The sequence below is a fragment of the Spermophilus citellus genome (genome assembly GCF_964194105.1).
Source record: "Spermophilus citellus genome assembly, chromosome: 2".
NCBI classification, from domain to species: domain Eukaryota; kingdom Metazoa; phylum Chordata; class Mammalia; order Rodentia; family Sciuridae; genus Spermophilus; species Spermophilus citellus.
In genome coordinates this window covers 74,580,186-74,652,274 of record NC_138183.1, presented here as the reverse complement: position 1 = coordinate 74,652,274, position 72,089 = coordinate 74,580,186, and the positions used below count along the sequence as shown (strand labels likewise).

The following is a 72,089-nucleotide window of genomic DNA, read 5'->3' as shown; positions in this document are numbered from 1 at the left end:
GAGAATAAAATCATGTATTTTGCAGGTAAATGGATGGAGTTGGAGAATATAATGCAAAGTGAAATAATCCAATTCCAAAAAACCAAATGCCAAATGCTTTCCCTGATATAAGGATGCTGATTCATAGTGGAGATAGGGTGGGCAGCATGAGAGGAATAGATGAACTTTAGATAGGACAAAGGGGAGGGAGGGGAAAGTAGGGGGCATGGGGGTAGAAAAGATGGTAGAACAAGACAGACATCATTACCCTAAGTACATGCATGAAAACACTAATGGAGTGACTCTACTTTGTGTACAACTAGAGACATGAAAAATTGTGCTCTATTTGTGTAATATGAATTGAATCGCATTCTGCTACAATATTTAACAAATTAAAATAAATAAAAGACAATATGTATATTAAAAGGGCTGGGGATATTGCTTAGTGGTTAAGCGCCCCTGGATTAAATATCTAATACCCCACCCCCCAAAAAAAGTTTCATATAAAAAATTAAAATGAGGGGCTGAGGATGTGGCTCAAGAGGTAGCGCGCTTGCCTGGCATGCGTGCGGCCCGGGTTGGATCCTCAGCACCACATACAGACAAAGATGTTGCGTCCGCCGAGAACTAAAATAAATAAATAAATATTAAAATTCTCTAAAAAAAATGAAAATGAAAACGATAAAATAATTTTTTTTAGTTTTTATTTTGTTTATTTTTATGTGGTGCTGAGGGTCAAACCCAGGGCCTTGAATGCGCTAGGCAAGCACTCTACCACTGAGTCACAACCCCAGCCCGCCCCCCCAAAAAAATAAAAGGTAAAATAAATTTTAATAACATTTAATGTAACCCAATATGTCCAAGTACTAATGTTACAGTACTCAATCAATATTTTAAAATGTTAAGGAAAAGCCAGGCATGGTGGCACATGCCTGTAATCCCAGGGACTTGGAGGCTAAGGCAGGAAGATGGCAAGTTTAAAGCCACCCTCAGCAACTTAGTCAGACCTTGCCCCAAAATCAAAATCAAAATAGCTGGGATATAGCTCAGTGTTAGAACGCAATCCCCTGTATCTCTCTCTCTCTCTCTCTCAGTGTTAGAACGCAATCCCCTGTATCTCTCTCTCTCTCTCTCTCTCTCTCTCTCTCTCTCTCTCTCTCTCACACACACACACACACACACACACACAAATTGTTAAGAAAATATTTTACATTTTTTGTACTAAGTTTCAAAATCCAATGTATATTTCACACTTACAGTGCATTTCAGTTAGGAATAGTCCCATTTTGAGAGTTTAGGAGCCACATGTAACTAGAGGCCACCTTATAGAACAGCCTGGGGTACCATCCTGAATGAAGAAGGTATTAAATGAGCTCAGACTTTGAAGTGAGCTCTCCTTCCTCCCCCAAACACCAAGACAAACTAGAAATATAGCTTTTTATCAAGCCAATCTTCCCACTAAATTAGGAAGAATCACATATTAGATATTTCTGTGATCTCTTTCCCACATTTCATTCTCCCTTTGTTCAACTGTTCATTCCATAAATGGGAAAATGGATATTCAGAGAGACTAATAACTTATCCAAGGTCACACAGTGGTTAGGAGCAAGGATCTAAATTCAGTCTTACTAATGCCCAGGTTAGGGCTTTTCTGACTATGTTAAGGTCCTACACCTTCCCTTCCTCTCTAAAGGACCAGTGCCGCCTTTAAGACTCTCCAAAAAGAGAGAAGTGCTCTGGCTTACCCTTCTCAGACACGGCAGGAACTTGATCCTGCAAGCCCAACAGGTGGATACTGCTACCTTATACCTAACATCTTTTTTTTTTCATTTCCTTAAACATAAAGCTAATAAACCTTTTACCTAGAAAGAGAAGAAATGTTATTTACTAGCTAATTTTATGATTATATATTATGCTACATACATTGATTTATTGTGGCAATCTCTCCATGTGCTGTTTCTTTGTGGGTTCAAATTTTTCTACAATGAATACAAGCAATTTTTTGTACAAATAATACATGTTATGTGACTAATACCTTTTATGAAGAGAAAGTCTGATTATTCAATCTGGCTTAACTCTCCCAGATCTACAACAAAACCCTTTTAAAAAACTTTTGAAGTAACCATCAAAATATTTTCCAGAAGTAGAAATAGAGATACAATGCAGTTTCACCCTTTGAGCCCCAAATACATACAAATCATTCATTAGTATAAAAGAACTTAAATGTGATTTAGGTTGAGAACCCAGAGTATTCTACTTGGATTTCTAGCATGACAACATGACAACACTATCTCAACAGTGCTAAAGGTAACTATTTATAGATCTCTCCTCTCAACTGCAAAAGCAAACAAAAAAGAAAAAAAACAAGATAGTCTGTACTCAAATCCTAATATCATATTACCAAAGAAATTGAAAGGAGCACATCATTACATATATAAGTTATCTGTACACACACACACACACACACACACACACATATATGTATGTATGTATATAATTTTGCTGGGTGCAGTGGTGCATGCCTATAATCTCAGTGGTTCAGGAAGCTGAGGCAGGAGCATTGCAAGTTCAAAGCCAATCTCAGCATCTTACTGAGGCCCTAAGCAATTTAGACTCTGTCTCAAAATAAAAAATAAAAAGGGTTGGGGAAGTGATTCAGTGGTCAAACACCCCAGGGCTCAATCCCTGGCACCAAAAAGTATAAATAAAATAAAACAAAATTCTATCTTAGGTAACTTTAAAGCCTTTCAATGGTCATTTTCAACAGATTAAAAAGTAAAATTCCCATACATCTCATTAATCTGTTCTGAATGAGTCATATTTTAGCTTTCAATATACAAGGCATAATATATTTATGTGAAGGTGGAAAAACATGTAAACCTTGTATTTTCCTAAAATATTCATATCTGTTTTCCGTGTCATCAGAAAATGAAGCCTGAATTTCCATAGGCAGATAGAGTTTGTAATTTGCAATTTGGAGGTACAAATGTGCAGAGCTTTAAAACAACTACCATGACATTTCAGTTAAATCAAATTTCATAAGATGTTAGATTCACTAATAGAGTTTCCAATATAAAGAAGTAAAGAAGGAAATGCTTTTTAATTCAAGTTGAAAAGATCAAATTTCTATGTTTTTGTGTTAGACGTACATGTTCTTCCTTAAGTAGGGATACACTTGCAGTTTGGAAGATACAAAAAAGATACAAAACACCACCATGACCCACAAGGGATCAGGGTTTTGTTATTGCTGTTGTTGTTATTGTTCGTTTTGTTTTGGTACTGGGGATTGAATCCAGAGGCACTTAATCACTGAGCCACAAGCCCCTGCCCTTTTATATATATATTTAGAGACAGGGTTTAGCTGAGTTGTTTAGAGCCTCCCTACATTGCTGAGGCTGGCTTTGAACTCTTGGTTTTTCTGCCTCAGCCTCCAGAGCCACTGTAATAATATGCATGTACCATGACATTTGGCCTTAATACTCAGTTTTCTGAATAAACCAGTCTATAGATATAGATTTTGTTCTCTCTGAATCAGGGGTGGGAGGTGAAATATGAAGGATTTACAAATAAATTCAAGAACTAAATATTCTTGAGAAATGACTTTGGAGAACCTACAATCCAGTCTTCTTCCTCCCTTCAGAGGGTACAGCAAACATTTTGATTTCAGTGCCGAGTTCTTGCCGCATAACAGTGTTCTCCAGTATGTTAGGTGGTAAGGCCCCTAAAAGTCAATGTTTTCTGTGGAAACCTGTAAGTGTTGATTCATTTCTGTATGACATGGGAACCATAACTTTTACCAGCAGAAAATATGACATATATATGTGACATATAAATATAACTTTATATACATAATAGATATATAGTTAGATAGATAGATGATAGATTATACTCAACCTCGCCTAAAAGACTGCTAAACAAAACACAAATCATTTCAGAAACTTTCTATTCATATTTTTATTCTCCTGGACACTTGGTCTCCAGTACTCATCAACCAATAAGTGATGAAAGATAACAAGTTTCAGAAAAAATTTAAAGGCGAAGATAAACTTAATTGTAGAACTTCCAAGTTAATTACCTTATTTTTTTTAAATTAAGTTGAGAATGAGAGGTGGGAGGGAAAGGGAGAGAGAAGGGAAATTGCATGGAAATGGAAGGAGACCCTCATTGTTATACAAAATTACATATAAGAGGATGTGAGGGGAAAGGGGAAAAAAATCAAGGGAGAGAAATTAATTACAGTAGATGGGGTAGAGAGAGAAGATGGGAGGGGAGGGGAGGGGAGGGAGGATAGTAGAGGATAGGAAAGGCAGCAGAATACAACAGACACTAGTATGGCGCTATGTAAAAACGTGGATGTGTAACCAATGTGATTCTGCAATCTGTATGCGGGGTAAAAATGGGAGTTCATAACCCACTTGAATCAAATGTATGAAAAATGATAAAAAAAAATTGAGAACAATATCATTTTTTTAATCAGTCACAGAACATCTGTGCTCCCTGGGAGACTGGTTTGGTTTTTTGTTGTTATTGTTTTCAGTTTTGTTTTTTTGTTTGTTTTTTTGTTTTTGCAAGGACTTTACATTAGTTCTTATTTGTATGGCATAGATAAAACATTTAAATAACTATTCTTGTTTTGCTTTCAACCCACTGTGCCAAAATAACATGGTTACTGCATGTACCTTATGTTCTTTAAAAGATGGTTTTAAATAAAAGTGTTTTGAGAAGATAAGCCCTTTTTTTAATGTTTTTGAGCAATTACCATAGTCAAAACTGATTTTGAAAAATACTCAATTAAAAAGCAATTGAGTGCAGAAGCCTGTTGTAAAAAAGATTTTTTAGGAGTAGATACATTGACTCTTTAATTTCAAAATTAAGGTATTCCATATATTAAAAATTCACTCATGATATAATTCCGAGTGGACAAAAAAAAACATGCAGATTTCATTTTATATGCAAAACAAAGGAAAAAAGAGATCTGGAATAAAAGTTGTTAGCACAGTTTACTCCAGATGGTAAGAAAAGAACTTTCAGTTTTTATTTTACAGACTTCCATACTATTTAACTATATTTCAATTAATGTGCACAGCTTTTTAACTTTTTAAACCAGCAAATTTTAAGAATTTTTTTTGCTGAGTTACTTTAATCAAGTGAATTAAGTATGTGATTTACAAATGAGCAATTTTTAAAAACTTCATGACATATACAATATTATTTACAAATAGAAAGTTGTGCTCCATCAACAGAGTAAGTCTTTGAAAAGCTATTGTTTGGTATTTTACTTTTGGGATTTGCTTCCTTGAATAACTGAACTTTTACTTTATACATGGTAGGTCCTTGATAAATCCTTATGAATTTGTTGAGTTGTTTTTATTTCTTGTGTGTGTGTGTGTGTGTGTGTGTGTGTGTGTGTATAAAAATAGCAATTTTAGTTGTCCAACCTAATAGAAATTTCTTTGTGACTAAATGACAGTGATGTAAAGGACAATCAAGCACAAAGAACCGGAATAATGATGGCTATGAAACTACAGGCAACACCAAAAATATCAAATGTCTCAACCAAAAGTAGGCACAATTTTAGAGACAAGCCAGAGAGTCTCTTAAAACTGTTAATTCCCAACTAAACTCCCTAGTTTTCAAATTCACGAAGGAATAGAATTTCAAAGTCTCTATCTGCTCAAGGGATCTAAATCTAGTACCAGGACTGGAGATACCCAACATGCAGTGTTTGCCTAGCATCTGCAAGGTTCTAATATCCCCATTACTGCCAAGAAAAAGAAAAGCAAAGGGGGAAAAATAGCTAAGTCTTTTTCATTTTATTTTTTTACTATTAAGTTTAATAATTGATAAAAATGTACAAAAATATTCAAATCAGAAATGCCTTAGAATGTGTACCACAAAGTCAATCATTCTTAGTGAGCCGGTAAGGGAAAAGACCACCTCAATGGGAAAAAAAGAAAAAAATAATAAACAACTAAAAAAAGCAAGACTGGATTTTTTAAAAAATCAAGACACCTGTTAAAGAAAATGTGTAAGTCAACATTATTTTTGGTTTTGGTTTTGGTTTTTTTTTTTAGACAAAGATATTGCAACTCTTACTGATAGTACTGTTTTTAGTAGATCTTTAAGGCAATATATTTAAACTAATTAAAGGTAACTAAATCTAAATCAAATAACAATTACTATACAAATAATGTTGGTAACATATACTTTCTTTCCTTTTCTGTGTAAACAAGAGGACAAAATAAGAGGACCTAGGCTAAATTTATAATAAAATGATTTTTTAATGTAGAATATAAATAAAAGAAGTTCTTGAAGAACAGATAGATTTACAAAGAAAGCAGCAAATCCCCTTTCATGCAGCCCTTTGAAAGTAAGACAGAAGCCCATTGTCTGGCATGGCTTAGGCACTGCTCTGTTAGAAGCCAGCAGGAGAGATAACTGGTACTTTGAGGTAGTAGCTGCATTGTGTGACAAGAAAGTTCAAGGGCATCTATCCTGATTTTTCTTTCTGCAACCCACATCTTTAAGTCAGAGGGTCATTTTCACAAGTTTGAGTCATTCTACATGTAAACATTTCCATTGTTACATGCTCATGATTGAAACTGGAGAGAATAGTGGGAACATGACCTCTCAGCAGCATTATGCAAATGGCAGAGGAAAAAAGTAAGAAGGGTTTCTTGGGAAACTAAAAAGTACGGGATTTTACCCATTTCTGGCATCTAAATAAGGTTCCAGGAAGAAAAAGCATGAAATGAACTCACAAGATATTCTAGTCCTGACTTATTGATGTCAATGTCATATTCAGTGAGCTCTATAATAATACTTGCTAAAATTGTCATACTAAGATCATGAGTATAATAACTATTATAATAACTATTTACAATTATAATTGTAGACTGAACCAATAATCCTCTAGGCAAAGATTTAAGTGCAACCTGATCCTCTCTACCAGCTGATGCCACCTGCATTTATACAGTATTCAATTGTTCATATGGTTTGGGAACCTGGTTTTCAAAAGCCAAAGGCAATTTCAAGATCTAAAATTGTTCTCCTCCATTAAAAAAATAATGTACTTGAGAAAACTAACTAGAGAGTTATCCACTAATTCCACTAATTCATGTAGCAACTATTTCTTTAAATATATCCTGGGTAACTGTTTTGGTACCTTGTATAGGAACAGAGAAGTTAAAAATCAAACATAATGGGATTATTTATTTAAACCATATCACACATAAACCATACCCATTAATATGACATATTACAAGGGAAATGCTATATTTTTTAAAGTGGTGTTCAGCCTTTAGCCTAGCAGGAAATACAGGTCTGTAAACACATTCACAGGTTCTATTATATGAGTGTAAGGACATTATGGCTAAATTTTGGTCTTTGAGAGAGAAGTGTTATTATAATTTTCATAACAATAACTACGATTCGAGTACATTATTGGACCTGTATTTGACATTAACAGTAATTCTCTAAAAAACTCTGAAAGTATGCTTTATTTCCATTTTATAGATGACCTGTCCAGATGATTTATTAGAGCTGGGCTGTGCTCCATGGAAGACAACATTCCTAGCATGCACACATGAGACGCTGGGTTCAATCCCCAACACTGAGAATCAGTAAATAAATAAGTAGCTGGGCATGATGGTACACACCTATAATTCCTACAACACTAGAGGCTGAGGTAGGAGGATTACAAGTTTGAGGCTAGTCTCAGGAATTTAGAGAGACCATCTCTCAAAAAAAGAGGAGAGGAAGCTGGGGATGTAGCTTAGTGGTAAAATGCCCCTGGGTTCAATCTCTGGTACAACAAAAATACATATACACATGATGGTTTAATATCTGTAAAATGATAAGTTGATGTATTTATACGTAAAGTGATAAACCAAGGAGTCCCCTCCGAGGATAAGAATATGAACAATTCTGGACAATTTGCACTTCCACAATAACAACTACAATTCTTTTCAGAAAACAGAGTAACAGTAACTGTTCAGTGAATATTTACTATGCCCCTATACTGTTCCAGGCCCTATGCATTTATTGTTTTAATTCTGGCAAATTGCCATAATATATAATAATGTCCCCATTTGGTAGATGCAAAAACTTAGGTACCCCAAATCATACAGCCAGTGAATAGCCACCTAGCAGGGTTATAACCAGGAACTAGCTGAACCTGAAACACACTCTTTCCTCTCCACTAAATTATCGCCCACTCTCAAGGGTCGACGGCCAGTGTCTCATTGAAGGGTTCTTCTTCCTGCCCAGGGGAATCTAAGACTTAAAATCTCAAATAATTAGTGATAGATACCCTGATAGGTCTAGTCCACATGGGTTCTGAAACTAGACAAAGAAAAGTGGTTTCTTTAAGGGGGTACATCAAAGGCAGAGATAATATGGTTTCAAGGGTTGAATCTTGCTTTGTGATGTCTTGCGGTCAGCAGGTCAGGTTGATTGACATCTTGGTAAGTCACACCCATCTCAGTTGTTGTGTGGACCACGGAAAAGTGGGATAGAGATTCACATTGTCCCTGGGCAATTGACCAGAGAAAATGTCCACTGGTCATTCCCAGACACCAGATGTCTCTATCCACTAAGCTTCCATGTGCAATGTCCCACATGCAAACCATGGGCAACTCCTGACCCCCCTCAACCCACTGACCTCTACTTCTCTGTGCCTTTGTTCAAGATAGGCCCTTTGCCTAAAATGACCTCCCCTCCTAACCTACACTCATGGCCAAGCACAGATGTTATTTTCTCAGTCCTAATTTCCCAAGACAAAATTTGTAATCAGACTACATTTTTGTAACTTATCACACTTTTTATTATCATTATTATGTTGGCACTTATCACATGGTACTATAATTATTTGTATCTATTTCTCTCCTATAGGAGGTTAAGATCATTAAGATCAAAACTTGCTTCTTATTCACTTCCAGATTCCCAATGCATGATACAGAGCTTGACACATAGGTCAGCACCCAACAACTTAACTAGTGACAGACCCAACAACTCATGCCGGCATGCTATAAATTAAAAGGATCTCCAAAAAAGTGAAAAAAACAAACTTCATGCTTTTATGTGGAAATACATTTTTCCTTATTTTGTTTCTATGTGTTCTTATTTGTTTGTTTGTTTTAAAGACACTCAGAAAATGAAAGTCTTTCCACCTTGTCTGTGATTCTGTTCCAGAAAATTCTGTCTTCTTGTGGGGCACACCTGTAATTCTAGCAATTCAGGAGGCTGAGGCAGGAGAATTAGGAGTTTGAAGCCAGTCTCAGCAATTTAGTGAGAGCCTCAGCAACTTAGGGAGACCATATCTCTAAAAAATGAAAAGCGTTGAGGATATAGGTTGATGGAAAATCACCCCTAGGTGATGGAAAATCATCCCTTCACCAAAGAGGACAAAATTGAAAATTCTACTTTCTCATATTTTAGAAAACACAAAATGCAATTTTCACAAAGCTGAATTGATTTTCCTGGTTAACTGAGCTATACATAATACAAAATCTTATCTCTGGATACTCAGTGCCATGTAAGCCTTTTCCTTGACACTGAGAAATGTGATGGCCACAAGGTAGAGATGGGTCCTGTGGAGAAGAAGCCAACTGAATGTGGTGCGCATATGAGCCCTTCAAACAGAGCAAGTGCATCTGCACTGATTTGTATCTTCAAATCAATTGTTAATGCTTTGTTTTCCTACAGGAGAAAAGTAAATTCTTTGATTCTCATTTAGCAAATTAGAAAGATACAGAAATAATGATTTGGTTCAAACCTTAATTTCCTGGAATCTGGTATTTAATCCAAAATTTTCATCTTCCAAACTGCACTCAAATTCAAAGCCAAATTTTCAGAAAATGGATTGCAACTATATTATTGTCTTTACCAAGATAATCAGGTCATCCCTTTAAATAACTCCTTTCTGCTTTAGAACTGACATTAATATACAATTAGCCTGCAGTGTAGATGCAAAACAGGCTAATAAAAAAGATCTGGCATTATTTTTTTTTTGAAGTCTTTATTGAATAGGGATATTCACAGATAATTGGCAGTTGTTGTCTGGACAAAGAGTTATAGCTTTGTGAGCTAAAAACATAGCCTACTTGTCCAAATTAGTTCAAGAAATTTCCCATTTCTGAGAGGATGGGCTGGCTGCCAGCTCTTTAAAGACAGAAAAATACACCCTCTGAGAACATGATTCATCACATATCACAAAAAGTGTGAGAGGCAAAGGGGAACGTGCACACACATATAGGCATTAAAATACTTGTCCAAGACTTTCCAAAACAACCTTTCTTCATACAAGATGTGTACATTTTGTCAACCAAGATCAGTTTATCACCAGGGTTGGGGGCACATGCCTGTAATCTGACAATTCAGGAGGCTGATGCAGGAGGGTCAAAAGTTTGAGGCTACCCTGGGCAATTTAGTGAAACGCTATCTTGAAAGAAAATTTAAAAGGGGGATTGGGATGTCACTTAGTGGAAGAGTGCCCCTGAATGCAATCCCCAGCACCACACAAAGAACAGGTTGTCCTTTTCCTATTCATGCTCTTTACCAATAGCATTGGCTGCATGAGAAAGCTCAAGATGTACAGTCAACACAGTGCAAACAGACACAGCACATGACTCAGAGCCAACTTTAGAGGATACACTGGTAGGTTGAATTTCGTGCCTGAAGCTGGTAATTTGTCCTCTTCTTAAAAGAGATTGGTTGACCTCAATCCCTACAACCTGTTATTTTCTAAACCCCATACCTGAAATTCAGGCTTCTAGAGGAAGAAAACCTAATCAGCGCTTTTTATTCTTTAGAAAGGTGGATTAAACTTGTGAACAAGGACAGATGTGAGCCCACCAAGCCAAAAAAACAAAACCAGAGGCAGGGTGATCTTCCAGATGTAAGAGCAGACATTTGGGTGATCCCTCCAAGCTTAGTCCTTGTCCCTGATGCCAATCCAATCACGAGGACATGGTTTTGAGAAAAAGGAAAAATGTGTTATTGCTTTGCTAGCAAAGGAGAAACACAGAGGACTCCTATCCCAGAGGCTGTGATTCTTCCCCTCAGCAAGAACAGGGGGCTTTTAAAGAGGTGATTCAAAGGATCCATGTGTTCTCTGTTGGAATTGTAATTCACTTGTTAATTTGGAAGATAATCATTTCTGAGATCTTCTGGTGCCATCCCCAAAGTCTGGATGACTTCATTCCTATGGTGGATGTGTACTCAGGGACAGATAACTGCCTAGGATAGGGAGGGAAAGGTAATCCTGTTTCCCCTGAGATTAAGGAGTGGGAGAGATAAAGGTGAAGCAGGGAGAGAAGAAGAGAAAGAAATATGTCCATTTTAAAAAATAAATTGCAGTGTCAGAGCAGCAATGGCCACATTCAAAGCATAAAGTAGACCACTGTTACACTGGCTCAGGCCTGTAATCGCAGCTACTCAGGAGGATAAGGTAGGAGGTTCTCAATTTCAAAATGAGCTTCAGCAACTTAGCAAGATTCTGTCCCGAAATAAAAACAAAAAAGAGCTGGAGATGTACCTCAGTGCTAGAGCACCCTTGGTTTCGATCTCCAGTACTGCAATCAATCAATCAATACATCTGTTTTAGGGTTGTTTCTTTCTTTTTTTAATAAAGCACTTTGAAAAGAAAATTTGCATACCTTTTTCAGTCCAACCCTTAAAAAAAAAAAAAGCTAGTCCAAAAAAAGTAAATGAAAACAAGCAAATTTTTAAAAAGATAACTTACCAATTTGAAAAGCAAATTTTCTCTAGCGTGCTTAATCAGTGAGCTTAAAATGCACTTAAATTGATAATTAAAGTGATCAGTAGGTGTTTTGCCCTTACTATTAAAGTAGTGTAGCTCAGTTGTATAGTGTGTGCTTACCAGGCACAAGGCGCTGGGAGCTGGATCTCCAGCATCCCCAAAAAGAAAAAAGGAAAAAAAAGTCACAGAATAATATGAGTATCTGATTCTAAAAGTTCCACTCTTACCTAAATACATCGAAACACCTCTGAAAGGGTAAGTAATGAGAGCATTGTTTCTTAGATTTTTCTCTTTTAAGAGATCATTGAAGTGTAAAGATTTGCATTTGTCTGGGCTTGGGAGATGGTACTAATAATGCTTAGAGCTGTTAAACATTATCTTATTATTAATATATTTGAATTTTAAGTTATTAATATTTATTTAATTATGTAAATTATTAATTATAATACATTTATATTTTAAATGCCTTTAAAATGCAGTGAAGCCAGGACTGCAGAAGCTTGTAATCCCAGTGACTAGGGAGGCTGAGACAGGAGGATCACAAATTCAAAGCCAACCTCAGCAACTTAGTGAGACTCTAAGCAATTTAGCAAGATCTTGTCTCAAAAAAATAAAATAAAATACCAAGGGGCTGCGGTTGTGGCTCACTGGTTAAACACTCCTGGATTCAATCCTCAGTACCCCAAAAAATAAAAAACAATGAAGTCGAGAAAGAAAATATCAAACTTAACTGCTCTCATCACAGTTCAAAATAACTGTACTTTTTGTGACCTTCTCAAAGTTTTCACAAGTGATGGAAAAGTTACCGAGAAAATTTTCAACATTTTATTGAATATGTAAAATAATTTCAATAAACATTGGGGCAAGGCCAAATAACTCAAAAATTAAAATTCCTGTAAGTCAATTGAGACAAGTGCATTTATTTATTATTGAATAAGAATAGTGAAAGATCAGCAATCAGAAGCGATGTGCCCCAACTGAGGTTTGTTCAAATGTAGAAAACTTACCTGAAGTTAACCAATAGAAATATTAAGGGGCACTACCAAAACCTATTTCAAAGGTCAAAGACCAGGAGGCTCACCTGTGGGAAGACCTCCTGCCAATTCCTTTGCCCCAGAGGTGGGAAAAGGGGAAGGTGGGGGAGAGCTTAGATGGAAATTGATAGGAAGAATTAAAACTCAAAGGAGATAGCCTTAGTGCTGTTTTCATTGCCTATTTAATATAGACTTTGATCAAAGATTTTGGTGCTGTTTTCAATGCCTGTTTAACACAGATTTTGCTCCACGCTCTATACAGAACCATATATCAGCTCCTAAACTAGAACACCAATGTGGGTTTTTCTGCTCTCAGGCCTCCTGCTGCAACAGAGGTCCACTTTACACTTTGAACGTAGCCCTTGCTGCTTGTCCACTGAAACTTTTTGTTTTTTTTTCTTTCTAGTACTTGGGATTGAACTCAGGGGCGGGTGCTTAAACGCTGAGCCACACCCCAAGCCCTATTTTGTATTTTATTTAGAGACAGGGTCTCACTGAGTTGCTTAGTGCCTCACTAAGTTGCTGAGGCTGGCTTTGAACTCTTGATTCTCCGGACTCAACCTCCGGAGGATTACAGGCGTGTGCCTACGCCCAGCTAGTTGGCTGCTTCTTAATGTTCAAGATGTTTAAAAATTATTTTCTCACAGAGATATCGTAAATTTATTTTTCTGTATTATTTTCTAGTGACTTTCTGGTTTATCTTTTATATTTAAAGAGTCTACAGTTTACTGGGATGGATATTTTATTTGCAGTATTAACTGGGTGAAGTTGTCTTATTTTTTCCAGATAGAAAATCCTCACCCACACTGCTCTTCAGGCCCACCTTCCTCAGCACAATTTAATCTTTTTACTGATTTTCAAAGGATTCTATTGACTTCTCATTTTGTAAAATGAGGGTATTTACACCTTTAGGGTTTCTTCCCTTCCCACCTATGTTTCATCTCTCAAAAATCTGCCAGCTAGAGCTTTACTTTAACATCAATGCTGAGGGTTTACATTCTGTCCTTAATCATGATTAACTCCTCCATGCTTAGTGCCCGGGTTTATTTTAAAACCCCATGACCAATAAACAAATTTTGCATTATTATGACTATTCATTACATTATTCATCACAGATCCCAGAGAGTGCTGATAATTACATTCCCTTGCCTAGGATTCTGTTCTCATAATCCTTGTGCCACTCAAAGGAAAATACAGACACACCAAGGTTAAACAGATTCTCCTCTCTTGAATTTTAGTGACTGTTAAAAAAAAATGTTTTATGTTGTTTTATAGTGGGAACATGACATTCTGGTGAAGTGTTTTGGTTTATCTAGAATTTCTGGGTTTGGGTTTTTGGGGTTTTTGTTTGTTTGTTTGTTTGTATTTTTTATCTTGTTAAGTCTTTTTTCACCATATCCTACAATCTTGCTGAAGGGAGAGCAAGAAACTAGAGATGGATAAGCGAGAAATGAAGGACAGAAGAGACCAGGCAGAGACATACATGAGAGTTTGTCAGAAAGGCTATCTCTCTGTAGGTGAGAGAGGCAAAAAGGCTTGGGTTTGGGGACTTTTATGGGGCAGGCTCAGGAATCAGAGATTGGCAGGTCCTAATGAGGGTGGTTAGGAGTTGGGTTGGTATGAGGGACTGGTGAGCCTTTCTCAGAAATGTCCTTGGGCTGGAAAGCGAAACTTTTTCCTTAAAATGGCAGCTGTCATTTAAAATGGCCGTCCAGATGCTAAGCAAGGACTTTATACTTGCAACTTCTCATTACCAGGTACTGTTATCTGAAATATATTCCACTCTTTTCCTTTAAACTACTCTCTGGTTACTTGGCTGGCCTCTGGCCTACATTGGACTAGTTTCCTTATTGATCTACTAGTTGCTTGCCGTTTCATTATTCTTCAAATCTATTTTGTTTTTGAGGTACTGGGGATCAAGCTTAGGGCTTCAAGCATTTTAGATAAGCTCTCTACCACTACTGAGTTCCAGCCCCAGACCCTAGTCCTCTAAACTAGTAATACTCATTATGTAGCCCTGAGAAGAGTCAGAAAATTGTAAAATTAACCCACACAAGGCCTTCTTCATTTGTGACCTCAATTTCAAGTTGGGAGAGTTCACCAAACTAACTTCAGTTTTGATAATTGTCTAGAAGATCTCACAGAACACTCTGAGATATTATACTCCTGGTTAAGATTCACTATAGAGAAAGGATATAGATTACTATCAACAGGGAAAGGAGAACATAGATAGAATCTGGGGTCCTGTCAAGTGCAAAGCTTCTGTTGTCCTGGTGGAGACAAGATGCATTAGCTTCCTACTGTTGATGAGTGTCAAGAAGCACAGACTACCCAAGGAAGTTCAGCAGAGACTTAAGTTTCCCTGCCCTGATCTTGTGCTTCCTGGATAGCTGAATTTCCACATTGCCCTAAGCTTGCTTGTCTTTGAGATCAGCCTGAAGGCCAGATTTCCCTCTTTAGAAGGACTGGATGCTGAAACTGTCTGGATCTAAGATGGTTGTCAGAGTGACCTCCAGACAACCTCTAACTTCATGATAATAACACATGAATATTTCTTCCCCTTATTTATTTTACCCTGTATCTATAACTTCCTCACTCCCCATGGGTAAGAAGCTGTTTTATTAGTTTATCTTCCACTTCTTACATTCTTGGCCATTCTTCACTGCTCAGTTGGTGCAGTCTTGTAATTGGTTTCACAGTTCCAAGAGGAAGACAAAGAACCTATCATTTGAGTTCAAAAATTCAATAGCACCTTTTTTCCCCTTGTACTGGGGATTGAACCCAGGGTATCTCAACCACTGGACCACATTCTCAGCCCTTTTTTATGTTCTGTTTAGAGACAGGGTCTTGCTGAGTTGCTGGGGGCCTCCCTAAATTGCTGAGGCTGGCTTTGAACTTGCTATCATCCTGCCTCAGCCACTGGGATTACAGGCATATGCCATTACACCCAGAAGTAGCACCCTTTTGTCTAGAGTCTCCTCTGAAGGCCCCATTACACAGATATTATGGATTATCCACTTGGCTAATTTTAGTGTGTCCCAAAGCCCCCACACTAATTCATATTGTTACCATTTGGTTTCAAAAAAGCTCCATCCTAAATCACATGCCTGTCTTGCCTAAGGCCCCTAGGCACACAAAAGACTCCTATCAGGCATGACCTTGAAGGAATTTAGCCTAGAAGCTTAAGGCAAAGGCCAGACTTCTTTTGGGACAAGTTAAATTCTTTATTTCCCAAGCCAAAGTCTTCCTCTCTTGGTTTTTACCCTTAGCTTACTGATGTACATCCTCAGGTAAGGGTGCAGGGGTATAAATTCCCATTTGAATTGTGGGTTTTCTGAGATTTTGCAGTGAGGTCCCTAAATATGGATCTCCTCTCTTTTATCCTGCTATGCTAGTTCAAATACTTCAAATTTGAAGATCTCTCTCCAGTTCTGGGGATGTTACTCTTTTTAACAATTTCATTTGATCATGTATGCTTTGTCTTTCCTAGGAAATCTCTACTAATTAGGTACTAAACAACTTGGACTGATGCACCAAATCCAAACCTCTTTCAGGGTTCTTCATGGCAGTAGATGACTTCTATAGAGTGCTACTTCCTTCTCTTTATCTATACCTTACACCACACTTATGAAGTTCTTCTTTTTTGTATGTGTGGGGAGCGGTAGTGAGGGTTGAATCCAGGTGCCCTTTACCGTTGAGCTATATCTCTTTTATTTTTGTGTTTCCAAATAGCATCTCCCTAAGTTGCTGAGGCTGGCCTTGAACTTGGGATCCTCCTGACTCAGCCTCCTGAGTCACTGAGATTACAGGAGTACACTACTGCACCCAACTCCACTTAGAAACTTCTTTTTCAAAGAATCTGTTTTATCTCTTATTTGCTCAAAACCACCTATAAACCTCTTGATTTTTACAGGTTGTATTTTTTTTCTGTAATTATTTCATTAGTCCTGGGAGTGAGGAATAAATAAATGTGCTCCCCTTATCCTCTTCAAGCTGCCTATGAGAATTTAAAAAGTATTTTAAAGACAGGTGGCAATTTTTGTCAGAGTGTCTTTCTGTGACTGTATCAGTGGCATAAAACAGTGGCAATGAATGCATTCCCTTGGCCTCAATGGTACAGTTCAAGACAGGAGCATCTTGGGAGAAGTATACCCATGGAAATTACATAACACTTCTTCCCCCATCATATTACCTATGCAAGGTATCCAGGTATGTTGTATTGAAAAAACAGATGACCCACATGACTTTATTTTTAAAATATATTTTCGAAGCTGTTCCTGCCTAAAAAGAAACACAAGTCATAAAGTAAAAACTCTTGCCAGGTTTCCAGATGGCAGCTATGGTATAGAAGAAAGAACACCGGTTTTGGCATCAAAAGACCTGGTTTTGAGGCTAGTTCTGCCTTTGTTGTCTTAATAAACTTTGGTTGAGTCACTAAACATTTCCAAGTTGCAAGTTTCTCATTTATAAGCAGAATGAAAATACATGTGTCTCGCCACTGTTTCGGGGCTGAAAAGAAATAACAGACATGAAAGAGCTTTTGTAGATTGCAAAGTAAATAGAAAATAAAATACATTCTCCAAATGACTGCTTTATTCAGGAGGTTTTCTACAGAAGTCCACAGAAACCTTCAGAGAGAAAAGGAAAAAAAGAAAGTTTACATCTCTATCACTGTCTTTCCCTGGACAAGATAAAAACTCAAGCACACAAAAACCACCTGGATTTTCCATGGGTCCCACCAATTAGATAACCGTGGCCATTGAAAATGACTAAAAATTTAGAAGATGAAAAACAAAACATGAATTCCTAATTCTGAGTTTATTCATTTACTTTCTCTTGCAGCAAATATACATTGAGTGCCAAGGACATTCAAAGCACTTTAAAGAACTTTAAAACATCAGCCCTTCCACTTCCTTCAGAAAGCTTCCTGTTTATAGAGATATCACACATGTCCCTCCATTTCCACAGTACAATATTGGAAATACCAATATTTTATTCCAGATCTTCCAGACAGCAGTATAATGTACATGTGTATGTGAATATATGATTATTTTAATCTTTAAAAAAATATATATATATACACATGTATCTTTAATATGTTGGTTATCAAATATTAAATTCATTACATATGTATTAAAAATATTGGAAATACCTTGGAACACATGAGAAACAGAACTTGAGGTGAACCCTATTCATGTAGGGTTTCAACTGCAAGATAAGTATAAGGATAGTCCTAGAAAAGAAACTGCACTCACAGAGGTTATAGATATATAAATATAAGCCTTTCTTCCAGAATTGTGAAAAGCTTGGTTTGCCTGAAGAACAGGTTCCATGAAGCAGGTGTGTGAGATAGGTCATATTATTGAAGACCTCTTACAACATGCATGTAGACCTTTTTCTGCCGACAGTAGGTGGATTTTGAAGGTTTTCATAATCAAGAGTTATAGAAAGCAAAATTGGGCTTAATAAAATTAATATTTTAGTTTGTATTGAGCCTTATCCTTTATAAATTTCTTTTAGGTACATGATCTAATTTGGTCACCTCACAATTCTATAGTAGTGGTGTTATTGCTCTTTGTCACTAGAAAAAGTTTTGTAACAAATATAGAGTCTAAGTCTTCTGATTCCAAATCAAATCCTCTTCAGACCTACTGCAAGTGATACACAGAAGGTATGTACAAAATACACTAAAACTTGTAGATCCTATAGTTAACAGGGCAACTCCTGAAAAACATAGGAACTTCTGACACAGAAGTCAGTGTTTACCAAAATAATCAAAAATCCAAACAGTTTCCTCTTCTAGTGAGTTTCATTTTGTTAAGAACTCAGGAGGACAGGAGGAGCCAGGCACAGTTCCATGGGCCTTTTCCGGTGGCTTGGGAGGCTGAAGTAGGAGGATCACAGTTGGAGGCCAGTCTCAGCAACCTAGCAAGATCCCCATCGAATTAGTGATACATGTCTTAAAATATTTTTTTTTTTAAAAAAGGGCTAGGGATGTAGTTCAGTAGTAAAGCAACTCTGGGTTCAATCCCTAGTATCAAACATAATTAAATAAATAAATAAATAAGAAGGAAGGCCAGGTATGGTAGTGCATGCCTGTAATCCCAGCGGCTGGGGAGGCTGAGGCAGGAGGACCATGAGTTCAAAGCCAGCCTCAGCAACTTAGGGAGGCCCTGAGCACCTTAGAAAGACCCTGTCCTAAGTAAAATATTTTTTTAAAAAAGGGCTGGAGATGTGGCCAGTGGTTAAGCACCCCTGGGTTCAATCTTCAGTACCAAAAAAGTATTTTCATATTTTCTAAAAATCTACCCCAGTGGATGTAGCACTGTGCTAGGCGCACAACATTGCCAAATAGGTGCCAGCTGCTTTCATTCCCCTCAGCTGGGCACTGATACACACCCAACATATTTGGAGCATTGTTTAGGATATGGGGAAACTAAACAGGAAACAGATGCCAAGAGCAGTGTCAGAGCAGTGAGCTATGCCATTATCATAGACCAAATATATTTGTCTTTCCACAACATCAGAATTTATTCAAAAACAATAAATTCACAAGCTATCCTACTTTGCTCGATTGCTATTCACTGAATACTTATGGGTCACCTAAAAGGCATAAGCTGAGCAGTCACAGGTGCTTTTATTCCAATCTTAATTCCTGATATCTACAACACTCAAGTCACAGGCCATACATCACACTATGATATATATGATAGTGAAAGACTAAGAAAGGGTTAAGTGGTCATAGGGTTAAAGGATGCTATGCCAAGGACAAAAACAGAGAGCAGATACATATGCAAGAGTCACTGCTGGTGGTCATGTAAGATTATGAACCAAGGAAGAATGTGTTCAGGGTACAGGGCTGTCAGAGCACAGCCTGACAGCCTGGGTCAGGCTTATCCTAGACCCGGGTCCAGACAGCAGACTGCCTCAAAGTGGGCATATAAACAGGGAGATCAAGCTGAGTGAAACCCGAGGACAGAGTTAAAGGTCGATCACCTGTCAGTCTTGTGATGCGTCCACTGGAAGGTCTGATGACAGGTCAGTGTGTGGTGCTGCAACCAGTCTTCGGCTACTCCCCTTTTTATGGGTCACAGGTGAAAGGTTACTTCATTTGGTATTTTGTTTTTTCTGATATGGGTTTGGGTTTGATATGCCCGTGTAGTTCACATGATTCTTATTTGATAATTTCACAGGTAGTCATTTTACTAGCACAATTAATTTATTTTTTTTTACTTTATGTCTTACGGCTGTGCCAGGCAGATGGTGATTGTTTACTTGTATAAACAAAATGTCAAATCATTCTACCTCGGCACTTGTACTCAAAATGGAGTAGCTCATGGCAAACTACTGCTTTACAAATTGAGTAACTCGGAGAAAGATACAGCCTGTTCTCCACAAGCAGGAAGAAACTTCAGTGCTCCCAACTGCCTGCTTCAAAGCTGGTATCAGCACTCCAACAGAAACAAATTCTATGCCTCTTCCAACATAACAAAGATATGTTTGTTTAAATGACAACTGTAGGACTCCCCCAAGGACATGTAGGCCATGTGAAAACTATGAGCACAGAGCTCACAGCTGTTCATTTCAACAGTCAACAGTGAGCAACTGGGAAGAATCTTTTTTTTTTTTTTAAACTGGGGATGAACCCAGAGGTGCATGACAACTGAGCTACATCCTCAGCCCCCACCACCTTTTCACTGTTTTTAGTTGTAGATAGACACCATACCTTTATTTTATTTGTTTATTTTTATGTGGTGCTGAGGATCGAACCCAGTGCTTCACATGTGCTAGGCAAGTGCTCTACCACTAAGCCACAACCCCAGCGCTCCCCAGCCCTTTTTAAATTTTTTTTATTTTGAGACAGGCTTTCACTAAGTTGCTTAGAGCCCCTCAAAACTGCTGAGACTGCTTTGAACTTGTGATCCTCCTATCTCAGCACCACCATACTCAGCTCCAACATTTTTTTATTGTTACAGTAGGGGGCAGGGGTGGAATCCGGGCCCTTGTGCATGGTAGGCAAATCCTCTACCACTGAGCTACAATGCTGAGCCCCATTTTTAAAAAGTCATTTAAATCTCGAGTGCTGTTGTTTTTCTAATGGCTTCTTTGCTAATGATGTCAATGTAATCTATAAAAATAAGGATTTTTCAGGGAAAATCATATATGCTAACAAAGGCTTGGATTTAAGTTTTCTATCACTGAAATATAAAGTGATTAAGATGAAAATTTCCTAACACTGTATTACTATTAAAGGTTAAAAAAAGCACTAAACTCCTTTCTTTCAACTCTCCTTCTCTCATTCTATTTTAGAGTGATTTGAACCTTTAAAAGACTCACCTAGTTCAGATACTCCTTCCTGAATATTAAAAAATGATGCTAGAAGTGATGAAGCAAAGAATTAACATCCTTCACACGAATTCTCTTCAATATTGGTTTACTTTTTACTTGTTTTCTGTTTATTAGCTATTGTTTATCTTTATAAGAAATTTTTTGCGGATACCCAACAGAGAAAAACCATAAATAGCAGAATTGTAGTTGAAAGAGTCAAGAGGAAGAGAGGTCAGGAGAAACAGAAACCTAATCATCAAACCTCCCTCATGCCATATGTCGCTCCTTGGGCATAGAATAAAATGGCTAACCTTGAAGATTTCTGAGGGCACTTAAAATTTGATTCAAGATCTTCAGGATTTAGGAGCGTAAAAACACTGAGCTCAAACTTCTATGAATAATAGAATAATTTATTTGACCCCTTCATTCATTCTTTCTTTCCACAATTGTTCACTGAATAATAAAGTTCATGTGCACGCTCTTTTACATAGTGGGTCAGGAATGGTCTCCTATTTAAGGGCATTTTTTTTTTTGTACTGGGGATTGAACCCAGGGTGCTTTACCACTGAACTACATCCCCAGCTCTTTTGAGACAGGGTCTCACTAAGGTGCTAAGGCTGGCCTTGAGCTTGTGATCCTCCTGCTTTAACCTCCTGAGTTGCTGGGATTATAACTATGCGCCACCACACCTGGGTAAGGTAATCTTTAAGCAGGAAGTAAACTGAAATTTCTGGAACAAGAAAGAAATTGTCCTGGTAAAAGAAATAGAAAGTACATGAATTTTGAAAGTTTATTTGGGTTCATAGGTTCAGAGGTTCAGTCCACTGGTTTCCAGAGCAGACCGACTCTCAAGATAACCTATTAACCCATTAATGTATTAATCTATCAATCCAGTAATTTTATGAATGCATTAAACTATAGATGAGGACAGAGCTCTAATTACCTTTCAAAGGTCACATCTGGTCCTACCTCTTAATATCTCATAATGGGAATTAAATTTCAACATGAGCTTTGTTTTATTTTATTTTATTTTTTGGTGCTGGAGATTGAACCTGGGGCCTCACACATGTTAAGCACTTGCTCTACTACTGAACTATACTCTTAGGCCAACATTAGGAGTTTTGGGGAGATCAGACATATTCAAACCATGGCAATGCTCAATAACTCTGTATTGAAGGGGATCAGAAATTTCATTCTTTTGGAAAGCAGCTGGGATCAAAGAGTATATCTAATTTCTCCTGTCAAAAATTCTGAGTTGGAACATTTTATAACTTATCTAATAATAGTTCAGAACATCCCCACCTCTTATGGAAAATGCTATCTGCCTTCCTGGTGTCCCCTGCCTTGAGGACAAACTGTCCCAAGTGTTTTGAAGGCCCCATCTCCTACCACATCTCCAAAACCAGTTTCTGATGTTCTTTTTGCTCAGATCACGTATAATGGCCTTTTCCAAGGAAATGGATGACAGATAAAGAATGAGTACCATTAATAAATTAGATTTCCTAGCACATGAGGATCACTTTTTGTTTTAAATCAGAAAAGAAGTTGTTGCAAAATCAATGGCTTCACATTGTAGCCCTGAGCTCCATAGGACTTTTGTCAATGCAGATTTGGTCCATGAAGTCACTCACTCCAACTTAGTGCTCAGCAAAGCATAATTTCAGAGTTAAATTGGTGTGATAGGGTTAAGTTTGGTTTACTCTTACATTTGTGTTTTCAGGAGGAGGCCAGTTTTAGCATGATTTATTAGGTAGAGCAAGATTCAAATAAGAGAGTTTTTAAGGCAGACATAATTACATTTCAGCAAATAATCCTATGTCCTTGTCTTTTGTTTTGTTTTGTTTTGTTTTGTTTTGTTTTGGTACCAGGGATTGAACTCAGGGGCACTCGTTCGACCCCTGAGCCACATCCCCAGCCCTATTTTTTATTTTATTTGGAGACAGGGTCTCACTGAGTTGCTTAGTGCCTCAATGTTGCTGAGGCTGGCTTTGAACTCTCGATCATTCTGCCTCAGTCTCCCAAACCACTGGGATTACAGGCATATACCACTGTACCTGTCCTTGTGTTTCTTTTGTAAGAATGCCTTAGTCCCATCATTTCCTCTCTTGGGACTTACCATCTGCTAAGAAACATGATTAAATTATGCTTTTCTGATCCACTTTAAAATTTGTGATGGAGTTTTAAAAATGTGTTATACTATTCACAACTCTAAATACATGAAGATTATTAGACTGTTCAAAAATATGCAATCTTTGCCTTTTAAATTTTTATCTTAAATATTCTGTCTTTGGTGAAATAACTCTATTATCAGGACAACCTTTTACAACTCCAGATATGCCCCCCCACTCTGCCACCCCTACCCCACTCCCCATACACACACACACATACACACACACACACACACACACACACACACACACACACATACACAGCCCTAAATCTGTGCAACATTGATACTGAAGTAGCTTGGAGTATTGGCTGTTGTTGATAAAAAAAAAGAAAGCAAGGTATTTTATAGGTCCATTATTGAGAAAGACAGGATATTGCATTCAAATCATTTAACATTAAAAGCCAAAGAGAATAAAACTTTTACTGCCAAGGAGTTTGTATAATTAGGTCCTGTGTTTGTCACTGTAGCAAGGCAATATATCATGGTGGGGAACTTATTTGTAAAAGAAATTGATCACCTCATGGCCTCTAGGAAGGAGAGGCAGACAGACAGACCGGCTGGCCAGCCGACCAGGGTCCCAATATCCCCTTCAAGGGAATATCCCCAATGACCTAAATTTCTCTCACTAGACCCCACCTCCTACAGAATCCTCCACCTCTCAGTAGCACTACAGGCTGCCAATCAAACCCTTAGCATATGGGCCTTGTAGAGACATTTTAAGATCTGAAATACAACAGGTTCCAATTCAGAACACTTAAGTTCCTTGATATATTAGAAATGCATCTTAGGTAGTAAGTCTTTTCTCCTTTTAATCTATTCCTGTCCTACAGGGTGATGCTGTGGTGAGAAAATTCAACATCCTTGATCTTACTCTTTATATGACTGGATTTACTAAAAGGTATTTACTTTGGTAGTTCATGATTAAGGTCCTGCCTCTACTCTCTGATGACCATGGGGCAGGAGTGCCACCCAACTGCTCCACATACATTCTCACCCATCTTTCTTTAAAGCAAACACTAATTTGACTAGGGCCAAACCTCTAGCTTCCAAACATCTAGCTTCCAAACATTTAGCATTGCTGAAGACTGAGGATTTGACTGGGACATAGGACTTTCCATGCTAAAAGTAGGAAAAATCCTGGACAAAGCAGAAGAACTAATCACCCTAAGGTAGACTCTCAAGTGTGGAGCAGTTTTTGATTGGGATCTATAGACCGTGGACTTGCATAGAGCTGCTCTAGGCCTCTTACTGCTCAAGGGTTAAGGCCTTCTGGTGCAGGTCTCTGAGGTACACCATGTAGAGGTTCTCACCGTTTCTATTATCAGGACAACCTTTTACAATGTCCATGTTAGCAAAGTAGGGGTATTAATTAAGATTACTCCCTAATTCTCCTATGGAATTTAAATAATATTACTATGTGTAAAGTGCTGATGACAAAGCCTAACACATAACCAGCATTTAACAAATTTTACCAAATGCTATTACAATTGTTAGCTTATAGATAGGGGAGAAGCCAAGCAAGATTCCTTCATTCCAAGGATTCTCTCCTAGTGAATCTCGAACATCTTGTATGTATTATCTTCTTAAAAGTTAAAAAAGAGCCAGGCATGATGGCACACAACTGTAACCCCAGCGGCTCAGGAGGCTGAGGCAGGAGGATGGCAAGTTCAAAGCCAACCTCAGTAATTTAGCAAGACCCTAGGCAACTTAGCAAGACCCTGTCCTGAAATAACAAATAAAAAGGGGTGGGGATGTGGCTCTGTGGATAAGCACCCCTGGGTTCAATTCCCAGTACCAAAAGAATAAAATAATCATGTTATACCCATATCCCATAATCTTAGATTTATATGCATTGGTATGGAAGAACTCCAATGTATACCATCACAGAACAATACATAAGCCATCTCTTGTTGATGTAAAATAAATCATAAGGATGTCTTTCTTCATATATATCTATATTTACATCTAGAACAAAGTTGGAAAGAACAGACACATAAGAACCTAAGGATCATTCCCGGGAAGAGGGGACAAATGGGTGGGAGGGGCTTAGAGCATAGAATTACTTAAAGGTCAAAATCATCTGTTGCTTAAAAATTTTATAGAATATATTCATATATTATTAATATTTCTTAATTTTAAAACAAAATAATAAAACAGTTATAGGAAACAATTCCATCCAATATTTCTTTTGTTTTGTTCCTCCTCCTTTACCCTAAAAAAGGGGAAAACAACCCTCCAAAAAGGGAAAACAAATTTGATGTAAGTGCCAAAGCATCCAGATTACTGTCACTGAGATACAATTCACTAAATGACAATGAGAGTTGACCATGGTAAAGTGTCCACAAAATTATACCCAAGTACAAATTCAAAGAAATAGCCTCACCATTGAACATGACTATCAGTAACTTTTTAAAACATAAAATTAGTCTAGTTAGCTGCTTTTAACCAATTTAAATGAAACACTAAAGTTCCATTTTTCTTAGGTCTTTGCAAATTAAATTCTGTCATGTGTTGCTTAATGACAAGGATACATTCTGAGAAGTGTGTCATTAGGTAACTTGTCACTGTGTGAAGATTATAGAGCATACACAAACCTGGATGGTATAGTCTACTTTACACATAGGCTATATTGCAGGGGGGGGGGGGGAATGTGTACTATAATAGCCTATTGCTCCTAGGGGTATAATGAACAAAACAACAAGAGTCAATCAAGCACAGGAGAAAAATGATTCAATCAAGAGCTTCAAGATCTGCAATCAATATATAACACCACATACTGGTTTACAGTAAATTTTTAGGATTTTTTTTGTTTTCTGATTTTTGTTTTTGCATTTGAAATGTAGCCCCAGCCTCGCATAAGCTAAGCATACCCTCTTCCACCAAGTTATACACCCAGCTCCAGTAATAAGCAGGAGTACACTCTAAAATAATGACAAAATAAAGAATATAATGTCAGTGCTGTAGTGCACACCCATAATCACAGCTACTCAGGAGACTTAGGCAGGAGAATCACAAGTTCAAGGCCAGCCTGGGCAACTTATCCAGACGAGACTCTGTTTCAAAATAAAAAACAAAAAGGACTGGGTTGTAGCTCAGTGGTAGAGTGCCATGGGCAAAATCCACAGTACCCCCCAACACACATAAATCATATAGTATATACTTAAACTATTAATATAATCATTTATTGCATTATCAAGTATTATGTACTATACATAATTATAAGTACTATACTTTATTGGGGCTGGTAGTAAGCTTGTTTACATGAGCATCGCTACAAATAAGTGAGTAATGCATGGTGCTAAAATGTTACAAAAGGGGGCTGGGGTTGTGGCTCAGTGGTAGAGCACTTGCCTAGCACATGTGAGGCACTGGGTTAGAACCTCAGCACCACACAAAAATAAATTTTAAAAAATGTTATAAAGATTATGATGTCACCAGGTGATAGGAATTATTCAGTATCATTGTAGTCTTGTGGGACCACCATCATAGATGAAGTCCACCATTAACCAAAATATTGTTATGTAGTTCATCATTATAATGGTAATAATCCAGATTAATTCTTTGTGTGTGTGTGGGGGGGGGGGGCATTCCACTACTGAGCCACATCCCCCACCCTATTTTGTATTTTATTTAGAGACAGGGTCTCACTGAGTTGCTTAGCAGCTTGCTTTTGCTGAGGTTGGCTGTGAACTCACAATCTTCCTCGCTCAGCCTCGAAAGCTGCTGGGATTCCAGGTATGTGCCAACACACCGGGCCTAGATTAATTCTTGTATCACAATTCTAGGAAGGCTGAAATGGATTGGCCTTGTAAGTACATCCTCTCAAAGTTTTAGCACAGAATATGAATGTAGGTGACAGGGTTTGGAGGGCTTCTATAGTGGGTAGAAGACTCAAAAGGACTAAATTACATTTCTAGTCTAAAATTCTGTAATCTTTGCTGGTTTTAGGAATGCACTTGCATCAAAAAGAACCTGAGATTTGAAGACACAATGACTTGGATTTTGTTTCAGTCTTAGATACCAACTATATGATTTTAGATATGTGATTTACCTCTTGTGTCTCATTCTGCCTCTGGGAAAGAGGATAATCATCACTACTTCAAAGTATTATTGTAAGGATTACATAAAACACAAAGTAACCACAAAATAAATATTACTATTTACATGTAACTCATATAGTCTTTAAACTTAGTGCAGTTGTAATATTATATTGATTTTTATTTTAAAAGTTAACTTATGAATTTCAGGCTTTTTATCCTCTTTAAAAAAAATTATTCCTTTACAATAAAGCCTAGTGACTACAAAATAAAAGAAGTTAAAAAAAATGAACCAGAAATTTACTCATTTAAATAAGTACTCAAGCAAATTTGGTGGTCTTATAATTGCCAGGGACTTTAGAAGTCCTCTGGTTGAATCTAACTGTCATTGTAGGAATCCTTTCTTTAATCCTCTCCTCCTGATGGCTGCTCATGCTTCTTAACCCCTTAACCAGAAAAGGCTAGAAGAAAAGAAGTTTATTTGTGTTTTCTTTTATAGTACCAGGGATTGAATCTCCTAGGATAGGCAAGTTCTCTACCACAGAGCTATACTCACAACCCTTTTTGGTGTTTATTTTGAGATAAGGTACTACTAAATTGTTCAGGGTGTCCTTGAACTTGGAATTCTCTTTCCTCAGCCTCCCAAGTCACTGGGATTACAGATGTGTTGCACTGCATCCAGTGAGAGACATCTTTTGAAAGGAAAGAACTGGAGTCTACCCCTTTCCGGGCAGGGCAGACACTCGCCAGAGCCTAGCCTCTGGTTCAGGACGGTCCCTTCTGACCAGTGGACTACCATGAAAGCCAAGATCCAGCCCAGACCACCTACACCAGCCCACATGGGATCTAGGATCTCACTATGCCTGGTTCACCCCTCCCCCAATGGGACAAACACTGCCAGAGCCTAGCCTTTGGTGCAGGACTGCCCTTTCCTATTAGCAGACTACCACAGGAGATCAAGCCCAGCGGCCCAGATCCACCCACTCCAACTTATGCAGGTCCCAGATCCAGGATGCAGTAGCATCCATTGAGAGACACCAGCAGAGTCTGGAAGCCCAACATCAAGATAAGGTACAGACAATCTGCACAGGTACTACAAGAATATAGGGAAGAAACTGTGACATCTCAGATCCACACTGCAAGAAAGGAAGACACATAGACAACATGAAAAAACAAGGGAGGAAAGTGCCCCAAACAAACCAGGACACTACAATAACCAAACCTATGGACAGTGAAGTTGAAGAAATGTCATAGAAGGAGTTCAGAAGGTTCATAATTAAAATGATATGTGAATTAAAGAATGACCTAAATGAGCAAATACAAGCAAAAATTGATCACTCTAACAATGAGATAAGAGAGCAAATATAGGTAGCAAAATATAACTTCAAGAGAGAGATAGAGACCCTGAAAAAAAAAACAGTCAGAAATCCTTGAAATTAAGGATACAACAAATCAAATTTAAAAATTCAATAAGAAAACATAATCAAAAGACTAGATTACTTGGAAGAAAGAACGTCAAATAATGAAGACAAAGTATACAATCTGAAAAATAAAGTTGATCACACAGTGAAGAAAGTTAGAAACCATGAACAGAACATCCCAGATCTATGGGACAGCATCAAAAGACCAAATCTAAGAGTTATTGGGATAGAGGAAGGCACAGAGTTTCAAACCAAAGGAATGCACAATCTCTGCAATGAGATAATATCAGAAAATTTCCCAAACATGAAGAATGAATTGGAAAACCAAATACAAGAGGCTTACAATACACCAAATGTACAAAATTACAACAGATCTACATCAAGGCACATTATAATGAAAATTCCTAGCCTACAGAATAAGGATAGAATCTTAAAAGCCACAAGAGAGAGGAATCAGGTCACATATAAGGGGAGTCCAATTCATATCTCAGCAGATTTTTCAACTCAGACCCTCAAAACCAGGAGATCATGGAATAACATATACCAAGCTCTGAAAGAAAATGGATGCCAACCAAGAATCTTATATCCAGCAAAACTAAGTTTTAGTTTTTATGATGAAATAAAAACTTTCCATGATAAACAAAAGTTAAAAGAATTTACAACTAGAAAGCCTGCACTACAGAACAATTTCAGCAAAATATTCCAAGAAGAGGAAATGAAAAACAATGATGAAAATCAGCAGAGGGAGGGATTACATTAAAGGAAAATCAAATCAGAGGAGAAAACAAGTCACATTAAATACCAAAAATAAACAAAAATGGCTGAGAATACAAATCATGTCTCAATAACAAACTCTTCTCGGGTTCAAGAGTCAAATGGACCACAACACAATAATTTTGAGTGACTTTAACACACCTCTTTCATCACTAGATAGATCTTCCAAACAAAAGCTGAACAAAGAAACTATACAACTCAATAATACAATCAATAACTTAGACTTAACTAACATATATAGAATATTCCAACCTTCAACAAGAGAATATACTTTATTCTCAGCAGCACATGGATCCTTCTCTAAAATAGACCATCTACAATGCCACAAAGCAACTCTTAGCAAATATAAAAAATTAGAGATACTAACCTGCATTCTATCAGATCATAATAGAATGAAACTAGAAATCAATGATAAAATTAGAAATAAAATCTACTCCAACACCTGGAGACTAAATAATATGCTACTGAATGAACAATGGATTACAGAAGACATCAAGGAGGAGATTAACAAGTTTTTAGAGGTGAATGAGAACACAGATACAGCATATCAAAATCTCTGGGACACTATGAAGGCAGTTCTAAGAGGAAAGTTCATTGCATGGAGTTCATTCCTTAAAAGAAGAAAAAGTCAACAAATAAATGACTTAACACTACATCTCAAAGCCCTAGAAAAAGAAGAATGAATCAACACCAAAAGCAGCAGAAGACAGGAAATAATTAAAATCAGAGCTGAAATCAATGAAATTGAAACAAAAGAAACATTTGAAAAAAATTGACAGAACAAAAAGTTGGTTCTTTGAAAAAATAAATAAAATTGACAGACCTTAGCCATGCTAACCAAGAGAAGGAGAGAGAAAACTCAAATCACTAACATATGTGATAAAAAAGGAAATATCACAATAGACACTATAGAAATACAGAAGATAATTAGGAATTATTTTGAAAACTTGTACTCCAATAAAATAGAAAATATCAAAGGCATCAACAAATTCCCAGAGTCATATAATTTGCCCCAATTGAATCAAGATGATATACAAAATTTAAACAGATCAATTTCAAGTGACAAAATAGCAGATGCCATCAAATGTCTAACAACCAAGAAAAGACCAGGACCGGATGGATACACAGCCGAGTTCTACAAGACCTTTAAAGAAGAACTGCTACCAATACTCTCCAATTTATTTCAGGAAATAGAAAAAGAGGCAGCACTTTCAAACTCATTCTATGAGGCCAGTATCATTCTGATTCCAAAATCAGGCAAAGACACATCAAAAAAAGAAACTTCAGACCAGTATTTCTAATGAACACAGATGCAAAAATTCTCAATAAAATTCTGGCAAATGGAATACAAAAACATATCAAAAAGATTGTGCACCATGATCAAGTGGGATTCATCCCAAGGATGCAAGATTGGTTCAATATACAGAAATCAATAAATGTAATTCATCACATCAATAGACTTAAAGATAAGAATCATATGATCATCTCAATAGACACAGAAAAAAATTTTGACAAAATACAGCACCCCTTTACGATAAAAAAAACTATGGATAACAGGAACATATCTCAACATCATAAAGGCTATCTATGCTAAGCCCCAGGCCAACATTATTCTAAATGGAGAAAAATTGAAGGCATTCCCTCTAAAAACTGGAACAAGACAGGGATGCCATCTTTCACCACTTCTATTTAACATAGTTCTTGAAACACTGGCCAGAGCAATTAGACGGATGAAAGACATTAAAGGGATACACATAATCAAAGAAGAACTTGAATTGGCACTATTTGCTGATGATATGATTTTATACTGGAAGACCTTAAAAGCTCCACCAGAAAACTTCTAGAACTAGTAAATGAATTCAGCAAAGTATCAGAATATAAAATCAATACCCATAAATCAAAGGCATTTCTGTATATCAGTGACAAATCTTCTGAAAAGGAAATGAGGAAAACTACCCCATTCTCAATAGCCTCAAAAAAAATAAAATAAAATAAAATACTTGGTAAGCAACTTAATAAAAGAGGTAGAAGATCTATATAATGAAAATTACAGAACCCTAAATAAAGAAATCAAAGAATACCTTAGAAGATGGAAAGATCTACCTTGCTCTTGGATAGGCAGCATTAATATTATCAAAATGACCATACTACCAAAAGCACTATACAGATTTAATGCAATTCTGATCAAAATCCCAATGGCATTCCTCATAGAAATAGAAAAAACAATCATGATATTCATCTGGAAAAATGAGAGACCAGAATAGCTAAGGCAATCCTTAGCAGGAAGAGTGAAGCAGGTGGCATCACTATATCAGAACTTAAACTATACCACAGAGCAATAGTAACAAAAACAGCATGGTATTGGCACAAAAACAGACTGGTAGACCAACAGTACAGAAGAGAGGACTAACCCACAAAACTACAATTATCTTATATTAGAGAAAGGTGCCAAGAATAAGAGTTGGAGAAAAGATAGCCTCTTTAATAAATGATGCTGGGAAAACTGGAAATCCATATGTAACAAAATGAAATTAAACCCCTATCTCTCACCATGCACAAAACTCAACTCAAAATGGATCAAGGACTTAGAAATACAACCAGAGACTCTGCGTCTAATAGAAGAAAAAGTAGACCCTTATCTCCATCATGTGGGATTATGCCCCAACTTCCTTAATAAGACTCCTGTGGCACAAGAATTAAAATCAAGAATCAATAAATGGGATGGACTCAAATTAAGAAGTTTCTTCTCAGCAAAAGAAACAATCTAGACTCAGCCCATCCCCCATACATCGGGGAATCCGCATAAAACCTCTCCTAGGCTTTCCGGGGGAGGTAGTATCAGAGTGAGCCCGCATAAAGACCAGGGGAAAACTAGAGACACCTGACCTTCAACTCCCCCTCCCATCAGCAGCCAAAACGAAACCTGTCTAGCCAGTGCTGGGGGAGGGGCAAGCAGAAAAAATCAAAACGATAGAGTGCCAGGGATCCCAATAGCCAATTGTGCGACCCCGGGGATCCGGGCTGACTGATTCGCCCGGCCTTCCCCGCGGCTACAGAAGGCGGGGCGCCGCAGAGAAGTAATTAATTAGCAAGCAGGGAGAAAAGTGGCTGCAATTCTGTGGAATCCTGCCAGATGAGCCTGCACTGACCCCCGGGCTGAGTGCGGGATTTCAGAGGGGGAAGGAAGCGGTACAGTTCTATCCCCCACAACGGGAACAAAACAATAGAGTGCCGGGGTCCCTAATAGACACCCTCCACACCCAACAAACGGCAGGTCCAGAGTACAATTTGAACTGCCGAGAGCCATCACTCAGGGGAAATCTGGTCTAGCAGGAGAAACCAAGACTAGCAGGAGAAACTAGGGGACTAGAGGCCAGGCCCTCACGATTGGGCGGCTGGAAACCACAGGCCCGCCGGCGACAGTTCGCCCACTGCCCGTGTAACTGGGTGGTAGGAGAACGCCCGCCCGCCGACTACTGACCGCTGGACTGGGTGCCTAGAGATCGCCCGCCCACCGGTGACAGCCAGCCCGCTGCCCACGCGACTGGGCGGCCAGAGTCCACTCCCCCGCCACAACCGATCACCCGCCCACTGCCTGAGATACTGGGCGGCTGGAGACTGCCCGCATGCCTCGACGGGGAGCTGAAACCAAACAGAGACAGTCCAGTCACATAGCCCCATTAGGACACCCCAGCAAGGAGCCTGGGGCCCGTCATAGCAGAGTAGTGATGTCACTGGAGCTTGGCCGTCGGAATTCCTTCCCAGCAGAATCCACGTTAGCAGTCACAGTTTAACAACACAAAGAAGAAACAACAGAGTAATACAGAACCAAAACAAATCTATAGAAGAGAGCAGAAACACGGCAATCAAATAGAGCTAGAAAGTAACGTGGACAACATGAGAAAACAAGGGAAAAAAGGAGTACAAACAATGCAGGACAACTTAATTCTACAGGAGGACATAGAAACATCAGAAGCAGGGATAGGGAAAGAACTCAAGGCATACCTAACTCGAATGGAAAGGAATATTAGGGAAGACATGAGACAGCAAGTCCAAGCAATAAAAGTATATTTTGAAAATGAATTAAAAAAACAAATTCAAATGGCAAAGAACGAGCTCTACCAGGAGATAGAGATCTTAAAAAAAAATCAAACAATAATCCTAGAATTGCAGGAAAATATAAACCAAATTAAAAACTCAAATGAGAATATTACAAACAGACTTGATCAAGTAGAAGTCAGAACATCAGATAATGAAGACAAGGTTTATCAACTTGAAAAGAATATAGTCAACACAGAAAAGATGCTTAAATCCCACGAGCAATCTATTCAAGAGATATGGGATGTCATAAAAAAAACAAATTTGAGAGTCATTGGGATAGAAGAAGGCACAGAGACTCAAACCATAGGAATGGACAGCACATTAAATAAAATAATTCTAGAAAACTTCCCAGAGATGTTCCCAGATGAAATGAATTGCCAAATCCTGGAAGCCTACAGGACCCCAAACATTCAAAACCATAATAGACCAACTCCAAGACATATAATTATGAAGATAGCCAATGTACAGAACAAGGAGAGAATATTAAAAGCTAAGAGAGAAAGGAGGCAGATTACATTCAGGGGTAAACCAATTACGTTAACGACTGATTTCTCATCACAGACTTTGAAAGCGAGAAGATCCTGGAACAATGTATTTCAAATGCTGAAAAATAATGGATTCCAACCAAGAATACTGTATCCAGCAAAATTAAGCTTCAGATTTGACAATGAAATTAAAATCTTTCACAATAAACAAAAGCTAAAAGAATTCGCAGCAAGAAAACCAGCTCTGCAAAGCATTTTGAGCAAAATACTACAAGAAGAGGAATTGAAAAATAGTGCCCAAAACTAACAGCAGGAGGTATCTCAGTAAAGGGGGAGGAAAATAACCAAAAAGTAAAACCAGCCAAACTAAAATAAATAAATAAAGAAGCATGACTGGAAGTACAAATCATATCTCAATTGTAACCTTAAATGTTAATGGCCTAAACTCACCAATCAAGAGACATAGGCTAGTAACCTGGATCAAAAAAACAAATCCAACAATATGCTGCCTTCAGGAGACTCATATGATAGGAAAAGACATACACAGGCTAAAGGTAAAAGGTTGGGAAAAATCATACCACTCACATGGCCCTTGGAAGCAAGCAGGAGTGGCCATACTCATATCGAATAAAATCAACTTTAAACCTAAGTTAATCAAGAAGGATAAAGAAGGACACTATATACTGTTAAAAGGAACCATCCACCAACAAGACATAACAATTATCAATTTGTAAGCACCAAACAATGGAGCTGCAACATTCATAAAACAAACTCTCCTCAAGTTCAAGAGTCAAATAGACCACAACACAATAATTATGGGTGACTTCAACACACTGCTCTCGCCATTAGACAGATCCTCTAGACAAAAACTGAATAAAGAAACTATAGAACTCAACAGCACAATCAATAACCTAGACTTAACCGACATATATAGAATATATCAACCATCATCAAGTGGATACACGTTCTTCTCAGCAGCACATGGATTCTACTCAAAGATAGACCATATATTATGCCACAAGGCAACTCTTAGTAAGTATAAAGGCGTGGATATAATACCATGCACCATATCTGATCACAATGGAATGAAATTGGAAATCAATGATAAAAGAAGGAAGGAAAAATCCTACATCACATGGAAAATGAACAATATGTTACTGAATGATCAATGGGTTACAGAAGACATAAAGGAGGAGATAAAAAAATTCTTAGAGACAAATGATAATACAGACACAACATACTGGAATTTATGGGACACAATGAAAGCAGTTTTAAGAGGGAAATTCATTTCTTGGAGTTCTTTCCTCAAAAAAAGAAAAAACCAACAAATAAATGAATTCACACTACACCTCAAAAACCTAGAAAAGGAAGAGCAAAACAACAGCAAATGTAGTAGAAGACAAGAAATAATTAAAATTAGAGCAGAAATCAACGAAATTGAAATGAAAAAAACCATTGAAAAAATTGATAAAACTAAAAGTTGGTTCTTTGAAAAAATAAATAAGATAGACAGGACCTTAGCCATGCTAACGAAGAGAAGAAGAGAGAGAACTCAAATTACCAACGTACAGGATGAAAAAGGCAATATCACAACAGATACTACAGAAATACAGAAGATAATTAGAAAGCTTTTTGAAACCCTATATTCCAATAAAATAGAAGATAGTGAAGATATCGATAAATTTCTTAAGGCATATGATCTGCCCAGATTGAGAAAGGAAGACACACACAATTTAAACAGACCAATAACAAAGGAAGAAATAGAAGAAGCTATCAAAAGACTACCAACCAAGAAAAGCCCTGGACCGGATGGGTATACAGCAGAGTTCTACAAAACCTTCAAAGAAGAATTAATACCAATACTTTTCAAGCTATTTCAAGAAATAGAAAAAGAAGGAGCTCTTCCAAATTCATTCTATGAGGCCAACATCACTCTGATCCCAAAACCAGACAAAGATACTTCAAAGAAAGAAAACTACAGACCAATATCTCTAATGAACTTGGATGCAAAAATTCTCAATAAAATTCTGGCGAATCGAATACAAAAACATATCAAAAAACTTGTGCACCATGATCAAGTAGGATTCATCCCTGGGATGCAAGGCTGGTTCAATATACGGAAATCAATAAATGCTATTCACCACATCAATAGACTTAAAGACAAGAACCATATGATCATCTCGATAGATGCAGAAAAAGCATTTGACAAAGTACAGCATCCCTTTATGTTCAAAACACTAGAAAAACTAGGGATAACAGGAACTTACCTCAACATTGTAAAAGCTATATATGCTAAACCTCAGGCTAGCATCATCCTAAACGGAGAAAAACTGAAGGCATTCCCTCTAAAATCTGGAACAAGACAGGGATGCCCTCTATCACCACTTCTATTCAATTTAGTTCTCGAAGTACTAGCCAGAGCAATTAGACAGACAAAAGAAATTAAAGGCATAAAAATAGGAAAAGAAGAAATTAAATTATCGCTATTTGCAGATGACATTATAATATACTTAACAGACCCAAAAGGGTCTACAAAGAAGCTGCTAGAGTTAATAAATGAATTCAGCAAAGTGGCAGGTTATAAAATCAACATGCATAAATCAAAGGCATTCCTGTATATCAGCAACAAAACCTCTGAAATGGAAATAAGGAAAACCACTCCATTCACAATATCCTCAAAGAAAATAAGATACTTGGGAATCAACCTAACAAAAGAGGTGAAAGATTTATACAATGAAAACTACAGAACCCTAAAGAGAGAGATAGAAGAAGATCTCAGAAGATGGAAAAATGTACCCTGTTCATGGATAGGCAGAACTAACATCATCAAAAAGGCGATATTACCCAAAGTTCTCTACAGGTTTAATGCGATGCCAATCAAAATCCTAATGGCATTTCTTGTAGAAATAGATAAAGCAATAATGAAATTCATATGGAAAAACAAAAGACCCAGAATAGCAAAAGCAATTCTAAGAAGGAAATGTGAATCTGGAGGTATAGCGATACCAGAGTTCAAACTGTACTACAAAGCAATAGTAACAAAAACAGCATGGTACTGGTACCATAACAGGCAGGTGGACCAATGGTACAGAATAGAGGACACAGAGACTAATCCACAAAGTTACAACTATCTTATATTTGATAAAGGGGCTAAAAACATGCAATGGAGGAAGGATAGCATCTTCAACAAATGGTGCTGGGAAAATTGGAAATCCATATGCAACAAAATGAAATTGAATCCCTTTCTCTCGCCATGTACAAAAGTTAACTCAAAATGGATCAAGGAGCTAGATATCAAATCAGAGACGCTGCATCTGATAGAAGAAAAAGTTGGCTCCGATCTACATATTGTGGGGTCGGGCTCCAAATTCCTTAATAGGACACCCATAGCACAAGAGTTAATAACAAGAATCAACAAATGGGACTTACTTAAACTAAAAAGTTTTTTTCTCAGCAAGGGAAACAATAAAAGAGGTAAATAGAGAGCCTACATCCTGGGAACAAATTTTTACCCCTCACACCTCAGATAGAGCCCTAATATCCAGAATGTACAAAGAACTCAAAAAATTAAACAATAAGATAACAAATAACCCAATCAACAAATGGGCCAAGGACCTGAACAGACACTTCTCAGAGGAGGATATACAATCAATCAACAAGTACATGAAAAAATGCTCACCATCTCTAGCAGTCAGAAAAATGCAAATCAAAACCACCCTAAGATACCATTTCACTCCAGTAAGATTGGCAGCCACTATGAAGTCAAACAACAACAAGTGCTGGAGAGGTTGTGGAGAAAAGGGTACACTTGTACATTGCTGGTGGGACTGCAAATTGGTACGGCCAATTTGGAAAGCAGTTTGGAGATTCCTGGGAAAGATGGGAATGGAACCACCATTTGACCCTGCTATTGCCCTTCTCGGACTATTCCCTGAAGACCTTAAAAGAGCATGCTACAGGGATACTGCCACATCGATGTTCATAGCAGCACAATTCACAATTGCTAGACTGTGGAACCAACCCAGATGCCCCTCAGTAGATGAATGGATAAAAAAAATGTGGCATCTATACACAATGGAGTATTATGCAGCACTAAGAAATGACAAAATCATAGAATTTGCAGGGAAATGGATGGCATTAGAGCAGATTATGCTAAGTGAAGCTAGCCAAGCCCAAAAAAACAAATGCCAAATGTCTTCTTTGATATAAAGAGAGCAACTAAGAACAGAACAGGAAGGAAGAGCATGAGGAAAAGACTAACAGTAAACAAATACGAATGGGGGGAGAGAAAGGGAGAGAGAAGGGAAAGCATATGGAAATGGTAGGAGACCTTCAATGATACACAAAATTATAAGAGGTTATGAGGGGCAAGGGGGAGGGGAGGAAAAAGGGGAGAGAATTGAACAACAGCAGAGGAGGTAGAGAGGGAAGATGGGAGGGGAGGGGAGGGGAAGGGGGATAGTAGGGGATAGGAAAGGTAGCAGAGTACAACAGTCACTAATATGCCATTATTTAATAATGTGAGTATGTAACAGTCATGATTCTGCAATCTGTATTTGGGGTAAAAATGGGAGTTCAAAACCCAATTGAGTCTAATGTATGAAAGATGATATATCATGAGCTCTGTAATGTTTTGAACAATCAATTAAAAAAATAAAATAAAATAAAATAAAATATTTTATTTGAAAAAAAAAGAAACAATCTATGAGGTGAACAGAGAGCCTACATCTTGGTAGCAAATCTTCACCCCTCACACATCAGATGGAGCACTAATCTTTAGACTATATAAAGAACTCAAAAAGCTAAACACCAAAAAAACCCAAATAACCCAATCAATAAATGGGCCAAGGATCTGAACAGAGACTTCTCAGAAGATGATGTACAGTCAATCAACAAATATATGAAAAAATGTTCATCATCCCTAGCAATTAGAGAAATGCCAATCAAAACTACTCTAAGATATCTTCTCACTCCAATCAGAATGGCAGCTATTATGCATAAAAACAACAATAAGTGTTTTTGAGGATGTGGGGGAAAAGGCACACTCATACACTCCTGGTGGGACTGCAAATTGGTGCAGCCAATATGGAAAGCAGTATAAAGATTTCTTGGAAAATTGGGAATGGAACCACCATTTTTCCCAGCTGTCCCCCTCCTCAGTCATACCCAAAGGACTTAAAAACAGCATACTACAGGGACACAGCCACATCAATGTTTATAGCAGCACAATTCACAATAGCTAAACTGTGGAACCAACCTAGATGCCCTTCAATAAATGAATGGATTAAAAAAAGTGGCATGTATACACAATGGAATATTACTCAGCAATGAAAGAGAATAAAATCATGGCATTTGCAGGTAAATGGATGGAGTTAGAGAAGATAATGCTAAGTGAAGTTAGCCAATCCCCCCAAAAATCCAAATGCTAAATGTTTTCTTTGATATAAGGAGGCTGATTCATAGTGGGATAGGGAGAGGGAGCATGGGAGGAATAGAAAAACTCTAGATAGGGCAGAGGGGTGGGAGGGGAAGGGAATGGGCATGGGGTAATTAATGACGGTGGAATGTGATGATCATTATTATCCAAAGTACAGGTATAAAGACACGAATTGGTGTGAATGTACTATGTATACAACCAGAGATGTGAAAAATTGTGCTCTATATGTGTAATAAGAATTTTAATACATTCTGCTATCATATATAAATTTTTAAAAATGAAAGGAAAGAACAGGGATAGAGGAGAAGCTACAAGAACACGTGGAGGTCAGTACTCTCTCCTAAGTATCCTCTGTAGCAGGTGGTTTTCAGGTCTTACAGGAAGCAACCAGTAAAGGAGTCTCCTCCTCTTCTTTGATCGTTTTATAAAGGCTAGAGGTGAGTGATTTGGAACACTTTTCTATATCTGATAAAATGTTCAAGAGAACACTGAATTTCAGGAAAGTCATTTCCTCAGATGACAAATCTCTTCCAAAGGCCATGACAATAATGACTGCTGATGTTATTCTGAAGTTCCTCTGTGCCCTCGTTGAGCACCCTGTAATAAACACTTGCAGTCTGAGATTATATTCTTACACTGAGACTATATTCTTCTCAAATATTTGTTAGTCAGCTTTCTGTCACTAATGCAAAACACCTGAGATAATGAACTCATTACAAAATAAAGGTTTATTTTGACTCACAGCTTCAGAGTTTCCAGTCATTCCTTGGCTCCATTGCTTTGGGGTCTGTTTTGGCACAACAAAACATCCTGGAAATGAGTGGTGGCAGCTGGGCATGGGAAGAGTCCCAGGTTTTAATAATTTCTGCAAGGGCACACCTGCAATAACTTAAATTTCTTCCACTAGAAATTTCTTCCACTTTCTCACCTCTTAAAGCTTTCACCACCTCCCAAAAGTATTACAGAGTGGGGACCAAGCCTTTATTTAATTCATAGGCCTTTGGGGGACATTCCAGATTTAAACTACAGCATTCTATAATCTTCTGTGACATTCATTGAACTCTACTCCTACTCTTTCTTCCAAAAGGTTCCCTTTTCAATTGCTTTGAGGTCTCCGATACCACTTTCTGCTATATAATTGGGAAGCTCCGTGCAGCATTCCCTCCAGCAACAAAAGCATCAGGCAATCCTAATAATTGAGGGTTTGCCTTAGATACATTTCATCTCCTACCCCCATGCTGGGGCTAAAACCCAGGGCCTCATGCATGCTAGCACTCTGCCTCTGAGCTACATCCCCAGCCCTGCCTTAAATATATTTTAGAGATAGTGATAAGACCTAACAATCTCTAACTCCTTTCCAATTTTACATCATGCAAGAAGTTAACAGGCAGGCCTTTTATATATACACTTGGTGAGATGACTTTCAATTAGGACGTGTCTGAATACGGAAGATCCAGGTTTTTGTTTTATTTTTTAATGCACTTTTTAGAGCAGTTGCAGTTTCAAGTAAAACACAGAGTAGGGTACAGAGATGTCCCATGTATGCCCTGCTGCCACATATACATGTTTTCCATTATGAGTATGCCCCACAGGAGTAGTATATTTGTTACAACTGATGAACCTAAATTGACCCACTATTACAAACCAAAGTCTGTAGTTTTTGGTTTACATTAAGATCACTTTTTTATTTTTCATGTTTGGTACTGGAGATTGAACCTAGGGGTGCTTAACTACTGAAGCACACTGCCAGCCCTGTTTATTTTTTTTTTATTTTGAGACAGTTCTCTCTAAATTGCTCAGAGCCTCTCTTAAGTTGCAGAGGCTGGCTTTGAATTTGTGATCCTCCTGGTTCAGCCTCCCAAGTTGCTGGAATTACAGAGTGTGTCAGTGCCCAGCAGGATCACTCTTGATGTTGTATATTCTATGGGTTATAGAAAAGTTGATAATAACCTGTATCCACTATTATAGTATCAAAGAAAGCCGTTTCTGTATCATAAAACTCCTCTGTAGTTGGCCTATTTATCTTTCATCCCCTCTCCTCAAAGCCCTGGCAATCACTTGATCATTTCACTGTTTCCATAGCCTTTCCAGGATATCATCTAGTTGGAATTAACAATATGTAGCCTGTTCTGACTGGCTTTTTCACTCAATAATATGTATTTAAGTTTCCTCCATATTTTCTTCTTGCTTGATAGCTCATTTTCTTTTAGCGCTGATTTCCATTGTCTTAATGTACTACAAGTGCTATGGTATGGTTTTAATGTGTCCCTCATGAGTTCATATATTGTCAGATGTGGTGCCACACCCCTGTAATCCCAGCAACTTGGGAGGCTGACAAATTCAAGGCCAGCCTAAGCAATTTAGCAAGACCCTCAGCAACTTAGCAAGATCCTGTCTCAAAAATAAAAAATAAAAAAGGACTGGGGATATAGCTCAGTGGTAAAGCAAACCTGGGTTCAATCACCAATACCACACCAAATAAACAGAGTTCATATATTAAACTGGGCATGGCAGCATACACCTGTAATCCCAGCTACTAAGGAGACTGAGGCAAGAAGATCACAAGTTTCAAGGCCAACCTGGACACCTTAACAAGATGTTGTCTCAAAATAAAAAAAAGGATGGGGATATAGTTCAGTGGTAGTATGCCTCAGAGGTGGAAAAAGAAATGTGTTTCTATATTTAATACCTTCTTGTGAGGGTTTAAGAGAGTGGAAACTCAACCCAACTACAATGTTTAAAGGTGGACTCTTTAGGAAATCAATAGGATCAGATAAATTCATCATGGTAGAACCCCCATGACTGAATACAGGTATCTTTATAAGAAAAAACAAAGGACGGAGTACACACACACACACACACACACACACACAATCAGCATGTGATACCCTGTACCACCTCAGGACTTGTCAACAAGAAGGCCATTATCAGATGCAGATTCTTAATCTTGGAGAGCCAAGATTAAGGGATTGAACCTAGGGCTTGCACATGCTAGATAAGAGCTCAACCATGGAGCTATAACATACTAATAGACTTTATTTCTTCATTTACCTGCTGAAGGCTATCATACTTGCTTCTAAGTTTTGACAACTGTGAATAAAGTTCTTGTAAAAGTGTTCAGTTTTTTTCATGTTGACATATTTTCATCTCCTTTGAGCAAACACCATGGAGTGTGACTGCCAAATCATACAGTATTTTTAATTAATAATTTTTGGTACTGGGTATTGAACCCAGGGACACTTAACCACCAAGCCACATCCCCAGCCTGTTTATTAGTAGTAGTAGTAGTAGTAGTAGTAGTTTTTAAAATAATTTTTATTTTTTAAAAGTAAATTGTACATTACAGGAGAAAAAAAAAACACAAGCAAAGAACAAAGTCATCCAGTCACAAGAAGCTTAGTGGACGTGTCCCTCTAGGTGTTCGTTTTTTGTTTTTTGAGACAGGGTCTTGCTAAGTTGCTGAGGCTGGCTTTGAACTTGTGGTCATCCTGCCTCAACCTCCTGAGTCACTGGGATTATAGTCATGCACCACCAGGCCCATCCCATTTTGCATTCCTATCAGCAGTTAATAAAAATTCCTGTTGTTCCATATCTGCCGCAGTCTTGGCTGGGCACAGAATCACGAACCACCACACAGCTTTGTAGATTCAAACAGCAATTCTTTATTCCCGAACTCACACCGGCCTCCACACACGTTCTGGGGCAATCCCAGTTCTGCTGCCACCCAATTCACTTACTCCACGAGGCTTTCCTCCCAAAATGCTCTCTGAATCTCACGAGAACTCAAGGGAGCTCAGGCAGCAGGAACGCCCTAATTCCAGCAGCAATAATCCTCAACATCGAACTTCCCTAAAATCCAAGGTCTTAAACTGGGAACGCCCTTAACCCAAGGAGCGGGATACTTCCTCAAACTGCAGGACACACCCTAATCCTGGATCCACCCTGGCCGTTGAGCAGGGTCACCTGTCTCAAACACACATGCAAGGTCAACAGCGAAATTAACATGGGGTACGCTGGCAAGGAAATTTCGATGCGTCATTCCTACTTGGTAATGGCCCTCAGCACATATCCTTTCCAGTATTTGGTCTAATAGACGTGTAGTGGCATTTCATTGTTTTAATTTCCATTTCCCTGATGACATGATGTGTAGCATCTTTTCATATGCTTATTGCTATCTATTCATCTTCTTTGGCGAGGCTAACATTTTTACTTCCTCATCCTGCTTCAATTTAGTACTTTCAATTTTGCAGATAAAAGAAAGTTTTCTTTGTGTGTTTGCACATTTTACATTAAGAGCTGTCATGATGTTGTAACTTTCAGTAAAAAGAATGCAAATCACACATATATTAATAACTGAACCACCTACTCTGGAATTCTAAGGCTCTGACTTTATTTTGGCTACTCCAGAGTCACTGAATCACAAGGAATAAAGATAAACTAATCTTTACTTCTAGGTCTTCTTATTTATTCACTACTCAAGAGTAGAGGCTAGCTATGAATTCTCTTCCAATGATAGGATAAATTCAGTTAGCACAAAAACAAACAAAAAAAATTTTCTGTTCAGTAAGCTTTTTCGCCACTGTGACTAAAAGACCTGACCCGCACAATTGTAGAAAAGGAAAAGTTTATGTGAGGGCTCATGGTTTCAGAGGTCTCAGTCCATACACAGCAAGCTCCATTTTTCAAGGCCCAAGGAGAGGCAGAACATAATGGTGGAAGAGTGTGGCAGAGGGAAGAAGTTTACAAGATGATTGATCAGGCAGCAGAGAGAGAGAGAGAGAGAGAGAGAGAGAGAGAGAGAGAGAGAAAGAGAGATCTTCACTTCCCAGATACAAATACATACCCCAAAGCCATGCCCCAATGCCCTGCCTTCACCAGCCACACCCCACAGGCTTTCAATTATCATTCAATTAACCCCACCAGGTGATTAATTCACTGACTGGGTTAAGGCTCTTACAACCCAATCATTTCTTCTCTAAACCTTCTTGCATTGTCTCACACGTGAGCTTTTGCGAGACACCTCACATCCAAACCATAGCACTGGGTTAGAATATGTTTACAAATAAAACTTATAAACTGATAGATCTTTTTAAATTAAAAAAATCCATAAATCAAGCATTTGTAAGCCAAATAAAAGTACAGACAGCATTTAACTATACAGAAATGGGTATAACTGCATTAAGAGAATGTGTTTGAGAGGTAGCCTAAGGAATGCAGCATTTAGAAATTGGATAGAGAAGTGGAAATCAGCAAAAGTGACTTAGAGGGAATTATCTGTTATGGACATTCTATTAAGGATAAATTGTAGTACTAGAGGTCATCTATAAGACAAGGGGGTTAACATTACAATGAGAAATCTAGTTTTGAAATAAATGGGTTAAATGTTCCTGGAGACACTAAGAACACTAAACTGAGGGACAGAAGCCATAGTATTACTAGCTCTAAAACAATGGACAACATACACAAGTTCACCCTAAGCTCTAGTCAGTTAACTCCTCTGCAAAAGAAAAAATGATAATATTTATCTCAATGGGCTCTTGAGAATATGTATCAACTTAACACATTGTAATTGGAAAAACATTGCACAGACTGAAGGCTCTTGTCTTTGCTCTCTGCCTAGAATTTGCATTCCTCCAACATATGGGCCAACTCTGTTCACTTCTTTCTTGCCAGTCCTCTACCTGAATCCTGTCCTTTCTAATGGTATCAGTCCATTTTCTTTGATCCTTTTCTGTTGCTAATATCTAAGGCTTTGAAACCAAAGGCTCACCACCCAAGTTGTGTATCATCCCAGTTGCTGGGCTGTAGCTGGATAACTGACCTGGTTCCTTACTGTCTTCCTGATCTAGCCCATCATCCACAATTCCAGATTATTTATTTATCAAGGTGCTGTTTCTGAGGAAATCCTGGATTTAACTACTAAGATTCCAAATACATGCATAACATCCCACATAGTTTGTTCAGTCACAAAGATTTCTTAGAGGTCTAGAGACCAAAGTACATTGTTTCTTTCTTTCTTCCTCTTTTTTCTCATACTAAGGATTGAACCAAAGGGTGTTTTACCACTGGCTTTACCCAGCTGTTTCCCCAGCACTTTGTATTTTTAATTTTGAGATAGGATTTCCTTAGGTTACTGAGGCTGACCTCAAACTTGTGATCCTCCTGCCTTAGCCTCCTGAGTTGCTGGGATTATAGGTGTTTACCACAGTTCCCAGCTCCAAAGTACCTTGTTTCTTAAACAGTGACATCTATAGCAAATTACACATACATAATCATATTAAATCATCAATTTTCTTTGCCTTAGATTCTTTATTTACACAAATATTAGGGACTTTTCTTCTTTTTAATAGTCTTAAAATTCATTTATAGCTAGATTATATGTGTATCTGGTATAAAATTATTTATGGCTAATTTTCCCTATTTTCTTTTTTGCATAGGTTGGTTTCAGGTCAAAGATGAGTTCTCTAATGACTGCAGGATAAAGCCTTTTTGCATGTTTATTAGGAACATTCTCATATATATTTTGTTTTATAATTGAGTTTATTATAAGTGTCCAACTGAAAATTTATCTGAATTGTGTCAGAAAGTCTTCTCTAATCTCATTAAGATCTTCCTGCCACTTATTTGAAGACTCTTTCATCAAGTTATTTTCTGTTGAAATAAGTGTGGTATTTAAATTATTAAAAGTTCTATATAATAACTGTTACTTCTTTTATTAATTTCCCAGGGTGGTTGGGACAAGTAGTTGTACTTGTCAAGGTAGGTCCAAATACAATCCATTATTGCATATACTGATATTTTAACTATTATTTCATCATTTGTTGTTAAAAAGGAAAACATTATAATTAAATCTGTTATAATTTTAATTTGGTTTGCTCGAAAAATAATACCATAATCCTTCTAGCTAACCCTTTTTTGTGTGTCTGTGTGGTGCTGAGGATTGAACCCAGGGCCTTGTACATGCAAGGCAAGCACTCTACCAACTGAGTTATATCCCCGGCCCCTGGCTAAGCCTTTTGAAAACAATTTTTAAAAATTGAGTCTGATTACCTTGATCTTGGAAATCTGTGAAAGTATTGGAAAGGAAAGGGAAGAAGGGCATTATATAAATATCAAAAGTTTTTAAAACCCAGAAAAGGCTATTTTCCACAAAATTCTACTTAAGCAGAGAGAATGAATTCATGACAGGGTATTATAATAATGCCATAGAAGCAATTCTTGTCTCCATGATGGGAAGCTATATGTCAGAATAAGAGAAATCCAGGTCTGTTATACTTACAGTAGACAAATAATGTATAAAGCTATATGCATTATGATGTCAGCTTAATGCTGTATAGATTATTATTATACACATGTCAGTTTCTATTAAGAAATTTTAATTACATGTACTAGTCTCCAACCAATCTCCTCTCTGACCATCCCTATTTTACAAAGAAAAATGTAACTGAAACTACAGTGACTTTACCTGAGTTAAGCAGAATACAAACAGTAGCACTTTTCTCATAAGATACTATTTTACAACAGGTGGGTTACTTTAAGGAAATAAGCCAGGTTCTATTGGGGATGGGAATGGTTCCGACTTAGATTTGAGTGAGATTTTAGGATCCATTATGATTGGTTAAATGCTCCCATAGAATTCAGTACTTTTCTTTCAAAATATTTACCAGTTCACAGTTATATATTTGTATGATATTACCTTTCTCCCCTCGCATACTAAGATCCATGAAAACAGGGTAATAATTACTTTTATCTACCAATGTATTCATTGGTTAAGTGGGTTCCTGGAATGTAGCGAATGTGCAAAACATCTTATGGAAAAAAATGAAAAATAGTTATTAGGAGTTAGCATTGTTCTCAAGAAGCACTTAGGAAATGGATCAGTGCCAGTCACTTGATATGACAAATATAATGAAACTTTTTTTGGGGGGAGGGGTACTGGGGAATTAAATCCTTGGGTGCTTTATCACTGATCTACAACCCCAGTCCATTTTTTTAAATTTTTTTTTTATTTCGTCACAGGATCTTGCCTCAAATTTGCAATCCTCCTGCTTTTGCTGGTATTACAGGCATGTGCACCATACCTGGCTTCTAATGTTATGAAATTCTATAAAAGCTATTTTTGAAGAATTAATATCACATTTCAAACACACTCAGCTTTCCCTATTCTTTTTTACAGAGGTGGATTTCAAGTCAAAGTTGACCTTCTCTAATGTCTATAGGATAAAGTCCTTTTTGCATGTTTTATTAGAAACATTCTATTATATATTTTGTTTTATAATTCAGTTAGTTATTAGAGTCCAGGTGAAAATTTAAAACATCAAAAAACGAAAACAAAGCAAAACAGAAACTTTCTTGGAAGCCCATCCCTTTATCTGTTACATCAGTAATACATAAATAAATTTTCTTAATTTTCTCCTTCACATGGTGTGAGCCATCTGAAAGAAAGTGGGGTCACCTGAGGACATGGTAGGAGTAAATCAATAGTTTTCAAATTTGAGCATGTACCAGAATCACCTGGAAGACTTGATAAATAAAAGGCACATGGTTGCACTATACCCAGAGTTTGTTGATCCTGTTGATTTGATGTGGTGGGCAGACAATTAGTGGGTTTTTTTGGTTTTTTTTTAAAGGAGAGGGTGCATACTGAAGATTGAACCCAAGGCCTCATGCTAGCAATCTAACTCTGGGCTACAACTCCAGCCCCCAAATTTGTATTTCTAACAAGTTTCCAGGTAATAATGATGGTGCTGGTCTTGAGGCCACATTTTTGAGAACCACTAGAAAAGAGTTGCTAGAAGGAATCTTACCATGTTTAATACTAGCAACAGGTTTGGCTGAAACAGTCTCATAGCATAGAGAAAATTACTGTGATGCATTAATGAAACCCCAAATGGAAAATATTTGGCACTGAAAATGGCCTGTAAATGGTAGTTACGGTTTTTATTAACTTATTAATTAAAGTAATAAATCACAATGGTCCTGGGACCAAGTGACCCAAACTACTTAAATCTCTTAATATATTAATTGATCCTAGGAACAAAACTGAGATTTTTTTTCTAAAAAAAAAAAAAAAAAAAAAAAAAAAGTATGGCAATGGATCTGGTATTCTGGTTACCTTGGCTGAGCGCAGTTTGATTTGGCAATGTGGGCACAGGGTAGCAAGGCAGCTGTCCCCAAACGTACAGTATTGCAAGTGAGCATCACCCGAAGCACAACTTAAACATACAGGTTTCTGAGTTTTACCCCAGAACAACCAAAACCATACAAGGGGGAGAAACCTAAGAATCTTTAAACAATCCTCATGTGATTTTTTTTTTTCCTGATCAGCCAATGGGAAACACAGAAAGGGTCTGTCCCTCTACTCTAATGCTGACTCTTAACAGTCCTAAACGTTATTTCTACGCGTTTGTTAGGTGATTGTTTACCAGAAAATTTCAGCAGTCCTTTCTGACTTGGTAGCGCTGGAGTTGAACCAAGTCAACTCGAACAACTGGATAGATCTGTTGAATGTGTTTTTGTTAGTGCTTTGAAAAGGTTCAGTGTTTGGAGCTCTTTCACAGAAGTCGGGCCCCTTGCCTCTTTGCTAATCGCCTGCCTAATCCCTCCCCTCTTGAACTTGCTCCTGCACCAAAGCTCTGCTTCACCTCTTGCAAATCTTGGTCTCAGGTCTAGTTTGTTTGTCCCTTCACCACATTTCTTAAGCAGAACATTTGGTGCTTTCCCAGTTCACAACCCTTTGCTGGAATAGTCCATTTCCAGGGATTTTACAGGCTGGCCAAAACAGTTTGTTCAGAACAGCGACGCCAGGCCGAAGACTGGCAGCCAGTCCGCCCAGTGTTTCCTGACTCTGCACAACCACCCGTGACCTTGGGCGAGCTAGCAAGCCAGCGAGCACCGCCCGGCCCGCGCCTTCCGGGAGGCGTCAGGGCAAGGCTCAGGTTGGACCTTGGAACTGAAAAGACGCGGGGGCGGGGAATGGAGTGGGAGGTTTGGTAAACAGAAGACCCAAAAGCCAAGGGTCCTTTCCTGGAGGCGAAATCTAATATTTGGGTAGAGAGCGGGGGTGGGGAGGACGTCTGCCCAGGGCTTGAAACAATGCGTGAGAACTCGTTGAAAAACGGGCTCGAGTGAGAAAATCGGAAGGAGGGAGGCTGAAGGCGGACAATCGAGTTAAAAATAGAAACATCCTCCACTGCACTCGCTCTTTCCAGCTCCACCCAGGGGTCGGCCGCCTGGCTAGTGACTCCGCTAGGCGAGGAGGACGCGCAATCAGGCTCCGTTCCGCCCCCGGAGCCCGTGACCAAAGGCCGGGGGCGGGGCCTCGGGTCCGTGACGTAATCGCGCTGCCCGTCGCTGCCGACGGGGTTTTCGCTGACGCACAGGTCCCGCCCCCCTCCCCCCTTTCCCTCACTGCCCGAGCGCCGGGCGAAGAGCTAGCGTCAGTCGGCCAGATCGCGAAGCTGTCTGCATCAGGACTTCGCGCTCTCTCCCTGCCGGGAGCCGCGCAGCTTCCCCGGCGGTGGCGGAAACGACGGAAAGCGCCTTCGGCGGACACTCACAACGCCCCGACCTCGCTACGTGCGCTCCACTCAACCCTTTCTCGGCTCACCCGGCCGCCCGTGGAGGCGTGAGGCGACGACGGGCGAGCTCCTAGAACAGCGTTAGCAGCCGCGGCCTCCGGTCCTCCCTCCGCCTCCTCCTCTGCACCCCCCCCCCGCTTCCCTCCTCCCACTTCCCGAGCTCCGGCGTGTCCCGGCCACGCTCGGCGCTGCTGCAGGAACAAAGAAGGACCCCGCGGCGGCGGCGGCGGCGCCACCACCTCCGCCTGCGGCCCCGACCCGCTCCTGGCCCGTGGCGGCGGCTCCAGGCGCCCGGCTCGTCCTTCCCGGAGGCTTCGGCCCGGCCCTATCGCGCCGGCGTCGCGCGCGACCTCGACTTCTGCATTCCGGCCCCCGCAGGGTGAGTGGTGCGGCGCTGGGGGCGGGCTCTGGGCCGGGGGTCAGAGTGGAGGGCCGGGGCGGCCGGGGCCTGCGGCGAAGCCCGAGTGGGCCGCGGATGGCGGTGTCCGGGGAAGGAAGCTTCCCCGCCAGCTCAGGAAGCACAAAGACGGAGGCGTCATTTGTAGTCGTGGCCCGGGGCCCGACTGCCTGCGCCCCTGGCGCGCTCGCAGTCGCACGGTCGGGAACAATGCCCGGCGTGCGGCCTCGGCTGGGCAGGGCCCCGGACTCGCGTGTCGCTCCCGGCCCCCCGCAGCGGCGGCGCCCGGTGTGGGCAGCCGGACCGCGAAAACAAAGACAGAGGCTGCAGCCGCGCCCCGGCCCCCTGCCCGCGGCTCTGCCAGGCTTTTCCTCTCGAATGAGCCGTTCGGGGTCGCGGCAGCGCGAGCCAGGCGGGGAGAGGGGCCGGCAGGGCCTGCAGAGCTGCCGTTCTGCATGACTCAGTGGTTTTGGGAGAAGGCCCTGTTGGGCTTTCCTGAGTGAGGCCTTCCCTTAGAGGGGGATGGGGGGGCCAGTGCGACCCAAACTTGCTCTAAATCCGCTGGAGCATGGAGTCTAGGGAGCTCTTCGTGGTATTTTAGTTTTTCCAACGTCGCTGCGTTTTCTCCCCCAAGAGTCTTTTCATGGAGGAAGTGGAGCACCTTTCTCTTTGTTTCATGCATTTAAGCTGGTGAACACGAAATTTTGGGCTGGCTTTCCAAGCACTTCATGTATCTGTGATTTGAGGTATGGGTCGGGATACCTTTATTGATTAAATCCATCCCAAGAATTATTGCCCGAGGAGATATTTAAGATAAAGTAGTATATAGGTCACAGCCTTGTTTAAACATTTGGGCTTCGAATCATTTACAAACTTACAAAAATCTAAATAAATTTCATTTTGCTTCTCATTTCTAAGGTTTTCTTTTTTTTAAGTCAGATTTGGGGACTCCATTTGATGAAAATGTTGCAATTTTATTTTTTGAGTTTTTTATTAAAATGTCCAAAAAATGAAGGATTGGTTGTAGTTCACTATTTTTGTCTCAGGCCTGACATTAAGTTTAATCAAGCTACTCTTAGCAGAAGTAATTCAGATCTGAAGAGTAAGGACTTGTCCAAGGTCACTGGCTTACTGGTAGATTAGGTACTAGAACTCAGATTTCAACTCCAGGTGAGTGGGGGGTTTTGACGTCTTAAAACACCATATGTATCTGAAACAACTATATCTCAGAGGTGTAAATGCCTTTTATTCGGATTTTGGATTGGAGAATATTTTAGTTACACAGCAGGTTTTTTAGACTATGAATTGGAAAAGCTACAAACTTTACAGAAAATATGCATTTCCTCTATGTCTGATAGGAATGACCCATGAATACAGAAGTTTCTAACAACTTTAAAGGTGGTAAATAGTAATGGTATATATTTTTTAAAGACAGAAAGGAAATGAATGCTAATAGTGAACACTCACCCCCAGCTCAAATGGTTTCCTCTAAACATAAGAATTCTTTATGCCTCTATTCCTTTTTCACTGTGCTTGTTTTTTTGTAAGCAGTCCTGACCATTTGGGGCTTTGTGAGTGATTAATGATGCTTGGGTCTTCTAGATTGGATTTGCGATTGTTCTCTAATCCTCCCTATTAGAAAAAACTGGCAGCCTTAATCATATTTTGTTTTTCTTATTTTCTATATATGAATGTTGCATCTTTAGTTCTTGAGGTTGTGTAGGAGTTGTCAGGCTCTGAGATATAAATAGAAGCTGATTTCAGAGGCCCCTGTTGACTAGGCTTTATGTGAGAGCCTCCATCCAGCTCAGCCTGTCACATTGCAGCCTTGTGACAGGCTGAAGCACCCTCCCATGTGATCTAAGCTGCTGAGAAATATTAAGGCAAGCTGTGCACATGTGATGGCATTTAAAAAGCTGGCTTTCTAGGGGGAAAAACCTAAAGATGGGAAGCCCTGGAAATAATTAACATCCTATTGTTTCTGTGACTGAGTTCAAAATTTATTTTCAGTGAATTGAAGGTAGATGATTTTGAGGAAGAGGAAAGGTGAAATACTTTGTCAGAATGGGTTGTTATTAGGTGGGAAATCCCATATAAACAAATATTTTATTCATATTAAAATCATTTCATGTGGTTTAATTGGTTGGGCTTAAATTGAGGACAGTGCTTTTAAAGCCTATGCCAAATGACACTGGAAGCTAGGACAGAAAGTGAATTAGCGTAGTTCTAAACCCGGCTTCAGGGAATGACCCAACTTTTTTCAAATGGCAGTTTACTTGTGCATGATGGGAATGAAAATACACAATTCATTATATGAATAATTTTTTTGCTCTTGATATTTTTAACATTGAAAAAGTCAACTAAAAATGTTTATTAAACTTTAAGTGATGTTGAAATGTTTACCCTGCTCTAAAATGAGTCAGCTAAATTCTACTTACTATTTAAAGAGACACTGTCAACTAAATTAATCATTGTTTTAAGCCAGTTGTGGATCTTGGTCATTCTCCATATAAGCTTGATTTGCTTGAAATATGGAGTCCTTTTGCTAATAAGGAAAGGTTGCTATCTTTTAAATGTTTGGGGAATAATTGTAAGAATTCTGGCCAGGTCAAAATTGTTTTTCACTAGAGAGGGAAAAGGAAATGGTGGGGAGGGTGTCTCATAAAAATCAAAGGGAGGCCAGTAACTAAGTTGAGGAAAGGGACTAGGGAAAGGGAAAATGTTGGGGAATGATATTGACTAAATTATATTGTTGTGTCATGTCCATGTACAAATATGTAACAGAGAATTCCACTATTATGTATAATTATAATGCACTAACCGCAATAGGGCAAAAAGAATACTTAAACAAAAATTATATTTTGTTTTAGTTGGAAAAATGAGTGACCACCACAAGCTAGAGCATATTTCCCTTAATCAGATGCTCTCAAATAATGCTTTTTACACAATTAAAAAAAAAAATTAAACAGTATTTTCTCTTACCAGAGGAAAACTTATTAAATTTAACACATTACTATGTTTATGTTGATTCTAACAAGACTTCTGGAAAAGCAAAGGGTATGCTTGCTGTTTAAAGTTCACTGTAGTAAATGAGCATTAAATACTAACCATCAACTAAATATTATGCATTTATATTGCTTTATATATTGAATTTGAGCATGGAAAGGTTTTCGTGTATAAGGATGACAAATGTTATTAGAAAAGCCTTTGGTTCAGAAATTTATGGTTAATAAATGGTGCTAAAAGGTGCTTTAAACAAATCATATTCCTGTCTCACAGAATTGTCAGATTACTGATGGCACCAGAATATGTCGATGTAATTTTAAGATGAAATCAATATTCAGCTAGTTAAAAGAACCACTAATAAATACAGAAATAGTGGTTAGTTATGATTGAGGTTTTCCCCTACCATATTTGGAAGTTCCCTCTAATATTTTCAGCTAACAAAGTTAAAAGACATCATTTGGGATGGTTCACTTGTAGTGGTGGGGAGCAGAAAGTCCAAATACCAATTTCTACTGTTGATTAAAACAACCCTGGTATCCAGCAGGCAGGCAGACTGTGAATTGAAGCAAAGAATAGTTAACAGGTAAAATAATAAATTTTGGTACTTAAGGGTAGAATTTCCTTTTGGTTCTGAAACAGTTCCTTTAATGCTCTTTGTTTTATAAAGGCAACAAAATATTCCTAATTGTCTGCTCAGTATGGAACACAATTTGGGGTTTTGTTAGTAATAGATTGGTATTTTAGAAATAACAGGTATGCTGATTATTGTATTCTGCTAATTTATTTTGGTGACATGCTTACTAAAATTTTGTTGTTTTGTTTTGTTTATAGCAGAAAAATATGGCTCAGGAGACTAACCAGACCCCAGGGCCCATGCTGTGTAGTACAGGATGTGGCTTTTATGGAAATCCTAGGACAAATGGAATGTGTTCTGTTTGCTACAAAGAACATCTTCAGAGGCAGCAGAATAGTGGCAGAATGAGCCCAATGGGTAAGTTATTTCCAAGGAAAACACTTGAAGAACTGGTGGACAGAAAATATAGAACCAGAAATTGGGGCCCAAGACTGAGAATGCTGAAAGCCCAAGGAGAGAAGACCTGACAAGAGCTTAAAATTAAAGCAGCAGCCCAAGTACTTGACATGACTGCATCCATCAGGAATGAATGACTACCTACAAGCATCTCTTAGCTTTTTCGGTTTTCATTTTTGAGGTTTTGTTTCATAATTGTTTTCAATGGATATGTCTTTAAATTTTTTTTTTTTTAGTTTGGATACTCAAGTGTAGGATTGCAGCAAAGTGAAAGTGCTTAAATCACTAACCTAATTAAATGCAAGTATTACTACTTATTAAGTTGACACTAAGTGAGTTTTTGTAATGTTGATTTGTTTCTTACAAATTCCTTTTTTTAAATAGGAACAGCCAGTGGTTCCAACAGTCCTACCTCAGATTCTGCATCTGTACAGAGAGCAGAGGCTAGCTTAAACAACTGTGAAGGTGCTGCTGGCAGCACATCTGAAAAATCAAGGTAAGGTTGAACATTTTTTTTAAGAGTTTCTAAGGCATGGAAGAAATCAAGATGTTTGTATCCATGTACTAACAAATATGTTAATCTATCAGATGCCCTTGGCTTTGCATGTATTGGACAAAAAATCCAGTGCCCTTAATTCTGACTCTTTAGGTGGTTGAGTAAAGATGTATATCACAATGTACTCCAGAAACCCTTCAAAGACACTTACGTTTTGAAAGCTGTATTTTAATTTCCTTCTAACTGAAGTTTAGGGATTATAGAGACTGTTATAGTGCCACAAAGGTATTTTAGCACAGCTGCTCTTTTTGTTCTTGAATTATAGGCATAGCTAGAAATTCCTAATTGATTATAATAGCATATGGTGACCTTATACAAATAATCAGCCTTAAGTTAATGAGCCATTTATCAAATTGATTGCTTTCTTCTCAACCATTTATGCTGGGCATCCAAAATATTTTAAAATTTTGCAGGTTATCTAGCTCTCCACTTGATCATGTTGGAAATAATATATAATTTAAAGTTGAAATGACAACTTATTATCTCAAAAAGAAGTACCCTTAACATCTTTAAAAATAATTGTTTGCTTGAACTCAAATAGAAATGTGCCTGTGGCTGCCTTGCCTGTAACTCAACAAATGACAGAAATGAGCATTTCAAGAGAGGACAAAATAACTACCCCGAAAACAGAGGTGTCAGAGCCAGGTATGCTTTTTGTTTAATATGAGTTCAGTTCTGGATTTGGAAGTACAAGAGAAAGTTGGTGGCGGGATTCTCCTTCCCATTGAAGGACCAAAGAGGAGGGAGAGCCATGAAGTAGAGACCAAATAAAGAACTGCTATCTTTTAAAGTATCTTGAAATATAAAACAGCTATACTTTTTGCTCTCTTCTCCATTAATTGCCCCCAGGCCTACAAATCACCAAGATTATAATCTGGAGACTGGATGTTGAGAACTTAATAAACTTAAACTTTTCAAGACCATAAAGAAAAATTCTATGGTCAAGAGCAATAACTATTCAGTCTTGATATTGTCAGTGTTGTAGAAAACATTCAAGCAGAGAACCTATGGAATACTAAACGTAAAAAGAACAGGATCCCTGTCTCATTTTGTAGGAATTTAAAGCTCAGTATGGAAGGGCATTTTGGGTTTCAACAGGTCATGACTTTGAGGCTGTGTTTGTAGCACAGCCAAAAGTGCCCTAATGTTGCAAGACTGAATTGTTAGAATTAGCTATGTGCACAAAGTTCATTTAAATCAATTCATCCTTTCTCGGTAAAATGGTGATGGAATACAATATAAAAATAAATTGTGGAAAAAATAGTGTCAGTGGTTGTGTAATTTTCTTTGGAGGCTTGCTTTTGCTAACATTGGAGTCAGTTTTATCTGTACTGTTGTCAGTCTCTTTAAGTGAGAGTCAAATATTTTGGCCATCAAATGGCAGGTGAATCTATATATTTGATGTTTTGAAAGGAGTTTCATCTTTTGGAAAAAAAAAAACTTTTTTTTTTTTTAATTGCTGACATTGGAAGCATGTTTTGGTTAGATCTGTAGCTAATACATACTTCTATTATTACTTGAGAGACATACTGTGGTTCACTATTTGTTCTACTATTTGTTCTTTCTGTATCACTTTTCTTCCTCTATTCCCTTCTTTATGTCTCAGGAACTTACTATTCCTTTTTTCAGGTGGGGGCAGAGAAATGGCTGACACCATTCTCATACTCCTGTTTACCCTCATACCATCAGAATTATATTAAGGTTGTAATAGTAGCTTACTAAGAAATAGTAGTAGATAGAATATTAAGTCAGGTATTAGGTATGAATTCCAGTGGGGATATAGTGCTAATGCAAATGAAAAGTTGGGGCAGTTTTAAGTTCACATTAACCCAATCTGTCTGCTATAAAAGCTTGGATAGGCAAATAGCAGTAGTGCTAGAATAATGAATAGGCAGTAATTTTAGCATTACATATATACATTGATTTTTCTATTCTTAAACCTTTGATCAACATTAAAACTTTAAAAATTTATAATGTTTAAGGTATAGTTGGATTTATGTATGAAGTACTTTTTGGTCTTTTGTCTTAAAGAACCAGTGGGGTTATGTGCTTTAATGCAGTCTGCATTTTTTTATGTGATAAATTCTATCAATAAATGTGATCTAAAGCTTTAGAAGTGGAGAAAAGGTGGGGCTTTTTGTAGATAATATCTCACTACTCAAAGTAACACTAAAAAAAATCCTGTTCTACCAGTAGAATCCTTAATTTTCTAAAATCAAAACCTTACAAGCACTTCTAGATTGTTTGCAGATCTAACAATGTGACTTGTGAAAATGACAAAGTGATTTCATTAAAATTTTTGGATCTAATTTGATTCGGAATAAATGGTTTGGACTTTGTCAAAATTTGTTGAGGTAATCAGCATAAAAACCAACATGGTTTTATAGCCAGGTACCTTAGAAGTTGGCAGTTCTATCTAAGTAATGAATTCCAGCTGCCCTAATTCAGAAGTTCATGTTTAGGAAATTGCAATACAGAAAAACTAAGCATACAAGCAGAATCTCCCCAGGTCTTCCAAAAAATAGAATTAGTATTTTGGTTTCTAGTATTGACTTGTTAAGACTGAGATAAAGGAATATCCTAACTGGTGATTTTATAAAATTTTAGAGGAGCCAAGTAGTTGTCTAGGAATTGCCAGGAAATTCTTAGACTTTAAGAAGTTTTGTCATTCAAGCGGAAGACTTTAAGAAAGGATTCTTAAACATTCTATGAATCTTGTTCCTCCTTTTAAATATTTTTCTTTTTGACTTAGATCATTATCAGCCAGTGGTCTCTGGAGAGATCTCTTAGTTTTTATGCTTTTTTTTGCAGTTGTCACTCAGCCCAGTCCATCAGTTTCTCAGCCCAGTACTTCTCAAAGTGAAGAAAAAGCTCCTGAGTTACCCAAACCAAAGAAGAACAGATGTTTCATGTGTAGAAAGAAAGTTGGCCTTACAGGTATTACAAACGCTTAAGAATGTATATTTTACTGACTGCAATTAAAGAGCTCTTGGTCACTGAAGACTTTCAGGGAGAGAAAGTTTTCCATAGTGGGCTAGGAAGGACACAGCAGTGTTAAGATTTTAATTAGTTAAGAAATTGGGTTTAATTTCCATCTGTTTTCCTAATGTTATGATTATTGTTATCCTTCAGGCTTCTGAATTATTTTTCTCTTTTGGATTGACAAAGACTTATCACTTTTGATACTTTCCTTTGTAACTCTTAGGGAAAAGGTAACTGAACTAACTTGTCTGCCTACTTTGAACTAGGTATGAAATGCTTTTTTTCTTGTCTCCTTGAAACCTCAGAATTTATGGTTGACTTTATTTAGTTTTCACTTGAAATACTACCATTTACCACATGGTATAGTAGAAGTAGATATATGCTTGGGATTGGGAGGGAGGGTACTGAGGATTGAACCTAGGAGCACTTTATCACTAAGCCTTATCCCCGTCGCTTTTTGAGACAGAATTGCTCAATTGCTGAGGCTGGTCTTGAACTTTTGATCATCTTGCCTGGGATTATAAGTGTGTGCCATGCGCACCTAGGGCTATATTTTGAATTCAGGTCAACCGGTATAAATTCTACACTGTATTATTAATCTATAGGAGTTGATGGAAGGAACCTTGTAGAATTAACTGACAGATAACCCATTTTATTTTCTTCATAGGATTTGGCTTAAGCACATTTCTTTAACAGTCTGTTGCCCTTTGAGGGTAAGACATAATTGTAGTTGTTTGAATTTCTCATCATATCAAAATAGGCTAAAGCTTTTTGACAGTTTAAATTTGATGGACTGCATCAAGATTTGACAAACTTCCATGTTGTAAAGCAATGAAAATATGATTTCTTTTTTATAGTAAGGCTTTTTTTTTTTTTTTTTTTTTTTAATTGCTACAAGTTCCTGAGTTACCCTGCTTCCTCTCATCTGTACAGGTTTTGACTGCCGATGTGGAAATTTGTTTTGTGGACTTCACCGTTATTCTGACAAGCACAACTGTCCATATGATTACAAAGCAGAAGCTGCAGCAAAAATCAGAAAAGAGAATCCAGTTGTTGTGGCTGAAAAAATCCAGAGAATATAAATTACTACTTGTGAAGAGACTGAAACTTTGTTTTTATTTTAATATATCGTAGGAAAACATTAAAGAGCAGATGCATGGCCATTTTCCTTTGATGTTCTCCAGAGTTTTACTTTACACTTGTCTGTCTTATAATTGATATTTTAGAATGTTTGGGTGTTTGTTACAGGCAGAATTGGATAGATACAGCCCTACAAAATGTATATGCCCTCCCCTGAATAAAATTGGATAAAAATCTGCACAGCAAATTGAAATACACAAATAATAGGGACAAAATTTAGTTCCCATGTGCCAAACAAAATAAATGAAATCTCTGCATGTTTGCAGCATTATCTGCCTTTTGGGAATGTAATCAAGGTATAATCTTTGGCTAGTGTTATGTGCCTGTATATTTTTAAAAATGGTACACCAGAAAAGGACTGGCAGTCTACTTCTGTCATAGTTTTAACTTCACCTTCTTAATTTTCACATGTTCTTTGGAAGCAGGAAGAATGCTGTAAGGAGGATCAGATCTTCCCATGAAATCAGTATTTGGTGCCATATGTAAGCCTGGTTCAATTGGTCTTATAAAAGCTATCAAATAAGACATTCTGTGAAAGGTAAACATCACAGCTGGTTAAAAGTAAAACCATCAAGCCAACAACTCGGTCTTGAGGTAACCTTTGAAGCTTACTGTGCTGGCCTGCACCAGAAGATACCTGCATTATTCTCATTACTAAAAACGTGTAGCACAGAACTGCGTTAGGATTAATTTGTTTACAAGAAGAAGTTAAAACTGTTTGGTTTTCATATACAGCAGCTCTATTGAATAACATGCATCTGAATTTTAAGTTGCAAAGGTATCCGAACAGTTATTTTTTCATGTGCATCTTTTGTTGAATGTTTTGGTTCAAGAAAGAATGTTTAAAGCTTTTTAAAGACTTCAGTTCTTAATGTAACTGTATCCTTCTGCATGGAAAATCATAACCAACATGGCTGCAGTAGACTTCTTAGTGGTATCCAGCACCACTTGCAGAGGGCTGCTTTATCATATTAATTGTACTTGGGTGTAGGACTCTAGTGTTCTTGGGTGTATTGCATGGGCTGCATTATCTACAGCATTGTACAATAACAACTAGAAAAGGCAGTATACTTCACTGATGCTTGTCTGGTAATATCACTTCTGTGTTATAATGGAAGGTTTTTTTGTGATGTATGAAACTTGTGTTTTTATATATAAATGAGCATAGAGATTAGTGTTGTGGTAATGCCTGTTTCCATCTGTAAATAGTTAAGTATGTACACGAGGCACTACTTCTGATTTATTGCAGTGTTCAGTCCTAGTTTTTACTTTTATTCTTAAAGCATTCAATTTTGCTTTTAATTTTATGTACCTTAGTTCTGAGTTAGATCTGCAGATGTGTACAGATAGTTCATATTTATGTATTGCACATAATCATGCTCTTCAGCATTGATGCTATATTGTATTATGTAAATAATAAAAGCCATGTACAGAGGGAAACTTCCACTTGTTCATTGGGTTTTTAAGCTTTAGTTAGAATCCTAAAGGGGAAAATAGAAAATGTTTCATATTCAACTTTATAGTTGTATATACAGACTTTGCATGGCTGTATTATAAATTTATATTCTGTTGCCATTCTTGAACTTGATTATCAAGTGAGAATCATGAGTTATTTGAAAAATTTTCAAGTATGGCACATGATGGACAATTTGTTACTGAAGATCTGAATCTTCAGGATCGAAAACAATCTTAAAACTTGGAAAGGAATGAAATTCAATTATGACCTATTTTTGTTATCCATGTTGTACTTGAATCGGTGACTTAAGGCATAATTTTTGTTCACAGAAGCAGTAGAGAAGATGACCATGAACTTTGTCTTTGCAGGTAATACAGAAGGACAAATAATGGTTACATGTAATTTTGCTCCCTGGAACAACAGAAACCAAGAGCAAAACCATTTCAGTTAGGCATGGAAATACTAACCCTTCAATCTTGTCAATTCCTAGTGTGCTGCTACTTCTGCTTTAAGTGAAGAAAGATGTGTGTAGAAATCCATGTGTTGATTTGAAGGTAGTACCTCCCTCAGTATGAAGACCTAAATCACAGTAGAATTGGAAATTATGGTATTTAGAAAAGAAAGTTTTTCAATTTTAAAATGAGGCTCTACCCCCTCCTACATATTGTCAACAAAAAAATATATAATTTAAATCTTGTTTCAAGTCGGAATGTAGTGTGTGGGAGATGGGGAGATAATGGGTCTTCAAATTATATCAGTTTGTGAAAGTAGTAGCAAGAGATTGTCATGAATATTATCACTTTTTATAAGAAACATTTGGACTTAGGAATTGATTTTTGTCAGAGCATCACTAGGGAGAAGCAAGATTTGTAGATTCAGTTCTGCCAAGACTCTTGGATTCAGACCTAAATATTTCCCTCAGTTCAGACAGTATTTGCAATGTGCACAGATTTTTTAAAAACAACACTATCTTGTTTCCTATTAATAAACAATCTTTGTACCTCTAGCACCCAGCTTTGCTAGGATGAATTAGCTGTTTCACTGGGCTATAATCCTTTTGTAAATCTAACCATTCAGTAAGCCTTGCATTTGATGAGGATAGGGCAGTGGGGTATAATGGTTATGGACCTTGGGACCAGAATATCATCAGGGTAAAATTGTTTGCATTGGCTGCTTCATTGGTTAAATGATTGTAACTACTTGCTTTAGGAGTGTGAAGAGGACTAAAAATTGCATAGTATGTAGTATGGGCTGTTGTCCCAGTATTACATAAGTAATGATCTCTAGAACTTGGAGAGAAGAATATTTGAAAATTTAATGAGTTGGTCACATCAAATTACATGGTGTAAAGGTTAAGATCTGTAAAACTGTTTTAGGTGATTTGAATCATTTTCAGTAAGGTTTTCTTTGCAAATGTCTGCACTAAGTGAAGCAAGTAATTATAAAAATGGGCAAATGTCTACTAGTAATGTAATAATAGATGTTATGCAAACTGCTATTTTCTTTTTGAATTGGTAATATATTGACACGGTTTCGAAATGAATTTATCTGTATACATTGAGAACCAGCCTCTCATTCTGTCCTGTACCCTCTATTTCAAAGGTGCACGTACATTTTGGGTAAATTTTATACTTAGATTATTTGGTCTCTTCCATTTTGTGTAAATGTTTTGAGTTTGTACAAAGATTTAATATGACATGTCTATTTGAATGCAGACTTAACAGTGCTTTTTGTCCATAGTATTAGATAATTTTGGAGAGTGACAGATAAGGTTGCTGTTACCTAGAAGAGTTTATGTGGATAAGGCAACAGCTTTTAATGAAAAGAAACTCGGAAGTTGCACAAATCAGTTTGTAAAACCTCCTTTTGAAACAAGTGTACATGTGCAACAATATTGAAGTGTCAATAATTGTACATATTCCCATGGACAAATGCTGGTTTTTTGAGTTTAAAAAGGTAAAGAACACTCCCCACCACCCAGAGTTACCTCTCTGTTAATATTCCCTAAAAGGAAAAGTTGACATCATTTGTGGCCTAAGTGTAAATCATTTTGTTCACAACTGCTAAGTGCTACTTTTACTTTGCTTCTGGTATGTGTACAGATGTTGCTAAATTGTACTTAACGTGATACTTTATTCATTAGCAAAATGAAGGAAGAATATTTTCTAGTAGTTAATAATTGAATATTTTCTTAAGGTTTTGAATGCTACTGCCACTACATAACCTTAGTTTATATATCTGAAATGATAATGTATCCTAAACAGTTATTGTTACAGTATCAATCTACTCAGAAGTTAATAGGAAATCTTTTATGAACTTTTAATACACAGCAGGAACTGTTCACAAAATAATCAGGTATCAGCCAAGAAAACAAAATACAAATGAACCAGCCTGCATAAGCTCAACTTAAATAGTAGTGTCTAGTGAATCCCAGATGACTTGAGTATAATCCAGGGCAAATTTTAAGTTGATCCTGGTTATAGAACATACTTCTACGCTCTTTTCTGTGCTCATCACTAAAAATGTGTTCATGCAAATTGTACTGCCATGTAAACAATTAACAAGTTTTCATCCATTCTTAGAGAACCCAAAGCTTTTTTGGTATTGGTGATTGAACCCAGGGTGTTGTATCACTGAACTATATGCCCAGCCCTTTTTGTTTGTTTGAGACAGGGTCTTGCTAAGTTGCTGAGGCTTACTTCAGACTGAATCATCCCCAGGGTGTGTGTGTGTGTTTGGGGGGGGGGGGGGTTGTTTTTTTTTTTTTTTTATTTAATGTCCACCCCCCAGAAGAAAAGTACTTAATTGGAGTGATGTTTCTTGAGGAACCCCTCTTCTATACCTACCCCATGGTAAAGGTCTTAATAAAACACCAACATACTAAAAATATTTGGCTTCTAGTTTAACCTTTTCAGGGACACTCATGATTGTGTCATTCAGTAAAAAACTTATAATTCTTAAATATGTATTTTAATCAGCCACCTCATCCATTAGCCTTTACCATATGTATTAAATAAATATCTGTTAAAATTAGGTGTGGTAGCACATCCTTATAATTCCAGCAACTTTTGAGATGGAGAAAGATCTCAAGTTCAAATTTAGCCCCTGCAATATAGTAAGGCCCAGTCTCAAAAAATTAAGGACTGGTGTTGGAGCTCTGGCAAAGAGCCTCTTGATTCAAGCTCCAGTACCAAATTAGTAAATAAAGTTTGGCTCAAATTACCTGTTTAAACAAGCTTCATTTTTTTTAGCTGTTAACTAGCAGCAGATTATTTGGTTGGTTGGAATGATTGTTTTATGGATGTGGGGCAACATAATCAGTTTTATCATTGGCTAGATTATATCAGATGAGAATAATGTCACTTGAAACTTCAAAGGTTTAATAATGAATGCCTGCTTGAATTTCACACTACAGGCATCAAAATGTTATGCTTTCATATTTAGGCATGGCTCTTTAGCATCTAAGTGATAGTCACTTTTATTTGAGGCTTTGATTGAAAGAGTGACTTATGGATTAAAGAGTAGCAGTTGTTACTTGGTAAATTGGGCCCTATGAGGAGACCAAGCATCCCACTTACCACAGAACTCTCGTGTCTTATTTAGTATAAAACATGTAATCACTGTGTTTCTCAATACTAAGAGGAGGATTACACCAAGAAAAGACAGTACATAATAAAACTATTAGACAAGTAAATATTCAGGTTGTGAAGTCAAATTAATCATTTTATGGGATCTTCTACAACATGACTAATTCTAGACTCAGATTTTGTTGAAAGTTTTCTTAAAACAGGTTTTCTATGATTTAACAAAAATAGTATGAATCTAAAACTCCATTTTAAATGTTGTGATTATTTCCTCTCTGGTTTTTCTGGGCGCAGGGGCTATTTTATCATTGAGGTATAACTCCAGCCCTTTTTATGTTTTGTTTTGAGATAGCCTTGCTAAATTGCTGAGGCTAGCCTCAAACTTGTCATCATCCTGCCTTAGTCACACAAGTCACTGGGATTACAGGCGTGTGTCACTGCACCTGTCCTTGCTCTGATTCTTTAATACAATTTACTCAATGTTTTATAACACCCTCCAAGAACAACTTGAAAGCTCTGGTTTAGATTTAACCAAACGCAAATGTGTTTAAACAACTTGGAAATGGTATGAATTTGCTCCTAGGAAACAAGTATGTGAAAGATACGGGACTCCATTATTGCAACTGGTTTATTTCTTTTGTGCATTTTAATAACAAAATCTTTGAGGAGTTGATTATTGGTTATATAATTCATGGTGATTCCTCTTAGATTTTGAGATGGGCCACATGTATATGTCTGGGTTGTTTTAAACAACAATAAAATAAAAGTGGCCCTAAGAATATGAGAAGCAGGGTAGTAAGAAAGTACTCCACTCTGTCCAGGCAGGAAATAACACAAATGTGCCAGTATCTGACTAAATGCTGATTAAGACATTTCAAAGTCTACTTTTTGCCCAAGCTGGAGTTTTTCTGACAATTATTCTCAACTGGGCAAGGTTTTGTTTTGTTTTTTCCTGAGACTGCTCATTTTCTTTCCATATTTTTATTGATGCATTATAATTACACATAATGGTGGGAGGGGAGAGTGTTTTTTAAAAGACCTCTATTAAACTATAGGAATCGGAAGGGAATATTTGATAGAATTGATAATTTTTTATGTAAAGCAATGTGTTATAAAATATGAGCATTTTAGACATTTTTGTTTCACAAGTGATCAAAGGCAAACGTATATTCAATGTTGACAATCATAAAGAATTGAACAAAATAACTTGGCAATAGGTAATTAGTTAAACCAAAGTATACCAAAGAAGGAATCTTATAAATCATTGAAACAGATACAGAGAAATCAAGGGAAACTGTCTAAAATATACAGTTAACTAAAACTTACAGAATGTTGAATTGATGTCATTTTAATTTAAAAAATATTAGATATTCAGCCAAAAAGTTAGAGAAATATATACTAAACTATCATGGGGATAGTCTCTCCATTATAGATACCTATAATGATTAAAAGTTTTATAATCTTTATTATTATTGCACTCATAAAGTTAATTTAAAAGAAAAATTACCATTAAGAAATTTTATAGAACCATATTTTTTTCTAAAAGACTGATCCTTCTCCAGCTCAACTAAGCATTTGATTTCTGACATTGAAGCACCAAAGGAGAATTTGAATCCATTGACCTTTTCCACATACCTTATCCTCTGGTTGTGAGTGTTAATGAAAGTGGGAAAATTATCACCCTTGACTTAAAAAAGTCCAAATGGATTTACTTTATTAACGTTAGAAACCTAGATTCTATGATGAGCAGATAACAGATTTTTCTTGCTGTAAACAGTAGCAATTTTAATGGGTCATACAATTGTAAAAGTAGAAATTAATGCATTCTCCTTACAGAAATTGTAAATATGAGTTGAAAAGACAATTATTTTTAGATCCTCCAAACTATGAACATGCACTTATAATTTTTTCCATTGTCTTCATTTTTACAACTGTGATTGCACTCTGAGCAATTTTGCATCCTGTCTTCATTTGGCACATAACCACATTGTTTTAAAAAATTCCCCTGTAAAAAAACATTTTAATGGCTATATAATATTTAATAATTTATTTAATAGCCCCCTGCAGAGCTTGACATTTGTTTCTAAGTTGTCGTTAATATTAAAAACTGCTTAGTGAATAACTTCATGCACAAAATTTTTTATTCTGGTTTCTTTTTTGGTGATTGAAAGTGAGACTACTGTTTGAGGATGTCAAGATTCCTGATATAAATGGCTAAATTGCTAGTTCTAGTTTACACACCCGTAAGTAATGAGAAAGCATGCCTGCTTCATTACATCTTGTCTTATATCCATTCATCTGTGGGGGTCTTCATTTTTCTTGTAGAATTGATAATTTATAAAAAGAAACATTTTATTTATTCAAATACTACTGATGATGCTTGTGTCAACAGCTGGTGCTTTAAATGCCTTACACAATAGAAATTTAGTGCAAGACTGTATCTAATTATAAAGTTTCTAACACCCACATTTTTTTAATTTTAATTTTTTTGTTTTGGTTCCCAAGTTTATTCAAAAATTCATACAGAATATTCCGGATGAAAGTTTAAAATTAAAAATTTCTCATCTTCCCTTTTCTCATCCAGGTTAATCTGAAAGTAACTTAGTTAACTCTGCTGTTAGTGACTACACTCTTCCAGTCACATAGATTATTCCTCAAATCTTTTGGTGAGATATTTCAAGTACCTCAGATGTAATAATGATCTCGCTCTTGATGCTTTCAATGGTTATAACCCTTCTACCAAGATTCCCAGCTTTTCTGTTCATTTTGATTCTTTCTCAGAGAAACTGCTCGAGATGGCAGTGTCTATGATTCCATCTTGTACAGGGTGGGTGCAGTCAAAAGTTGAACTTCTGAACCTGCTTTTTTGGGTTAGTGGGGAGGTACTGGGGATTGAACTCTGGGGCTCTGAGCCACATCCCCAGCCCTATTTTGTATTTAGAGACAGGATCTCCACTAAGTTGCTTAGCAAACTTGCAACCTTTCTGTCTCCCCAGCCCCTGGAATTACATGAGTACACCACCATGCCCAGCTCTGCTGCTTTTTTTTTTTTTTTTTTTTGCCCCATTTTGCCACAAGTTTTCCTGAGTGCCACAGAAGCAGAAAGGAATAATAGTCAAATTTTTTAAAATAGAAAATGAGTGAAATTAATTTGTTTAATCCAATATGTCCAAAATAGTGTAGCTTCACATGTATTTAGTATAAAACATTAAGATATTCTACATCCTTTATCGGTACTATCTTGGATGTCTTAGAACACATCTCAAGACTAGTCGCATCTCAAGTGCTCAATAAAAATATATGGCTATTGGCTCTTCTCTTCATAGCAAAGCCCTAGTTGCTAAGACATCTTTTGGGGGAGGAGTGGGGCGAGTTAACAAGGATTGAACCCAGGGACACTTAACCACCGAGCCACATCCCCAGATATATATATATATATATTTTTTACTTTTATTTATTTATTTATTTTTGATACAGGTTCTCGCTACCGTTTCTGAGGCTGACTTTGAACTTGTGATCCTCCTGCCTCAGCCTCCCAAGCACTAGGATTATAGGCATGTGCCACTGTGCCCAGCTAAGACAGGCATCTGGACCTTAGATAATTGTCACAGCTAACCAAATCTGCCCAATGATGGGCAGCCTTTATATAACCCCCCCCCCCAGGTTAGTTTGAACAAAATACAGGATTTCAAATCATAAACAAGTTAGTCGTTCAGTGGCACGCATTTGTAAAGCCAAGTATCAATGATTACATCTTTAAATGAGCTAGTTGTATGACATCTAGTAGAAACCAAATTAAACAGTTGTTACAAGGGGATTCTCATGATATGCATTTGTGGGTGGCTATGTCATCTTCCAGGAAGCCAAAGGGAGATGATCTGTGACGAATGCAAGAATGTGTTTGTTGCTGTCATTCTCAGAAGCCAATCGAGAGGAAAAATCAGATTCTCTGAACAACTTCCTATGGCCTTAATGTGCCATGTGTGAGCAGGATAAATGAAATTATGTGTGGTTTGGGCTTTCACAGAGATCAAGAGCTAGCACACCAGACAAGAATCTTCTGAATTACTAACTTGATCTTGTTCATTCTAGAACTGAGAAAATTGTTTTTATTTGTTCTAATTAGTTATACATGACAATGGGATGCATTTGGTACATCATACATAAATGGAGTAAACTTCCCATTTATCTGTTGTACATGATGTAGATTTACTCTGGTCACATAATCATATATGCATATGTGGTAATAACGCCCAATTCATTCTAACATTCCTACCCCCATGCTCCCTTCACTCCCTCTGGTTAGTCCAAGATACATATATTTTTCCCCCTACTCCTTATTGTGAATTGTCATCTACATATCAGAAAACATTCAGCCTTTGATTCTTTGGGATTGGCTTTTTTCACTCAGCATAATATTCTCCAATTCCATCCATTTAGTGGCAAATGCCATAATTTCATTATTTTATAAGGCTGAATAATATTCCATTGGAAATATACCACATGTTCTTTATCTATTCATCTGCTGAAGGGCATCTAGCGTGGTTCCATAGTTTAGCTATTTGAATTGAGCTACTATAAACACTGACTGCTGTGGCTGCGTCACTGTAGTATGCTGATTTTAAGTCCTTTAGGTATAAACTGAGGAATGGGATAATTGGGTCAAATGGTGGTTCCATTCCAAGCTTTCTTAGGCATCTCCATTCTGCTTTCCATAGTAGCACCAATTTGCAGTCCCACCAGCAATATATGAGTAAACCGTTTTCCCCACATCCTCGTCAATATTTATTATTACTTGTATTCTTGATAATTACTGTTCTAACTGAAGTGAGGTGGAATCTCAGTGTAATTTTGATTTTCATTTCTCTAATTGCTACAGATAATGAACGTTTTTTCATATATTTGTTGACCATTTCTATTTATTCTGTGAAGTGTCTGTTCAGTTCTTTTACCCATTTATTGGTTAGGTTATTTGGGTTTGGGGTGTTGAGTTTTTTGAATTTTTTACATATCCTGGAGATTAATACTCTGAGGTGCATGTGGTAAGATTTTCTCCCATTCTGTAGGCTCTCTCTTCACATTATTAGTTGTTTCCTTTGCTGTGAAGAAGCTTTTTAGTTTGATTCCATCCCATTTAATGATTCTTGTTTTTACTTCTTGCACTTTAGGAGTCTTGTTGAAGAATTTGGCTCCTAAGCCAACATGGTGGAGACTTGGGCCTACTTTTTGTTCTAGTAGGCATAGCGTCTCTGGAGTACTGAGAAATTTTGAGTTTTATGAGGACAGGTTGTCAGATTTCATGTTGGATATTGTTATAAGATGCAGAACGTTACTTGAAGCCTCTCCTCCCAGTGACAAGACACACCTTAGAACACTTGTAACTGTTCTGAAGTGAAGAACATATTTTTCATTCCAAGGAAAGTAATGAAGTAGATGGTGGTCAGATACTGCCTTTAAAGTTTGTGACTCAAACACTGCATGACTCTGGAAGAGTTAGCTAATGTTGAGTATGATTGTCTCCATCTATATGGACTTCATGGATTAAAATGATGATGTATGAAATTCATTTATTTAGTAGTGTTAAGTACAATCCAGGGGCTTGATGCAGGTTAGTTATTTTCACACAACTAATATCCTATACAAAAGACTTTATTCATAGGTATAAAAGAATACAGATTCCGATCTGTGAAGTGTAAACAGTTCTTTGCAATCAACTGAAACTGATTTGTGAAATGGAAATGCAGTACCAACACTAGGTTTTCTGCAATGCTGAAAGCTCTCCACCTGGAGTCCATAAATCTCCAAAATTACATGCAAATTTTGGAGGTTTCAAAGAGATCCAGGATTCCAAGAAGATCCAGGATCTAAATCGTTATCTTGTGGAGACACTTAAGTATATTAAGAGGGAACTAGATGTTACACAAGCCAGGAATACCAAATCTGCCTTGATTCTCTGAGACAACATTAGAAGAAAAACAGTACCTTTTCTCTTCTTGCTAGAGACAGCAACAGTGGTAGCATGGGTTGAAGGAGAAAATGAATTGGCGAGGCACAGAACAGACCTAGTCATCTGGTTGGTCCTTTTAAAAATGATTGTGCCATTTTAGTTTGCTTTTTTTTCTGATATTCTCTTTTACTCCTTTCAAACTCACACCAGAGTCTCCAGACCTCATGCTTTGTGTGATGTGTGTATTTGCAAGCCAAGAAATGTGAATTTCGAAAGTGTTCTCTTACATAGTGATTGTTTTAACCTTGTCAGTTACAATATCTTCTCATAGCCTTGACTGAATACTGTTTTGTGTGATGAACAGAAACCAAACCACCTCTACATTGTTGTTTCTAAGGCTATAGAAAAGTTGAAGTGCAGTCTGGAGCTGCTTGAGACAACAGCACTTTCTCACTAGGTGATCCCTCTTCTGGCATGTACTTTCTCCCTGAGCCTGTGTGCCAGCCAGCTATTGCTGGAGGGATGTCTTAGAATCAGTCTTTGAAACTCTTCTAATCCTCATAATCCCTCCTAATCCATTGATCCACACACTGAAAATGGATGAGATTTACTTAAACCATGCCTAAGAGTGGAAAGGTAGCCTAAATCTTTTAGCAAACTCGTCCTCAAACCTGTGGATTACCAAAATCAACTGGAGAGCTACACACACACACCACACACACACACACACACACGAGTCTCAATTCATTTCCATTGAATCAGAATATGTGGGACAATCTGTAACTGACAATTCTCTTTGTGGTTCTGTTAACCATCCAGATTTGGAAAACACAACTTTAGAATATATGTATCCTTTCCCACAAACCAGACCCATGAAATAAAGAGGTGAACTTGAACAGACCAGCAAATTCCTTAGTTACTTATGTACTTGAACTTGTAAACATAGCTTCCTGTGCTGATGTATTTTCCTAACTTCAAAGTGCAGGTGTACATGGAACTGCATTATACATGGAACTGCATTAGAGTATTTTACAAAATATCAACATAGTGCCAAGTCCATTTCAATTTTAATCTTATGCTTCCTCAATGTATAACTCAGTCATTTCACCTAGAAACAACTTCTGAAAAGTAATCACTTAATCACACCACTCCTTGGAGTTCACTGAAATGCTAATAAAATTCAAATGAGTACTCCACCCATTTTACCTATTTGTTTATTGATGCCCTTTTATTTACCATCCTTGAAGGAAAGCTACTTAAAGCTTTAGTCCCACTGCCTGTACTCTGGAGGAGGGTAAAAGCTGTAGAAAAAAAGAATCATTTTTCTACTGCATTATGTGAATTATCTAGAAAAGTTGAGCAGGGAATCTAGGACAAAGGAAAGTAGACAATGCCCAGCATACCCACTGTCAGTTTTCTGGTACAACCAGAATCTTGGTCAAAAGCATTTCAGGGGGCTGGGGTTGTGGCTCAGTGGTAGAGCCCTTGCCTCGAACGCCTGAGGCACTAGGTTCAATCCTCAGCACCATATAAAAATAAAGGTATTGTGTTCACATGCCATTAAAAAATATTTTTTTTTTAAAAAAAAAGCATTTTACAACAGTGGGCACCTATAGAGCAAAATGTAAGTTCATCACCAAAACATGAACATAAACATTACTACTGAGATCTTGGCTTCATTTCTCTAAATGCAACCCAGAGACACAAGAGAACATACTAAGAAATGCAGAGATAACCTCATTGAAACCTGCGGCTACAGGTGTGTAATTCCCTAGCCTTCCCTCTCCACACATCGGGGAAACCTTAAGGGCCCCTCCCAGCTCTCCTGTGAGCACGATAGCCAGACCGAGGGAATCAGAGGTGGCGCGGGACCCGTGGCGCGGA

At 37.7% G+C, this 72,089-nt stretch overlaps 1 protein-coding gene across 2 annotated transcripts; it reads left to right on the top strand.

Moving 5' to 3' along the window:
- Nucleotides 1–50,194: 50,194 nt before the first annotated feature.
- Nucleotides 50,195–60,658, top strand: ZFAND5 (zinc finger AN1-type containing 5). 2 transcript variants are annotated; one of them, XM_081279632.1, is made up of 6 exons: nucleotides 50,195–50,486; nucleotides 54,342–54,501; nucleotides 54,925–55,036; nucleotides 55,638–55,741; nucleotides 57,908–58,033; nucleotides 59,012–59,250. In XM_081279632.1, the coding sequence occupies exons 2-6, from the start codon at nucleotides 54,351–54,353 to the stop codon at nucleotides 59,158–59,160; spliced, it is 642 nt and encodes a 213-aa protein (XP_081135758.1). In that variant the 5' UTR covers nucleotides 50,195–50,486; nucleotides 54,342–54,350; the 3' UTR covers nucleotides 59,161–59,250. The 2 variants fall into 2 exon arrangements, with proteins under 2 accessions (XP_081135758.1, XP_081135757.1); XM_081279631.1 differs by lacking the exon at nucleotides 50,195–50,486 and adding an exon at nucleotides 51,114–51,250 and having other exon boundaries at nucleotides 59,012–60,658.
- The last annotated feature ends 11,431 nt before the right edge of the window (nucleotides 60,659–72,089 follow it).

What these genes read in the sequence shown, in the direction of transcription:
- ZFAND5 (XM_081279631.1), top strand. Translation starts at nt 54,351, where the DNA reads ATGGCTCAGGAGACTAACCAGACCCCAGGGCCCATGCTGTGTAGTACA. An exon ending in AACAGAGGTGTCAGAGCCAG is followed by an intron (nt 55,742 to 57,907) that starts GTATGCTTTTTG and finishes TTTTTTTTGCAG; the next exon opens with TTGTCACTCAGCCCAGTCCA. An exon ending in AAAGAAAGTTGGCCTTACAG is followed by an intron (nt 58,034 to 59,011) that starts GTATTACAAACG and finishes TCATCTGTACAG; the next exon opens with GTTTTGACTGCCGATGTGGA.